This window comes from Papaver somniferum, chromosome 5, assembly GCF_003573695.1.
Source record: "Papaver somniferum cultivar HN1 chromosome 5, ASM357369v1, whole genome shotgun sequence".
NCBI classification, from domain to species: domain Eukaryota; kingdom Viridiplantae; phylum Streptophyta; class Magnoliopsida; order Ranunculales; family Papaveraceae; genus Papaver; species Papaver somniferum.
The window spans coordinates 115,486,341-115,558,429 of record NC_039362.1 but is presented as its reverse complement, the minus strand read 5'-3'; the positions used below and the strand labels follow the sequence as shown (position 1 = coordinate 115,558,429).

At 35.3% G+C, this 72,089-nt stretch overlaps 3 protein-coding genes, 1 non-coding gene and 1 pseudogene across 9 annotated transcripts; all 5 read right to left on the bottom strand.

Annotated features, from left to right (window-relative positions):
- Window positions 1–39,238: 39,238 nt before the first annotated feature.
- LOC113284684 lies at window positions 39,239–39,426 on the bottom strand. The gene has a single exon (XR_003328319.1). It is a non-coding gene; the product is annotated as a U2 spliceosomal RNA (small nuclear RNA).
- On the bottom strand, window positions 39,298–49,923 carry LOC113282472 (protein RST1-like). 5 transcript variants are annotated; one of them, XM_026531482.1, is made up of 24 exons: window positions 49,077–49,923; window positions 48,915–48,998; window positions 48,422–48,698; window positions 47,688–47,941; window positions 47,279–47,459; window positions 46,988–47,175; window positions 46,809–46,909; window positions 46,637–46,712; window positions 46,219–46,350; window positions 46,014–46,101; window positions 45,430–45,502; window positions 45,035–45,203; window positions 44,699–44,829; window positions 44,507–44,598; window positions 44,191–44,285; window positions 43,859–44,080; window positions 43,549–43,626; window positions 43,218–43,400; window positions 42,189–43,085; window positions 41,821–42,120; window positions 41,052–41,714; window positions 40,774–40,921; window positions 40,521–40,639; window positions 39,298–40,443 (listed from the first exon to the last, which is right to left on the bottom strand). In XM_026531482.1, the coding sequence occupies exons 1-24, from the start codon at window positions 49,746–49,748 to the stop codon at window positions 40,054–40,056; spliced, it is 5,613 nt and encodes a 1,870-aa protein (XP_026387267.1). In that variant the 5' UTR covers window positions 49,749–49,923; the 3' UTR covers window positions 39,298–40,053. The 5 variants fall into 5 exon arrangements, with proteins under 5 accessions (XP_026387267.1, XP_026387268.1, XP_026387269.1 ...); XM_026531483.1 differs by having other exon boundaries at window positions 47,688–47,938; XM_026531484.1 differs by having other exon boundaries at window positions 46,014–46,095; window positions 49,077–49,922.
- A 303-nt stretch (window positions 49,924–50,226) lies between these two features.
- On the bottom strand, window positions 50,227–52,215 carry LOC113277725 (annotated as a pseudogene).
- A 1,837-nt stretch (window positions 52,216–54,052) lies between these two features.
- Window positions 54,053–57,391, bottom strand: LOC113277724 (AP-1 complex subunit mu-2-like). Of its 2 annotated transcripts, XM_026526740.1 has the most exons (12): window positions 57,373–57,391; window positions 57,081–57,202; window positions 56,825–56,971; window positions 56,500–56,562; window positions 56,209–56,385; window positions 56,014–56,117; window positions 55,613–55,720; window positions 55,367–55,463; window positions 55,176–55,273; window positions 54,907–55,048; window positions 54,625–54,747; window positions 54,053–54,362 (listed from the first exon to the last, which is right to left on the bottom strand). In XM_026526740.1, the coding sequence occupies exons 1-12, from the start codon at window positions 57,380–57,382 to the stop codon at window positions 54,264–54,266; spliced, it is 1,290 nt and encodes a 429-aa protein (XP_026382525.1). In that variant the 5' UTR covers window positions 57,383–57,391; the 3' UTR covers window positions 54,053–54,263. The 2 variants fall into 2 exon arrangements, with proteins under 2 accessions (XP_026382525.1, XP_026382526.1); XM_026526741.1 differs by lacking the exon at window positions 57,373–57,391 and having other exon boundaries at window positions 57,081–57,334.
- A 2,762-nt stretch (window positions 57,392–60,153) lies between these two features.
- On the bottom strand, window positions 60,154–61,275 carry LOC113279489. The gene is made up of 2 exons (XM_026528183.1): window positions 60,871–61,275; window positions 60,154–60,783 (listed from the first exon to the last, which is right to left on the bottom strand). The coding sequence occupies exons 1-2, from the start codon at window positions 60,898–60,900 to the stop codon at window positions 60,154–60,156; spliced, it is 660 nt and encodes a 219-aa protein (XP_026383968.1). The 5' UTR covers window positions 60,901–61,275.
- Between the last annotated feature and the right edge of the window lie 10,814 nt (window positions 61,276–72,089).

The window sequence follows — 72,089 nt, the reverse complement described above, 5'->3', positions numbered from 1 at the left end:
AGAATTAAGAACAGGTAATCCTCCAAACTTCTCTTCATTAGACACAATTGCATTGAAATCTCCAATGAATGCTTTACACCCTTGAAAATTTTGCACATAACTGGTTAGAGACGACCAAAACCTTGCTCTCTGATTAGAAATAGGAGGCCCATATATGCAGAAAAGATGCCAAGATTGACAGGGACCTTCACCATGAACCAGAGCATGAATTAGATTTGAAGATTTAGAGATAATTTCAATATTTATTTCTTGTTTCCATAAAAGCCAGAGACCACCACTTCTTCCCACTGAAGCAACAAAACAATGATTTTCAAATCCAAATTGATTTACTCTTTGAGATGAAACTTCTTCAGACATCTTAGTCTCAGATAAAAAAGCAATGGAAGGACTTGTTCCTCTGAGGAATGATTGTAAAGTTCTAGTTGTTGGGTTATTCCTCAAACCCCAAAAATTCCAACTAAAGATTAACATTTCTCATGCGACATTTGAGGATTAGCCGCCTTACCATTTGCAGATTTGGATTTTGAAGAATACTCTCTTTGTATTTTTGGATTAGGAGAATTCCGTCTAATACATTCCTCATCCTGACTTCTCTCAGCCTTCTGAGAACCATTGTTTTCTTCCATGAATGATGTAGATGATTGTTCTTGAGAGCCTGCTTGTAACTGCCATTCATGATAATTTGAAATACCTTTTGGTAACGGTTTAGCAACCACCTTCTTCATTCTCACCAACTCATGATTCTTAGCATAGGTAACAATGGGATTAAGGCATAAGTTACTCTCAATGATTACTTGATCATGTTCTTGCAATCTGAAATTATTTGGTACACTAACATTCTTGGCCATATTAACACCTTCCACATTATCACCATGCATAATATGCTTTCCCCTATTATCAAGATATTCATGCGAGTTTCTTCAACCTGAAATTCCCTTGAAGAAGAAGAAGAAATTCCCCTAGAAGAAGATGCCATTCCTGAATTCCTGACTAGATTATTGTTGTTTGGATCAACAATTTCAGACCTAACACGACTTTGTGGCTGATATCCAAAAACAAAATTTGTTCTTTCATATTTGTGTTCTACCAATGAAAATACTTCCTCAGTCGCATTGGGTTGGGAAGTAGAGAAATTGTTTTGTTGAAAGTGAACATTCCCTCTTGTTTCCCTTGTCAGAGCTTCACCCATAATATAAACATCTTTGAATTCTGGTACCTCATTAACTTGGGCTTTTGCAGAAACATTAATTGATGGATGATATGCCGGTTTTATTATATCCAATGACTGTTGATGAAGATATTCTGGATGGTTCTGGAAGATGAAATCTTTGTAGATACTCACTTTTTGACATGATCTCATCAGATGACCAATAATACCACAAAAAAAGACAGAATTTTGGCAGCCTTTCATACTTAATGGTAACAGCATACTTGCGATTGTTAGGCAATGGGAAGGCAATTTTCTGGGGAAGGGGATGTTGTGTATCAATGTGAGTTTTAGTTCTTGCAAATTTCCCCTATGTAGTTGCTTCATAAACTGGAATTGGTCGAGTTTCACCAATTTGAGAGACAACTTCTTGAACAAACATTGCATTTAAATTTTCTACTGGGAGACCATGAATTTGTAGGCCAAACTCCACTCTGTTAAATTTATAGTCACAAGGTAACTTTCCCAAAACACATCTCTCTAAAGCATGTAAATCCTCCTTGATTATCCATGGAATACCATCCATTATCATATCAGTATCAGCACAGGATTCAAATTTTATCAGAAAAGTGTCATCAATGAAAACTGATACGTAAAATGCATGGTTTGTTTTCCAGAATTTATGAAGAATTTCTCTCACTGTGGTTATTTGTAGGGATTTGTTGGTGATAATCTTAAGAACCAAACACATATGATGGGTTAACTTGGATCCTGGGAAGTAGGTATTGATATTGATCGTGGATGAAGGTTTTTCTTGGGCAAGAAGATTTGCAAAATCCTGTAAGAGATCATTCTGCAAATGAGACTCAAAGTTTTCTTGGTTTGAAGACATGATTAACAGGAAGAAAGTGATCTGATTGAGAAACCACTTATGGCTTATAAAGAAAAAGTTCAAGAAGAACTCATAAGGTTAGTTATATTGCCGGTTTCGATCAGTTATGGAATTTTTTTGAATTTTCCAATTTTAGTTGTATAGGATTTTCGGGGAAACGATAAGGAGAATCAATTACTGATTCAGCAAGTGAATCAGTAATGTTAACAGATTTAACCTTGTTGAACCAGTGAGATTGTTATGGAAGAGATCAAGTAAGGGGATGAAGATAACTGGTTTTAGATGAAGGTAATTGACTGCAGTTTATGAATACAACTGTTTTCTCTATGAAGGTAACTAACTTTTCCAAATAATGTTGCAGAGAGGAGAGAGAGTCATTGCAATCCGCAGTTACGAAAAATCAAAATATACTATCAACTCAGAAATATCCGCAATTATTTACCGGTTATTCCCATTCAATCGAAATATAATATCAACTCAGAAATATACTCATGTATTGAGGTTTCCAAAATTAAGAATTATTTGTAGAAAAACCCAATTGAAATAAAGAAAGACATCATGAAAATACTTGGAACTCAGATTGCCATCAAGTTAAGATATGTTCGTGGATAATTGTGTTTGCCCTTCCCCTTCTTGAAGCATAGAGGATCTTGCTGTTTTTTTTTATATCAGGAACAAATAATTGAAAGCTACCATTTTTTTCTTAAGGGTTGAATTGCAAAATTTAAGATGAGAAATTAATAACAGAAATCGGTAAATGCATATGAAAAGGCCATGGATTGTGATGTATTTTCCCCCAATTTCCCAGTCACTAAAATTGCATTCTGTTGCAGATTGGAAGAGTGCGGAGAAAAAAAAGGAATTAAAGACTTTGCTTGGAAGAGTGTTGTATTTATGAGGCCCACGTGGTACATAAAAGTGTATAAATATTGGATCAAATCTAGAAAATCACACTGGGATGGGAGGGAACATCACGGCCGCTAGTTAGAAAAACCAATGTATCTCAGCGTCCCGTGACACAGAATACACTAAGCTGCTTTTTATTTTATTTTTCTTTTATGACTATCGTAATATTTTCATATACACTGAACAGAAGATAAGTTCGTCTTTCCAAATAACCGTCTAAAACCACTAAATATACATCTTCTAAATTTATTAAAACTCTAATACTTGGTGTCCATAGCTTAAGAATTTTGGTCACAGAATGGATTTTTGAGCTTGAACGGTCGGATAATATTTTGAGAGACAAATGTTGTATCCGACCATCTCAGTCTCATCCCATCCAAAGACATTCAACGGATGTAAGATTTGTAACCTCCTTCAATTATAAATATACATTGATTAGATTTCTTCATCAATATGATCATAAAAAAACATTTAATGTGACAAAAAAAACTTCGGAAATTTCGGAGGAACCCAAGTTTGATTCCTCTCTCTTCTATAAACCCATCATTAGGATTGTGTATTTGTGTAGCCCAAAGTAGAAGATCTACGGTTGAGATTAGTAGTTTTAGAGATCTACGGTTGAGATTAGTAGTTTTAGCTTGGATTTATATATTCACATTTTCAGCATGATCAAAGTAACCTTATTATTAAGAAAAAATATTTTAAAAAAATTAAGTTAATAATCAGTCAACTCGTGCCGTTATTTGTGGGCAGTTTCTTTATTCTCTTTACTTTCATCGTAAAATGTAATTTATAATTGGGTAAGATCGGGTCAATAATTACCTCAATTACCGTTAATCGACTTAGTCATTCAAGGTAATATCATTAAGATTCCGTTATATTAGGATCCTATTCGTCCGTTAACATATATGTCAACAGAATTTGTACGTGGTTTATCTTCTTTATTTTTGCTGCCTTCAACTTATTTATCTCTCTTCAATTTGGGTGATTATCAAATGAAACTAACTCGAACAAGTGAACAACGCTAGAAATACTTTTTTCTGTACAAGGCTGTCTCAGCAACATTATATCTTGCTACCAAAAGAAAAGAAAAAAAGAAGCAACGTTCTATTCCGTTGTCAAAGGTGATAATTACATTTTTCACAAAAATAATTTATGAAAACAACATTTTGCACCTTATTTGAAAATGAAAATTACATCTTTCACACCAATTACAGAAACAACATTTTGCACAGCAAAGAGAAATTTACATCTTTCATACCAATTATATGTGGAAGTTGCATTTTTCGTTTTACTTGTGACGAAAAGAATAATGAGAACACAATACAAAAATTAGGATACGCAGATGATGCAATGCCTCTGCAGACGCAACCAAAAAATCGCAATTCACTATCCGATCAGTGATCAGCTGAAATTTTATCAACTTCACTAGTCCACGAACCGTCATGTACATGAGAAACAACCAAAACATGTGGAAATTCTTGAAACCTTCCCAGTTTTGATATGCTTTTTTAGTTGAGTATTCATCATTGCCTCCTGATGCAAAGCTTTCTACCAATACTTAAGTTGGGACTAAAAATATCTTAAGTAAAACACATTATCACCCAGGTGATAATAGCTCTTTTCACGACTATCAAAACTGAAAATTGAAACTTTCACAGGAATGAAATGTGAAAACCGCAACTTTCACAACCACGGAATGTGAAAACTGCATTTTTCAAATAGATTCTCCGTGATATCTTTCACAACAATAAAATGCCACCATGATAAAAAACTCAAATTTGGGTGAAAGTGAATAGGCTACCTGTACTCTTAAAACTTAAAAGTATTGGGGGCTTCAATTTGGGTACGGTTTGAACTAACCCAATAATATTAAAATAGTGAAAACAAACATTATCATGCAAAAAAACAAACATGCATAGGATGAGTTAGCAAAAAATATGGATCAGATCTTGAAAGTGATAAATGGATGTTATGCCAAATCACAAAAATCAAATCAAGTGATAACATGATCATTCTGGTGTCAAATTTAATTAAATTTTAACAATGGTTTTTGTTTGTACAAGATGATCGATTAGTACTTGGTAAAATCTGGTTATTGTTTCATCACAGAACACTATTGTGATAAAAAAAAATCTAATTGGAGTTAAGAAAAAAGCAACCTTACCGAGAAGAACAACAAGGTGATAATTTGATTATGGAAAATCTCTAAATGCGTAAATGACCTAGTAGATCAAAGAACAGAACAAAAAGGCTTCAGTTTCGGCTTTGTGTGATTTTGTTTCTAAGAACAAAGAAGATACTTACCGGATGATCAAGGTGATAATAGTTTTTTTTTTTAGAATGGAAACAGTGAAAATGAAAGAGCTTTGTCCTTTTTTTTTCTCTTTAGCTCCAAGAAGAAGAACAAAATCAAGAAGACAGAGGCGTAATAACCAGAAACCATGATTATTGGGATTTCCCTGTATTTTTGGTTTGTTTTACTGTTTTCACGGAAGACCCAACACGGATTTTCTTTCAAATTAAAAAAAAACAAACTGGATATCGAAAATAAGACAAAAGGTTAATAAGATAAAAAAAAGGTTAGAATAGTAAAATTAGTCTACTTATAACTAATTATGGGTTTCACGTATTCGGTATCCTAAAGGTGGGTTTGTGATAAAGAAAAGTTCAAAAATGGGCTGAAAATATCCTCGCGTTTTTAGGGGCCACCCGAAAGGATTTTAGGGCCATCAATTTATACCCAGCCAAAAACTTTAGTTAAGGGGTATCTTATATGATATTGAAGTTACATAAATGCCCTTCTGGTAAAACTGTATAAAAACCAAATCAGAAAAAATTCTACTCATTTCAACTCTTCTTCTTCCAGTTTCATATTATCTTCCGATTGTGGAAGAAAAAGAAAATTTCCCTCGTTCTTGTGTTCAACCGAAACATCGCCGCGAATCGTAAAATCAAAACATCGTCGATTCGTTTATAAAACAATGGATAAGGGAAATGAAACCCACAGACCTAGAACCAAAAATGTTGCTCGGGGTATCAATCCAAAGATTGGGATTTTAGCAAGAAATAAAGAAATTGTTGCTGCAAATGAAGAAGAACGCGAAGAAGAAGTACCCGTCGATGTAGTCGGTGGTTGCGATTCCGATAGTCAAACACTTCGTCAACTTCAAATGGCCCCAATTAGGTAAGAATCTATCATTTTTGGGGTTTATTTCGCTTTAATTCGACGAATCGAGAAAAAAAAATTCTAGGGTTTTCGGTTATTTATCCAGATTCGGGCGATATTCATGCTTATTTACTTCCGAATGTAGTCGTGTTCTTCATTTCTCAAGAACATCGACAGTATTCGGGAGAAATATTTGATGTTATCGGCCGAATATTGTTGGCCATATCTTCCTGGATACAAACTGGTAATAATCGGTAGTTTAATGAATTTTTTGGCTCCCGAATATATTTAAGTAGATACACAGTATTCGGAAGTACACTCACTACCGAATATATATATATATATATATATATTGAAAAAATCTCAAAATTTCTGATATAGGAAAAATCCCATTTTGGGGCCAGTATTTATTCAGAAGACAATATAATGTTTTATACCTCCGATTGTGTAGGATAAAATTTTAGAGTTTCTGAACTCCAGTTGATGAATATTCGGTTGTAAACATGTTTAGTTATATTCCGATTGTTTTTCATTCGGGAAAAATATGTGTCTTCTTACTTCCGAATTTGTTTATTCGGGTTATAGTTTTGTACTTTTTCTTCCGATTGTGTAGGATGAAAAATTTAGAGCTTCTGAACTCCAATTGATGCATATTCGGTTGTAAATATGTTTAGTTAGCTTTCGATTGTTTTGTATTCGGGAACAATATGTGTCTTTTTACGTCCGAATGTGTACATTCGGGTTATATTTCCATACTTTGTCTTCCGATTGTATAGTTTGTAAATATTGTTCCTTTCTTTGTTGTTTAGACAAAGTCGAGAAAGGAGGAAGAAAGTGACAGCTAGTGCAGGACTGGGAGGTAGTCACGGTCGTAAAGTAAAGAAGAGCAGATAAATGACAATGATTTGTGTTGTACATTCGGAAGTTTGGGTAACTAAGTTTACTTCCGATTATTTCAAGTTCAAAATTTGAAAAGTATCAGTTTTTCCCAAATTCTGATTTTTGGGCCATCGTACATTCGGGACTTTACAAAAAAAAATTATCCCCCGAATATTACAAGTTCAAAACAAACCATGCAGGTTAGACAACCCATATTCGGAAGTTTGGGTAACTAAGTTTACTTCCGATTATTGCAAGTTCAAAATTTGAAAAGTATCAGTTTTTCCCAAATTCTTATTTTTGGGCCATCGTACATTCGGGACTTTACAAAAAAAAATTATCCTCCGAATATTACAAGTTCAAAACAAACCATGCAGGTTAGACAACCCATATTCGGAAGTTTGGGTAACTAAGTTTACTTACGATTATTGCAAGTTCAAAATTTGAAAAGTATCAGTTTTTCCCAAATTCTGATTTTTGGGCCATCGTAACTTCGGGACTTTACAAAAAAAATTATCCTCCGAATATTACAAGTTCAAAACAAACCATGCCATGGCTCTAGGTGGTTCCAATGGCCAATATAGAAGGTTAGACAACCCATATTCGGAAGTTTGGGTAACTAAGTTTACTTCCGATTATTGCAAGTTCAAAATTTGAAAAGTATCAGTTTTTCCCAAATTCTGATTTTTGGGCCATCGTACATTCGGGACTTTACAAAAAAAATTTATCCTCCGAATAATATAGTCGTGTTTAGAAATACCAACCTAATCGGTAGATAAAAATTTAAGTTCGCTACTGAATGTCCTATTCGGAGGGAATACGTGTATCGTTAGCAACCAATTGTAGTGCATCATTGATACGAAACCTCAACGGCCATATTTTCAGAAACCTCAACGGCCATATTTTCAAAAATTAGAGCGTTGGAACTCTAATCTATATAAGGAGGGTAACCCCTCTCAGTTATTATTGAGTAAAAAATCAGAATGAAAAACCTTTTCAATGGCAAGTCCATCATCAATCGACAACATGCTTCGAAGATGCAAGCGAACAACTACATCAATTGCAGCAATGGAAGAAGAAATACAAAAAAGAAACAAACAACCCAAAAAAATTAAACCATCGTTAGTGGCAACGAAGGAGGAGGAAGAGGAAATCAAGGCTAAGAAGTGAGGTCAAGAACAATTCCATCATAGAGAAAGATTAAAACAAGTTGAGGAAGAGACGGAATGGATAAAAAATTATTACATTGTGAAAGATCTACCCAAAGAACAGCAGGACGATCGTATATTTTGGATTAACGTTTCATTGGGTCCTTTTGTTGGTAAGTACAAGAAGCCACGCCACAATTATGAACCATCCCATGTTTCTTCAAGGGTGCACCATGTTATAAAATTGTGCACCGATTACAACCGTATTCTTGCTAGGCACAGAGACGACAGGTTTGCGGCACAAGATGCTTATTCCAAGTGGAGAGGAGAGTCGTTTCTACATTTCGAAGCCGCGTTGATTGTTGCATCTCAGACTGGGAAAAAAGAATAACATGTGATGTTTGAGTGCTGTAAATTCAAATTATTTTACTTAAGATCGCACTCGCTTTTTGGATCCGCATAGACCTCACCGTCTGCATTTGATGTGTTTTTAACTTGGCAAGCATTACATGTCCAATTAAATCCAACGGATCATCATGGTTGTGACAACCGTTATCAACTTTATACATTTTATACTCTTTACCTTTAATACCATCGGGCTTATAGAAGACAATCTTAAATGGGCATCCTATCTTCTTGGTATTGCTTCGGTATTTCCTATTCGTCTTCCGTACGTACTTACTATTCTTTCCCTCGTGACTCTTTCGCGTCCCACCTCGCTCACAAATCATTTCAAATCGAGTGTCACTAACATGATTATTTTGAACTACCACGCACATGTTATCTTTTGCCTTGTTCATAATCCATTCATTTGCCTCCTTCTTACTTCCAAATGTCTAAACGTGCATAAAACAAAACAAATCTAATAAGCATAACCATTTAACATATAAATTTTGAAAAAAAAGAAAAGTAGTAATGAGTATACCAAATCGTTTGCATAGTATAGGGAAGTGTCGGGCCTCAAATAAAAATCATCAACAAACTCTTCAACGACCTTCATATGAAAGCAACAAATTATTATACAATAATCGGAGGTTATTAAATAAGTCAAACTGCCGAATATACTATATTCGGAATCCTATCGGTTGCCCAAAACACCCGATTTATGCAAATGAATGTACACAGTTTACTGAGTGCAGAAAATGATATAATCGGAATCTAAAATATATAGTAAAACAGCCGAATATAAATAACCGGGAGATAACTTTAATCGATAAACATCCGATTTTCAAGTTTTCAGAAATTTTATTTTGAGGCCACTGTTATATTCGGCAGTCAAATAATGTTAAACTATTACCGATTGTAAAGGATAAGAATACTGAGTTTTGAAATTTTTTGAGGAATTCGTTTTTGGGGCATTCGGAGATAAATAACTCTACATAACTACCGAATGTAGATTTTTTTTGGAAAACCAGTTTGGGGTTTTTTCTCATATTCGGCAGTAAACTACTATCTTGGAACTACCGAATATACATATTTGGTACTCAGTGTGTTATATTCGTAAGTTTATTCGAGAAATTATCTACCGAATCTGGGTAGTTCATGGCATTCAATGCATGCAATAATCGGTTTTTCTTGTTTACAAAAGCACACAAACGCATGCAAATCGAGTATTTGAGTTTCTTAACACAATACCTGTGTTTTACATGCATTGTTAGCTTCAATATCAGGCGATTCTCCATTTTCTTCCATGAAAGGGTCGTCTAGGTTTTCCTCTCCACAAAAGTTTGGATCATTCAACATATACCCCAAATCGTCTTCGCCATGATTCTCACCTTCTTCTTCATACCCATCCATTTTTGTAGTGATAAAATGGGTTTTCCCTTTTTTCCTTCACCTTCTTATCTATAACTCTAACAACTCAAAAATGAAAAAGAAATGGAAAAAATGAAACAGAAATCATTCTAATACTGCACCGACTACAATCGGAAGTCTGGGTAATATTTTGGCTTCCGATTGAAATCGGAGGATAAAAATGTTATCATATCCTACGAATATAAAGGGTAATTTTGCCATTACGAATTACGCGAGATAAGGGCTGACTACATTTTCCCTTTGGGTGACCTTTTTTGTTTTATTGTTGGCCCCTAAATCCTTTTGAGTGGCCCCTAAAAACGCGAGGAAAAATATTTCCCCCCCAAAAAAACCATCATTTATATCTCTTGGAGTTAAAAACATGTATAGTCAATGTTATTGTCAAGAATAAATTGGCCATCCTTCATCAAACTATAAATAAAGAGCAACATTAGAATCTTTATCAAAATAAAAATATATATATTTTTCATTTGGGCAAGTATGTAAACTAACCGTACTTCTGAAATAAAGTGTATACATGTTTGATGTTGAGCATGTTATATATAACCGTACTTCTGAAATAAAGTATAAACTAACCGTACTTCTGAAATAAAGTGTATGCATGTTAGAATCTTTATTTCAGAAATACTTCTGAAACTAACCGTATTTCTGAAATAAAGTGTGTAAAACAAAAATATATGTTTGAATAAAAAAACATTATTATTCAAACAATAATGAGTATGCATGTTAATTCTAATAGAGTCTAATGTTGAGCAAGTGTGTAAACTGACCGTACTTCTGCAATAAAGGTGCACAAAAATTATAGTTGAGTACCTTTTTCTGTTCCAGTGTCGATTTTTATTTGACAAACTCATGTATTCAATATTTAGTGGAAACTTTTGAGGAACTTTTGGGTGTCATAATTACCATGCAAGCATCCTAGAGTAGATGAGTTCATATTAAACCCAAAGGGTTTTGTTATTACTAAAATTTTAAACCTTGCCAAGTTCCAATTTTTTACCTGTTATATAAAATCACAATTGATAAGAGTAAAAATTTATTTAAATTATGTGTAGTAAATAAAACATAAATTATGTCCTTATCAAAGCTACAATTAGGGTCTTTAAACGGGGGAGGATATATATGGTAGTTTTTTTTTCTTCTGAAAGTGCACCACCAATAATTTAGAAGACTAGGGTTTCACAGATCAAATCAAGGCAGTATCGAATTTATAATTATTTGGATGACAAATATCTAAGATTTTCATAACTACAAGTTCTCATTAGTTAAAATAAGTCTTATCATAGTTTATAGTATTTATTTAAATCATTATGACCAAAAATTATATCATCTCATGGCGTGCCATTACGACACGGGTTATTTCTAGTTCACGGCAAAAGGTGAGGTTTTCATGGACTGTATTCAATTGATAATAACTAACAATCCCATCAAGCGGTGACACGTGGAAAAACAAATATGGAACTTCTTCCATCCTAGATAAAGAATGGTTAGGATGCATTCTGGGGAAAGCTAAATCCATGGTTGTGGTTTGCTATAATTAAAATAATCATTATGAGTATTTTATTAATTAGTGTCTCATTAATCTCTCATAATGAATAATTTATTAATTTTACATCATTAAATGTCCTCTTAATTAATATAATAAACATGTATTTTTACATTAGTATATAATTATAGTAAAAATTATATCAATAGAAATTAGTGGTTAGTAGTGGAAGAAGTAGTGGCTGGTAGAAGCGGTGGTGATGGAGGCGATAATATCAGTGGTGGTGGAAAAAATAATGTTGATGGGTGGTTTTATGGTGGTGATGTTGGTGAATAGTCGTGGACATTATTAGTTCTGTATATTTACAACACATGCAACATTGTATTGTCAAAGATGTACATCATGATTGGAAAAAAAAAACATAATCATACTTTGAGGATGAGACTATACTATTTAGAGAAAAAAAATGATCATAACCGCCGGATCAACTAAAAGGTACCCTGCTACCTTTAGTACCTAGATTTATAAATTATGGTTCTAACCGTTAAAACGAAATTGATTGCAATCAACATAGTATATAACAATAAAAAATATAATGGAATAAATTAATTAACGATCTAAGTTTGTTCAACCAAAACTTTACTCATGATGTTTGTGATTCAAAATTAGAAGTACGACAAACGGCCAACGGGAGGTAGATGACGGTTGTGGTGAAGAAATAAATGGTATTAGATGGATTTATAGTGGTGGCGACGGTTGGTGAGTAGCAATAAACTATGTTAATTTTGTGTCGCTACAAAATGGGTAACATTATAAATTAAAAGTTTTGGTTGATCGTCTTATTGTAACATAAACTCGGTTAAAATACATGAAAGATCAAAAAAATAAAATAAACCACAAAATATCACGTTATATAATTACAAACAAACGGGCATAAGTCAAAATAAATACACAAAAATTACTTATTATCGAGATGTGCCGTTATGGTAAGCGTTGTACCCTAGCTATGTATACTTTTTGCCTATTTCTTTGTACTGTATTATAAAATGAAGCTTCGGTAAGTTAGCAAAGATAAAGACCAGTCATGATTTTTCCTTCCAATTGGTAAATTCACGGTTACGGTCGATCCCATGAATACACGCTTTAATTGAAAATAACAAACCTACCTTCCCATAGAACTGAACAATTGATTCTCTCGCTCACATTCGGTAGGATGAGTGGGTTTGAAAACTCTAATTCCTTACTTTGGAGAAAACGAAAATCAAAAATAAAGTTGGGAAGGGAGAAAGATCGCGGAGAGGAAAAAACTCAAATCCAAGAGTATAGTTCCGCTCAATCTTCTTTCAATTTTCTCTAAATCTCCGTCCACCAAAACGTACATCTGTGACCAGTTAATGGAAATAGAATTTTTATTTTATCTTAACAGATAAACTCAGAGAGACTTACAAGATTATTAGGATTACCCGTTATAATTTGACAATGGATTGATATTTACAAAATGATCTTACATGTATACAAAATCCCATGTTCTTCGGGCTTCTGTTTCAAAGTCCATAATAATTTGACTAGAAGTTATTTTTGATAAATAATCTAACATGATTATACATAATTTATATAACACCCATGTCATAAATCTACGGCTGTAAAATGATCAGTTTAATTAACTTTCACTAATAATGTTCTATTAATTAATATTTTATAATAAATATTTCTTTAATTAATCAAATAAATATTTTTTCATTAATACATAATAAATTTATTTTATATTAAAAATCAGTAGGTATTAACGGTGGTTGTGATCGTGGGTGGGGGTGTTGGATCGGCGGTGGGGATGTGACGGTGGGCGGGGGTGGTGGATCGGCGATGAGGATAATGGTGGTGGGTGTTGGTGAGAATAGCGGAGTGATGACGTTAATGATCGTGGTGGTAGAAGAAGTAGTGGTAGTGGGATGAGAAATGTGTCTTAAGGTAGATAAATAATTTAGTTACCCTTGGTTAAATTTTTTTATTTGATATATTTTTTATTATTATTAGATAAAGAGTATTACATTAACTAGTTGGAAGCCTAACAAGCTAAGCTCCAACAACATACTATTACATTAATTGAACACGTTGTCGTGTTAACATACCAGCGAGCCTCATGGGTAACCTAGCCATGAGAACCGGGGGGGGGGGGGGGGGGGGGGTGGAGGGGAGATAACTCTACCTTCTGCAATATTACTCCATTGGGGGGAAGCTAACTCTACCTTCCATGTTAATTCCTGCAATATTACGCCACTGGGGGATCGAACCTGGGACCTGCTGGAGCGCATGAAACTTTGGGAAACGGGGATGACCAGCTGAGCTAGGTGCCCGTTCTTGATATATTAGTTTTTGTAAAATTAAAATAAAAATTAAATGCCAGATTTTTCTAGGGAGAAGATAAATTAATAGTTTTTTGGAGTAATAATAAGAAAAGAGAGAAAATGAAAAGAGAACAATATTTCTATTAGCTAGAGAGGGAACCATATTACACATGTATAGTATTCTATTTATACAAGAGAAGGGAAAACCCTAGTATTTTAATGGACCGCACACCCATGGGCCATAGGACTTATAACACTCCCCGTTGTGCGGTTCAATAACAAAACTTTGTACATAGTGCTTCACATATAATGCTCTAAATATAGTTCTTCAGATGTCGTTTTCTCCTTGATGACTTGTGCTGAAATCAATTGCCTCATTAAAACTTTGACAAAGAAAAACCAAGTGGGACAAAACTTTGTACAACTCTTCACATGTAGTACTTCACATGTTATCTCGTACTTTACATGTAGTTCATCACATGCAATACGATCTTCAAGGACCGACAAGTCTAAGTTAATTTCCTCGTTAAGACTTCGTCAGGAAAACCCCACAGGGACAAAACCTGAACTAAAGAAAAAGAGTACAATATTAAGCAAACTTAGAACATAGTTGGACTCAAATATGTTGCCTCATTAAAACCTTGACAAGGAAAAACCCAGTGGGATAAAACCTTGACGAAGGGAAAAGAGTACAACGTGACAGATGCAAGTAAAGGTGATCAGTTACAGATGATCAATTTTCTCCGTTGAAGTTGACTAGTTGCTTCACAACTCTTAAGGCAGAAAATCTTCGTGGGAAAAACAATAGCCTTAGCTGGGAAATTACATTCCCGGTGTTTGTTGTTGTCTCATTAAAAACCTTACTGAGTAACAAAACCCTGTGGAAAAAAGCAACCTCGGTGAAGGAAAATAGTTCAACACACTATCAGATGCTCCCCCTGATGTCAGACAATTTTCATTAGTCTAATGCAGTCAAAAGGAGTTTATCACACTTTACTTTGGTGACTTGAATGTTTATAAGACCATGTTGCTGATTCTGGAAGTTACGTTGCTTAAGAGAATATCGCATTTAATTTCTTTGATTCAGATATTTTCAGTAATATCAACGCGATCTTTATGTCTTCAACGCTCAACATACTTGATGTTTTTAGTGTTGTCTGGCTAAAAACCATGTTGAGTAACAAAACCCTTTGGGAAAATCTATTCTCAATCAAAGGGAAAAAGAGTACAACACAGTTTCAATTTCGAAGTAAAATATGTCGACATCATATCCTTGGATATCCTCCCCCTGATGTCGGCGTCTCCCCCTGATTACTTTCAGAGTTGTTCCAGACAGTTCCTTTGGTCATGTACTTTTCGAAACTGAATATCAGTAATGACCTAGAAAATAGTCTACCATATCTCCCCTGATTACTTTCATTGGAGAAAAGGTTATTGTTCCTTCATAATCAACAACCTTTGGATTGCAGTTCCTTTAGAATTCCTTTTTATGTCTTTGCAGGGATAAAACAAACTCATGTCAATGGTTACTTTAAGTACATGATTACATTCACTGTATCATTCCAATGATGTTGCGTTGGCTCTGAGCTATATCTATCTAACAAGTTCCCTGAGGATGTAAGATTTAATCGAGTATATTACGTACAACAATGCGTATATTGTACTTAGATATGGGAATTTAATCCCCAACACATCTTCATCATCTTCCTTTAGACGAAATGGTCACTTACTTACATTTGAACCTCGACTAATCATGGGAGTGCTATCAGGATGCATGTATTTATTAAATTTCCGACAACTTTAGACATATGCAAACTGGTGGAATAATATACCACAAGCTCAGTATTCGGTCGAGCTTTCCCCAGATTTTTCATCTCAAATTCGGATTTCAAATAGCTTTTAAGGTCTCTTATTACATCAAGAGTACCCATCATGTCTGTACCATCGACATAGATAGCTACAATTCCAAATCAGGAACTTTCTTGTGAATACGCAAGGAAAACTAACTTATTTGTTTATCCCCTCCAAATCAAATAGCCGCTTAGACGTATACCACATCCGCCTGATTGCTTATATCTATAAGTGAGTGTTTTATCTAACTGTAAACGCACTGTGTGATTTAGAGTCATTTGATTTGGGTAACAAAAGGCTATCAAGTACTTTTGTAAATATCTTCTATCTCTTGATTATTTCAGAGATACGTAACAACCACATACATATGATGCATTTCAAGTCCTTTTGAAATTACCAAGCTAACTGAGTAGCGTAACACTATGAAGTTCATTACAAGACAACAATTCCAGGGCTTTGTGAGAAACCTCGCGCCACAAGGCGAGTCTTTATAATTTAAGACTGCTTTCTTCTCATTATGTTTTATGACAAATTAATCATGTATGTCCAATAGGCTTTACACTTGGTTGGTTAGCACTACCACACCAAATACCTGTATATTTGTCAAAGAACCAAGTTCTACCTGGATTGTATAGGCCAAATATGCTCTTCGTTGAAATTAAGCAACAAGGAGCTTGGTTCGATCTCATCTTGTTCTATCTCCTTAAGCAAGTGTATATGAAATTAATCATCAATATGCTCGCATGATCTTTCTATTTACTCGTGCACATTCTCATAATCCACTTGGGATGTCATTGTTCTCAGTAATCATTAAACTTCGGAGCGTCCTCCAGTTTGATTCATGGACATATTCAGAGATAATCTTATGAGATGATTTCTGATTATGTAAATAAGTTGTGCCTTCTTCACCTATTTCCTTTCTAGGTGAGGATTGATCGAACCAAGTGGTCTCTCCAACTTCCTTTATGGAGCCACGACCTCAACCACACTTCCACTAAGTGTAGTTGCAACACCTTAGTCTATGGTGTATATACCTTATTTAGGATTTGTAACCTTGCACGTTGGTTTGCAGCTGGTATGTGTGATCTCATCACTTTAGCGACATCAATGTACATTCTGAAAATCGATTATTCTTTCACTTCACATTTACATTTGTGGAGTACAAGAATCAATATGAGACATGGTGGGAACACACCACGAAAATTCCTGTTGTTCCCTTAGAAAATACTTTTTCTTATCCCCCCCCCCCCCCAACGACGGGAAGAATGCCTCATTAAAGTGATAACCCGCAAATCTAGCGGTAAGAGATCTCCTGCCAAAGGTTTTAAAATGCGGATAATTGTTGGGAGTAAATATCCAACATAACTACTTAATCTTTTTCGTGACCCATCATAGTACGATGTGGACTCGTAATGTCACATATATAGTGCAACCAAAAATGCGTAAGAATACGAATGTCAGGCTTATATCCAGTTACCAACTGGTATGCAGAGAAGGTTGACTAATATTGGATTCTAAAACGAATTTAAGTAAAGGTGCGTGTAATATTGCATATTCCCCAAGCAGTTAAAGGTAGGTTTGCACGCATAACCATGCCTTTAGACATCATCTGTAACCTTTGATGATAACTTTTGCGAGACCATGAGGTATAGGTGCTCTGCATTGATTCTATTAAATATGCAATAACCATCAAGTCCTTTTGATGTGCACTAGCTAGCATTTACAAGGGGTGGTGAGACCTTACATGTATAATATGTGCTAGTAGTTTTCCAAACGCAAAACTTCTTAGGAACTATAACTAGTTCCAAATGTCAAAACATCCAGCAGAGTCATAAGTCACTTTAATGGTCCGCATTCTGTGTGGATATTTGTCTAAATATCACCTTGTTTTCTTTGTAATATGGATTGTTTACCATTTGCATCTTAGGATGGTCTCGATCCTGTTTTACTGAAGACTTTGTGAAATGAGTAATATGCTCTCTTACTTAAAAGCATAATCGCATTTTGTCAATCTTTCTCCCGTTTTTGTTCACTCAAATAAAGTGATGTTTGTATGAGTTCTTTCAAAACAATCATCTTGTCACAACCAAAATTGATTTATGGTTATTGCCAAAGCCTATATGAGTCAATTCCCAACACTTCATCTTCGGGGTCAATATGGATTCAATAATCCAAATACTATAGTGATTTACATTTCACTAGATTGACTCATTAGTTTCTCTAAAATATATTTCCTTCCAAATATATTAAAGACTATAAAATATGCGTCTCATCACTGTGAGGTTCCACATGATATCCATTTGCATGGTCTTTTTTTGGAATTTAACAAGGTGTGATTATGTCTCCGTACATGTAGAGATTTTGTGACGTCTTTGTTCTATCTTGAAAACGAATTTTTAGCAGTGCTGCTCTCGATGATCCAATCCTCGTAATCACATTATAAGGAAATAATTTAATAACTAGTTTAAATTCCTTGAGCTGGTAGGACGGAAACCACTATATGTTAGACATTGAATTTTGAGATATTAAATAAGTGGCGTGGCCTTATAACAAAAGTGAGATTCAACTCAAGTACTTTAGAGTGAATATATGTTACGTTTCAGGGGGATGATATATTTTCATCCGGATATATCTCAAATACTATAGAGAATTTATGTCTCGTGGGAGTGATGTACTTTTCATTCCATAATTGGCCATGCAAAGTTCTTCTTGTCATCAAAGTTGATATCTAAAGTATGAACTTCCCATGGAAATTGGTTGCTACTATGGTACCCGCATTGCATTACTTGTACCAATACCGATAAGAATATTCATCCCATATTTAGTTGATACTTGTACTTTGGTGTGCTTACAACTTGGGGGGGGAGGGAGGCATCTTTGTCTCATGATATATATATGTCCCTTTTCACATGATTTATATGATTCGGTATGTCTAACCCTCATTACTTCGAGGTTCTTTTCATTTTCAACTTTGCTACATTTAACTTAATTTGAGAAATTTCTTTATCTCAACAGGCCAAGAGAATCTCAGTACACATGTAAGCCACTTACTTTAGGTTGAGTAGATTACTAAAGGTAGTTCTCTTATTGTCATACTTCAACATATAATGGTTCGTTAGTATCATGGATGAAGTAGAGAAATTGAAATTTTCTAACTCATATCACCTTTTGTGAGTTCTTGCACAAAAATTAAAATACATGTGATTTTATTTGCAACCTATCTTTTGAAACTACCAACTCTTTAATAGTCGAGCAAGTGGATTACATCCCACAGAGCATTCAAATTTTGGGGAGAAAATATCGAGTTGGTACAACAGACATCATTCAACTATAGTCAATATCATACTCAAGAGAACAAAATAACATTAATACCAAAATTCTTAATGATCGAGATCAGCACTCATAATTTAAATTGACCGTTTATGGACTTATCTTAAGAAGAAAAAAAAACAGAACTAGGCATGTTCTAAAAAAGAAATAAATAAGCCCAAGAAGTACTCAGTGTAAAAAAAAAAACCAAATTAATTACATACCTCAAACTCTGGTTCCTGCTATATATACACAGAACCAAGACATCCTTGGTCGCGCACATCCCAGAACCGGATCGGAACAGGGCATGATACAGATGGACCACAGCACGGAACAGGATAGAGTCGGTCAGCACATCGAGTCGGGCTGGACCAGTTAGGGTCGGGTCGGGCCGGGCTGGGAAATCCTTCAGAAGATTTTCTTTCTCCTAGGAAGATGCTCAGAAGACAGATGCCATTAAACATGTTCATAAGATGTTCGCAGACAGATGCCATTAGAAAAAAAATGTTATATAAATCAAATCCACACAACTTTTAAAATAGAACAAAGAATAAATCTTTTTATGACAAACAGATCAAACAACACCACTCAAGACGTGAAAAGTATTATAAAATAATAATAATATATATTTGATTGAAATATTACATTAAACTATTCAACATAATAGGTAAAAATCAATCAAAGCAAATTAAATAATATCAAATTACAAAGAGTCACAAAACTGCTAATGAAACATCATAACAATAGTAGTCATAGTCTAAAAAGGTATACATACGCGACAAATTGCGACTGTGGATGACAACATTTGTAATACAACATACAAATCAACATATGGAAGACTATGGATAGGAATATCAAAAATAGCATATATGATTTAATAATAAATAATTAAATCAAACATAAAACTGGATTTGGATTAGGTACACACGAGACAAAATGGATTCGTATTTCACACAAACTTGCGTTGTAAATAAAAAATAACAAAGTAATCATAAAAATATCACGCCAATCGAGATGTTAAAAGAAAAGACATATACAAATTATTATCTATACACGACATGAAGTATAGCAGTACAAGTTATATTCAAACATTAGAAAAACCACACCTAATCAGACCATATATGACATCAGTTTTTTATTTTTTTAAGTACAAAAAGATATTATTTTCACATAAAAAATAAAAATAAAATTGTTGTATCTCGACGCATTCAGGAAATAAAAGAGCAACAGACAACATTTGATTTGTACAATCAATAGCAAACTCATGTGCGTATAAATAGAACAAAGATTTTATGTTATCAAACAAAAGATTGGACGAGATATGCCGTACTTAAGAAGGAGGCGCAACCAATCCATGAGATCTATTTTGAGATACCGTACTTGAGAAGGAGGCGCGGCCAATCCATGAGATATTTTTGCACAAGAAATCATGTATATAAGAAAAAGTAATATCTCCATTGACTATGTGATTTCCATAGATATAGCTCGGATATGCCAAAACCAAAAACAGAAAAAAAAAATCCAACTTAGCTTATCTGATATATATATATATATGTCCCTTTTTACATGCTTTATATGAGTCGGTACGTCTAACCCTCATTACTTCGAGGTTCTTTTCATTTTCAACTTTGCTACATTTAACTTAATTTTAGAAATTTCTTTATCTAAACATGCCAAGAGAATATCAGTACACATGTAAACCACTTACTTTAGGTTGAGTACATTACTAAAGGTAGTTCTCTTGTTGTCATACTTCAACATATAATGGTTCGTTAGTATCATGGATGAAGTAGAGAAATGGAAATTTTTTAACTCATATCACCTTTTGTGAGTTCTTCCACAAAAATTAAAATACATGTGATTTTATTTGCAACCTATCTTTTGAAACTACCAACTCTTTAATAGTCGAGCAAGTGGATTACATCCCACAGAGCATTCAAATTTTGGGGAGAAAATATCGAGTTGGTACAACAGACATCATTCAGCTATAGTCAATATCATACTCAAGAGAACAAAATAACATTAATACCAAAATTCTTAATGATCGAGATCAGCACTCATAATTTAAATTGATCGTTTATGGACTTATCTTAAGAAGCAAAAAAAAAACAGAACTAGGCATGTTCTGAAAAAGAAATAAATATGCCCAAGAAGTACTCAGTGTAAAAAAAAAAACCAAATTAGTTACATACCTCAAGCTCTGGTTCCTGCTATATATACACAGAATCAAGACATCCTTGGTCGCGCACATCCCAGAACCGGATCGGAACATGGCATGACACATATGGACCACAACACGGAACAAGATAGAGTCGGTCAGCACATCGAGTCGGGCTGGACCAGTTAGGGTCGGGTCGGTCCAGGCTGGGAAATCCTTCAGAAGATTTTATTTCTCCTAGGAAGATGCTCAAAAGACAGATGTCATTAAACATGTTCATAAGATGTTCACAGACAAATGCCATTAGAAAAAAAAATGTTATATAAATCAAATCCACACAACTTTTAAGATAAAACAAAGAATAAATCTTTTTATGGTAAACAGATCAAACAATACCACTCAAGATGTAAAAAGTATTATAAAATAATAATAGTATATATTTGATTGAAATATTACGTTAAACTATTCAACATAATGGGTAAAAACCAATCAAAACAAATTAAATAATATCAAATTACAAAGAGACACAAAATTGCTAATGAAACATCACAGCATTAATAGTCATAGTCTAAAATGCCTAGTTTAATTGGGGGCCCCTAAAAACAATTAGGGGCCCTGCATTACAAGACAAAAAAGGTCATGAAATAGCAATTGTGGGTTATCCCTTATCCCAAATTTTTTGAAATGGCTAAATTACCCCTAAATCATTAGTGTTAATTAAGTTAATTAGGTAAGTTAATTAGTTTAGTTAGATTAAAATCAGATTTTGGGTAAAATTTATGATAAAAGAAAAATTGTGTTTTTGGGGAGGAGAAGTTGAGTTTTTTGGAGAAAAGTTAGGGTTAATTGAAATGAGTGATTCTAGTGGAGGAAATGATGTTGGTGAAGCTTCAAATAACAAATATGATTGTGTTGAAGGTGAGGCGATGTTAATAGAGGAAGCCATGAATATTGGTGCAAATTCCCATTGGTAAAAACGAAGGAACCAACCCTCAAAATGAGGAACCCCAAACTCAAAACAATCAGGTAAACATCGTATACCCTTTGATTTGTGTGTTTGTTGCTCCAAGTGTTCGAATCATCACCACTATGGAACAACTCAGTATCAGAGTCGTTATTGTCGGGGCTATATAACCAAACGACTCTATGGAGTCGTGATTTTATTAAAACCACCAATGACGACTCAAACCTGCAACTTTACCAGGTTATGAAAAATCGTCATGGTGGTGTGATAAACAATGACGACTCCAGAAAACTAGGTCAGCTGGAGTCGTTAGTTTGGTTTGTTTATACCCAAACGACTCTATAACCCCAAACTTTCTGTAAATATAACTCTTAGAGTCGTCATTTATGTATTCCTGTTCAAGAACGACCCTAACCAACCATTTAAAATATACCTTAGAGTCGTCATATGTGTAGTGATACTCAATGACGACCCTACTAAACACATTTTTATAATTTTTGATTTCATAGAATCATTTCATTGAATCGTAAAAGGAATACATCTTGCATAGCGTTGCATTCGAAGGAAATGGAATACAATAGATAAGAACGACGCACTTAAACACTTAACCATAAAGGTTGTAATTATAGGAATGGACCGGCAACTAAGTATTTGCCGTGCCGGGAAAGGAGGAGTTGGGATGCGTTTCTTGTCTTTCTTTGGCCTACAATGGTAACAAACACAAAAAAGGAACAAATGAGTTAAGTTTTTCATGCTTTCAGAATAAGGGTCGTCATCATAATCGTTAATATACGAACGACCCTCACAAACTATATGACGACTCTAAGCAACAAGGTGACGACCCTAAGCTAAGCAATGACGACTGCGTGTTTAGTATGTGACGAACCTATCAATAATTTGGACAGTGAGTATGTTTTTTTTTGCACCTAGGATCGTTAATATACGAACAAACCAAAAAAAGGGTCGTTATCTAGGGAAAAAATTTGTAGTAGCAGAATTAGGGTCGTTAACCTAAACATCATATACCTTAACGATTTTTCATCGTGTATACATGCATATGAAAAATCGTTAATGTTTAAGACAATACAGAGTAACGATCCATATACTGTATCTTAAATTCTTCGTATCTGAAACTCAATTTCACGATGAAAACCTCAAAGTAACAAGAAAATATCAAAGCGGAAGTGGGTTCTAGTTCACTTACTTCCTAACGATTGCGACGATGAAAAAAAAATTGGGTCATCAATGGGGAGAAGAGATGAAGAGAGTCGGGTGGGAGAGACAGGGGAGGGGAGGGGAGGAGTTTATGATTTATTTTTTTTTTTAAATGAATTTGAGGCCTTATGTTTAGGGTAAATAGGTTATTAAGTAGAAAAGGCATAATGGTATTTCCACCGCTTTTTAGACCCCCCTTTAATTTTTAGGGTGGGTATAAATTTCTCAGGGCCCCTAATTGTTTTTTGGGGCCCCCAATTAAGGCTAAAAAGGTATACATAGCGACAGATTGCGACTGTGGATGACAACATTAATATTTGTAATACAACATACAAATCAACATATGGAAGACTATGGATAGGAATATCAAAAATAGCATATATGATTTGATAATAAATAATGAAATCAAACATAAAACAGGATTTGGATTAGGCACACAGGAGACAAAATGGATCCAGATTTCACACAAAGTTGCATTGTAAATAAAGAATAACAAAGTAATCATAAAAATATCACGCCAATCGAGATGTTAAAAGAAAAGACATATACAAATTATTATTTATACACGACATGAAGTATAGCAGTACAAATTATATTCAAACATTAGAAAAACCACACCTAATCAGACCATATATGACATCAATTTTTTATTTTTTTTAAGTACAAAAAAATATTATTTTCACATAAAAAATAAAAATAAAATTGTTGTATCACGACGCATTCAGGAAATAAAAGAGCAACAGACAACATTTGATTTGTACAGTCAATAACAAACTCATGTGCGTATAAATAGAACAAAGATTTCATGTTATCAAACAAAAGATTGGTCGAGATATACCGTACATAAGAAGGAGGCGCAACCAATCCATGACATCTATTTTGAGACACCGTACTTGAGAAGGAGGCACGGCCAATCCATGAGATATTTTTGCACAAGAAATAATGTATATAAGAAAAAGTAATATCTCCATTGACTATGTGATTTCCATAGATATAGCTTGGATATGCCAAAATCAAAAACAGAAAAAAAGAAAAAAAAATCCAACTTAGGTTATCTGATTCCAGCGTTGATGGAAATCTTCCATATAGAAAAAGAAAAAAAATATCAATCGATCCCATATGCTCTGCGGTATAGCTTCGTGCATGATAACGTTTTGGAGTAATAATAAGAAAAGGGAGAAAAGGAAAAGAGAACAACATTTCTATTATCCATATAGGGAACCATATTACACATGTATAGTATTCTATTTATACAAGAGAAGGAAAACCCTAGTATTCTAATGGACCGCACACCCATGAGCCATAAGCCCTATAACATAGTTGTGGTTTTTAGATTTGTCGGGTCAGGGAAGGAAAGAAAATGAAACCTATTAAAAAAAATTTGACCATGTACAAGGCTACATGAGAATCAATTGTAATTGATTTAGTTTCTCATATCTCTCTATATTCTCATTTTTTGTCATGATTTCTGTTTCTACCATTTCTCCTCGACTTCATGTTATTATGCATGTTTGAGAAGTAGTTCATGGTAATAGGTAAAGAGAGAAGATAAGTAGATAAGAAATAAAATTGATCAAGAATTACAGATTATTAAACTTTAATAAATGAATAAACACAACTTTATATAAATTTGGAATAATTTATATCACCAAAGGGAGAAAAGTAATTCCTGAAGCTAGCAGATTTTGTAAGATTAATCTGATTGATTTTCAAGTAATTTTTTGTTTTCAGTTTTATTACAAATTTGGTGAACGACCTTTGATGATTTATTTCTTTTCGAATTAGGGATACTATTTTGTTTTGAAGAAGTGAATGAAGCAGTGTTCAACTATCCATAGGCCCATAGAATTTTGAGGAGTTGGTTAACGACTAACTATGTTTGTCCTAAAGGATTGTATGACTTACAAACATAATATGAAAATATTTGAGGACATGTATATTAACCAACACCTCAAAAACATTTAGACTTGGATCGATTTTTCGCAAACAGTTATGATATGTATGAACCGATAGATATATTTGAAATACATATCCTTTCCCATGCCGTAATGGCACGAGTTAAGCCCTAGTAATATATAAAAGGACCAACTCTAAATCCCTTAAATGTCGGTGGACTAAACTAACTTGGGACCGCTTAAAATAGGACCAAACCATAATTTCCCAAAAAAAAAAAAATTCAAACTTTTTTTTGCTAGGTCAAAAAAAAAATTAAATTTTTTTTTTCAAGAAACTTGAGTAAATTTGGTCAAAATGGAAATCAATTATCAACCCAAGTCAACCGCATGTGAAAGAAGGATTTATGATACAAGTCGAATCTGGCCCAAAACCAGACCCACATTTCCATATTCTTTCTACCCATTGCTCATCCTTATCACACACGACTCATTGAGCAGAATCAACCGATCAAATAGCTCCGTCAAAAAAATATCTTCTTTATTTCTAAGAAATCAAGAAATAAATTTTGGTCGATTGGAAAGACAAATACATTTTAATTCTTAAAAAAACAACATTATCTTCTAATTTCTTTAAAAACTAAAATAAGTTTTAATACATTTTAAAATTGGAATATATTTTCAATTTCTTTTTAGAGTTTTTAATACGTGATTTGTATTGATTTTTTCATGTTCGCATTCTCTTTTTGGTATTTATTACAGAGTTGGAAATAATCGAAAGAAACAATATTATTTCTGTAATAATTTATACTTCAAGTTTATTATTTTATTATTGACTGAGTTGTTGATATAAGACTAATGGTGGACGAAACTGCAAACAACTTTAATGTTGATAATGATTTCTATTGGTGCACTGTTCGGTTGAATCCACCAAGTATTGGTATGTCAATTTTGGTTGTCATATTGAGTTCCAAAACTCGAGTCGCTTAATAAGTGAACTAGAGTCAACTTCATTAGGTAGACTAGGAAGATCTGAAGATGGATTGAAGACAAGGAAGACATTATCCTTCAGCTTGAGGTTAGTAATTACAGACTTGACTTGTTCCATTTCTATCTAGTTTCTTTCAAGTCTTTTAGATCGAAAACATAACATGCGAAGTTATATATAAAACTCTAGTATTAGACTTGGTCATTTTATTATGATCAAATTGCCAAGGATGAATATTTGATTATGAAGTATAACATTTATCTTTTGAACTTCGTAAATGTGCCATCGGCATAATCTATTTAACTCGTTACTTGATTGTGTATTGGATATAGGTGTGATTTCATCCTAGGAAACTATGTTTGATTACATATTTCTAAAGGAAGTACATATACGAAACTTATTTCGTAATCGAAAGGAAATCAATAGGTGATTTGATCTGGTTGTCATTGAAGATCTATTGGATGACCAATTCGAACCTAGGTAAGAACTTTGGAAGAACTGAATTTGACTTATGTTGAGAGTTATGGTAGAACCGATCTTTACCTAGTTTGGGATATGCGGTGGAACCGATCTTAACTATTGTTGAGATTCTTGGTAAAACCGATCCTTACCTATATTGGGAATCATGGTAGAACCAATCCTAGATTTTGTTGGTAGTCATGGTAGAATGGATACCTACCTATATTTAGAGACTTGGTAGAACCGATCTTAACCTATATTAGGAATCATGGTAGAACCGGTCCCAAGAGAAAAAACGACCCTTCATATTCACATATTACTTTACGGTTTTGTGTGAGTTTGGAATTAGGGTTTGCTAAATAGGAAAGTTCTAGATGTGGACATAATTTGGACATGAATATAATTCTGATCTATTATTTTCCAAAGATATTCCTTCATACTCAGGGTGATCCCGATCTAAAATATTGAGAATCTTTGAATTAAGATTTTCGATTATATGCTTTTGATTTCCCTGCAATTCAAAACATATCTCTTGTAAAGTAATATTAGTTAAGTTCTAAACTAATTTTAGATATTTTGTAATGAGAGATATCAGAATTACGGGTTGGATATTAGTTGGAAATAGGAAAACCGGAATTATAGGTACTTATTGCATATCCTGAGAATATATTCGGTTTTGGAATTTCCTTGTTGTCCAAAAAACCTTGGTCTATAAAAATAGTCGAGTTTGCATTTCTTGCAAACTATCCTAAGCGCCGGTAAAACTTCATTCGTGTTGTTTCTGGTGGAGCCGTCTATCCGGAGAGGAAAATACCCTAATTAAGCGAAATCTCTTATGACCACTCGTGTAAAGACTTCTGTGGGATCAAGAAGCTCTACAAGTACCGTTAGTAGGGAACTATATATTTGCATTGTTATTTTAGTTTCGACTATTAATTTGATTGAATAACGGTTGTTGAATCTTTGATTGCACCTAGTTTGATTATTCCATGATCCTTTTCATCTGATATAAGGTCACTCAAACTAGATCAAAGATTTAACGTTTCTACAGATTTAAGTAATTCTAGATCTGTAAGATAGATTCATTGGTTTGCCATTATTAACAGACTCCGTTATGTGCGAAAAATCAATAGAGGAATCAAGTTTCTTTTTGCAGGTTGTTACTTTGAAGATTAAATCGAAGATTGAAGATTTATAAGATTTGAATAATTTGTTCTTGTGTTTAGATCTTGGTGTGACTTTCTGTGACTTGATTTTCCAGGATTAAAAGGTTGTTTATTTCAATAAACAGAAGCCTTTTGAGATCTACAAGTTGGTTGTGATTTTATCATAAACCTTGTAATCAAGATTGATTATTGCGGTAGTCATTGTATTTATTATATCTTGTAAGCTATGAGCTTCGGATCTGGTAACAGATCTTAAAAACCGAAATTCCGTAACCATGCTTTTATCATTGTGTTTGGAAAGTGAGTTTGATAACCACATAGTTTGGACCCTTTACTGTTTGGAATACGATCCAAAGGAATCTTGTCTTACCAGTTGAAATATTGGTAGCAAAATTTATTGTGAACCATTAAGAAGATCTACTAGATCTAGTCCTAAAGAGAACATTTGTTCTGCTAGGATATCTAGTAGTATTCTAACGTCTATTGGGAACTTCGATTCTGCTAGATGTCATCAAACCAAGAATACTACTGAAGCTGAGTAACTAGGAATTTAAATTGCTTCGTATATACAAAGTTGAAGTTTTACTTTTTGTAGCGTCTTAATTCATTGAGTATTCAAAACTGGACTAGGTCCCGAGGTTTTTCTATAAGATTGTAGTTTTCCTCGTTAATGAAATTCTGGTGTGTGCTTTACTTTATTTCCGCATTATAATTGTGCTTATATTATAATTAAAGTAAATACACTTGTACGTTAACTAGGCACTTGATATTGATCCTATAGTGTTTCGGTTTTGTACCCTAACTTTTATCAAGTGAACATCTTGTTGTTGTATTGTCTCGATCTTGTATCCATAGACGATCACGCAAGGTGTATTGTGATTCCCCACTTGGATTTGATTTCTCACATTGTTAGGCCAGTCCAGACTAACCATGTTCCAAGTGGACACCATGTTGAAATATTCCTTTAGTGATTGTTGCTTAAAGAGGTTTATACACGGTGGGTCTTGAATAGGTTGTGATCAAACGAAAAATATTGTGGTGTACTTGTGTACCCTCATCATTTCAATTTCAACAAACCGCTGGTATATTGCATTCTTCATACTATGCTTCTTATTGAGATTTATTGAGATCGCAGACCAGGTTTCTTAAGTTCGAGAACCTAGAGGTAAAAATGTACCAAAAATATATTTGGTACTTTTGCACTTTCCTTCTTTGTTTTCAAGGAAAACTTTTCACTAGCTTACATGTTACTATTTTTAACATAATTTTTTGAAGTAAAAGTTATTCGTTCTTTCTAAAAACTGATCAAACTTGAGATGCAAGTTTGAATCCTGATTCAGGCAGTTGCAAATTCGTACGCACACGCCTAATTATAGAAGTTTGAATAAATCTTCATAAAAAACTTACTTATGGTAATTACTTGATGCTTAATTACTTCAATACTTCAACCCTACTTCATTAATTTTTGAGAGAAAGACATGCAACGGTGACAACAACCAACATAATTTATTGATATGCTTTTTAAATAAAAAGAAAGTTATGATAATTATCATTTCCAAGATGAGGTTTTCTTCTTTAATTGATTCATATTCAAATAGAGATCAAATAGGGGTATTTTTTTTCTTCAATTGGTTTGAACTTTGAATTGACAATAGATGTGATTTTTCCCTCCAATGTCTCACAAAATCTAACTGGAAATTATTTTCCCAGTTTGCTTTGGATTTCTTTGAAGAAATTATAGTTTGGTATGGATTATGGTTTTAATGGAGATTTTTACGTTCTTATCTAGCTGTTCCGTTTAGATGTTGTATGATTTTGTTGGTTCAGTCGTGCTTTAAATGAAAAGAGTGGTGATTTTTCTAACAAAGAGAGATAATTTGTTGGTTTAAGCCTGTGGTCAAGGTTGGAGTTTTCGTAAATCTACCTTAAGTAAACTTGTTCCTAAAGTTTATTAACTTAAGAGACAAGTTAGAAAATCCAAAGTAAAGTTTTCTTTAAGGCCAAGTTTGTTTCTCTATATAAACGATTAGAGTTGGAGGGTTGAGTGCTACCGTGAAGGTCAATACCGGTATAAGAGAAAAACTTGTAGAGAGAGGATTTTGGTGTTTTAATTGTGTTAGAGTTTAGGGCAAGTTTCTAGGGTTTCCATGTTTCTCCTTTGTTACTAGCAGTTGTTAAGAAGGTTTACAAGAGGAGACATGAGGCTGGTTTGAAGAATTGGTTTATATGGTTTCTTAAATAGTCGGGTATGTCTTGTTAACTTTTTCTGTTAGAGTTTTCTTCCATGGGTTGCGGAAAGAGCATGTAATGGTCATTGTTTATAATAAAAGTTTTTATGGTGGTGTTGGTCGTGGATGTAGCATATAAAGGTGAACCAAGTATATCATGTGTTGTGGTTATGTATTTATTTATATTTTGTCTCTCTTATTATTTATCCCATGCATGTTTGGTTCAAATCACCAATTGCCCTTTGTGATCTTGTGTTCCGCTGCTCACGGTACCAATTTTCCTAACAATTGGTATCACGGCCACTGGATGGGTTGCCGTGATTAAACCTGGTGTTGAATAATAATTTATGTTTTTGGTGGAGAAATATGTATTTGAAGATAATGTATCAACCGGTGTTTACACAAAGATGGACTTGTGATGTGATTACAAATCAAAAGGTTCAACTTGGTAAAAGTGTACGCTTTTTGTTTGGTTTTATGATGTAGTATGGAATGAAAAATAAGGCCAAGTGAGGTGGAATTAATATATACTTCTTGAAGGGTGTTAGTAACCATACACTATAAAGAAAAGGTTACAAAGTTTGAAGAAAGGATGGGGTTGTGAGGTCTCATGTAGAGGCAAGCCCAGCAATGATTCGAAGTTATGCACGAGATGTTGTAGATTTATGTTCTTAATTCTATGTTAAAGAATTCTAGATGGCGTGTGATTAAGGATTTTTTGATTGTGATTGTAGTAAATAGGATTCGTTTCAGACTTGTGAAGGAAATGAAATTTTTAGATTTAATAAAAATATATATACAAAAATATTAACAATGGGCGAGAGGTACTAGGACTAAGGATTTGGCTGAATTCACTACACAAGGTTCATTCATATATTCTTTGACAAATAAAACTCAATAAAATTAACATAGACTCTGATTTTGCCAAGATAGATTCTTAAAACATTGATTGTAAGTCCTAAGCATGATGTATCAAAAAAACTAAGCTAAGCATACATCATCAAATTAAATAACAACCAATTAATTCAAATCATATTTGAATTTTAGATTAATGCAAAAGTCATAAAAAAGAATAAAATAAATTACCCCAAGGATGAAATTCAGCCTCCTCCGTCGTCCCAGTGTTGGGTTTTAGCTCCTCATGATGAAAACACGCTCAGAATATATTTTTATAGCTCAAATGGTGTTTACAATGGAGAGAAAAGGAGAAAATGGTGTAAAACTGTAATCTGCGACGCACAAAAAGCGTCACAGAATGAACGATAAAACACAAGTGCTGCTGATGTTTAGACTGCACTGCGACCCACTGTTGTGCGTCTTAGACACTGTTGATAAACCACTCTCCTTGCGAGTCTGTTCTTCGTGTTCTTGGTGTTCTTCATCATCAGCAGCAGCAGAAACAGAGTTTCATCAACTCTTGATTTCTGCTTCTCTGGACCTTCTCTCGACCCTAAACTCTCGACACACATTCTCTGTGATACCAGAGATCTATTTATACTCCTCAGCCTCATTTAATCACGCCATAACTCAAGATAATTCTCTCTTTACTCGGCTTAAAGAGAAAATATTTTTTGGATATTTTCTTCCTTTAATTATCTCTCCACGCGCTGAAATGATGTATAAACACTCCAAACATGATCTTACACGCTGTAGAATTGATTCAACACTCTCCAAACACATGAGTACACGTATAAATTTGATGTGATCGTGTGATATTCATTTCTTGAACGTGCTTCCTGATTTCTTGATTGCGATGATTCCAGCCAATTATGATCGATCTTAACACCCAAATGTCTTCCTCTATCCATATCACAAATACCCATTGAAAATCAGAGGTTTAATCGAACTCTAACCCCTCCAAAAATCGATCGATCAAACTGCCAGTGAGAAGAAATATTTTCCCGCCTTTTTCCAAAATTTGAATTATGAGAAGAAAAGTGTCCTCCCCCTAATCCTGTACGGGTGTCCCTTTAGCAATTGGGGTGGAAATAGTAATTTTTGGGTGGAAATAGTAATTTTTCTGGGTTCCTCCGGTACATTTCTGGGACGCTTCCGGTGCATTTCTGAGGTGCCTCCGGTACATTATCCTGGGGTGTAAAACACTACTTTTCGAGCTCATTTCACCGCAAAGGCTTATTTCTCTAAAAACATCTACAAAAACACAAAATAACACAATAAGTACTTAATCGAGTCTAACAATACAGAATATTGAGAACAAAATAGACACATAAATGCGTCTATCAAATACCCCCAAACTTATTATTTGCTAGCCCTCGAGCAAAACTAATAAAAAATAAATAAAACCGAGTTAATCTCGGGAGGGTTTACCAGAGGTGTGCCCACAAAACCATTACTCCTAATTGGTCACAAGTATCCAAAGAGCTATGAGGACATACATATTCTCAACCTATCTCCAAGTAAGTAGAATGCCAGAGAAGTTAAAGGTGTCAGCTCTAAAGCTGACTGAAGAAAAGGGGAGACACATCCACACGACTGCTAGATAAAGAGATATCCGCTACACAGCTAGATAAACATTGTAAGATGCGTCCGCTGCTTTACAGCTGGATAAGATTAGGAGAGAGATAAAAATGAGAGGGACATCTGCTACACAGCTGGACTAATTACGTGTGATGAGTTAAACCAGTGCTAGAAAGATCTTGTGCCAGATTGAAAGCAGACTAACAAAGCAACCAAAATGCATCTTTCTTCGACTCTCTCACAGTGCTCAGTAGAAATAACGTCTTCTTCGGTCTTCAACTGTTGATGATAAACTCTCGAACCTCATAGAACCTTGACAATTAACTCTTCTCTTCGATTTCTTGCTTGACTTATAAATTTCTTCTTTCCTATGGCCTTATTGAACAAAAAGAACGTAATGATGTTTCATTTTTTTTTTTTTTTTTTGATGAACAAAAAATTACAAGACAAAAACTTACATGGCCATGAGAGAAGGACTTTCAAAACTTGGATCTTCACAACTTTTGATGTCTTGGTATCATGGATTCTAACAACTTATATCATTTTCTCTTATAACTTCAACTTTGATTTTTGAATTATTCTCTTCTATTGTTGCTTCTAAACCTAAAACGTCTTCACTTTCTTCATAGATTTTGATGTCGCTCCGCTTGTTGATGATGATAAGTTTCTACTGAGAGAGAGTCGCAATCCAGTAACTAAGGCTACATTGTGAGGTTTCTTTGTATTTCTGGCATTTCCCTGACCTACTTGCCTTTCCATCATGTATGGTTAGGTCCATCACGGTTACCCTCTAAAAGGAACAAGTTCTCTCCTGAATTTCAAGGATCTCAATGTCTTTTTCTCTAATGTCTCAATAAGTTGTTATCTCTAGCATTCCAATTTCTATCTTTTCGGTGAGAAACAATATGTAAACTTAGCTAACCGGGTACTATGTGACGCTAGAAGTTTCAAAAACGCGACTAAAATGTTTCTCCCATACCCCCAAACTTAAATCTATCATTGTCCTCAATGTTCTAAAGATAAAATTAAAATCCCGAACAAGGAGAAACTGTTACCACTTGAAGAAAAAGAGATAAGGAAAGATATTACCGTGTCGCAAGAATATTGGGTTACCTCCCAAGAAGTGCTAAGTTTAAAGTCTTCAGCCAGACATCGGAAGGAATTAGTCACCTCATAGAATCATATAGAAGTAGTCGGAATAATGTGGGTCATCTGGATCAAAAAGTATTACCCACAAGAAGAGGAAACTGCAACAGACCAAAAAGACGCCGAACATACCCTTGTTTAAGACAACTACATTTAGTTTTGGCTCAGGTTCAGGTTCTATAACTGGGTCTAGATAACAAGTTTTCATCGGTTGGATTTCCTCAAAGCTAAGATCCGGTTCAGGTATTAGAGTCTGGAAAAACTCAACTAAGAACTTATAAGCACATAAAAACAACCTGAATAACTGGGGATCCTCTAAGTCAATCATATTTGACTCACACAGCTGACCACAATGAAAGAGGTGGTCTTCCTTAAGAAAATGTGTCGACCCTAATATCCTAAAGTGATTAGGTTTAGTCTCAAAACTTAATAACCGACACATCTTAAAATCAAAAGTTCCCACAATTGGTTGAAAAGTTTTTGGTGGGAAAACAAAGTCAATCTTGGTATCATAGCCTGGGTTAACCACATCAACCAGAGGATGGGTTTCTAACAACTGAGCTTCTTTCTGGACATCATTAGGTTCGGGAAAACGTGTATGAAGATAATCTTTTAAGATGGTTGAGGCACAAATGTCAAGTCCTATAAGAGGGTACTTAAGAGTTAAAGCACACGGAGAATGATAATCACCCCCAAACTTAGAGTTTTCTGTGTCTCTAGAAAGACTAGTCACAACTTCCTAATTTCTAGGTCATCAGATTCCTGGAAATGGTCAATAGATTCTTCTAAGTTGGGTTCATCCTCACTCATTTCTACGAGTTTATCATCTTCTAAGACTAGTGTTTCTAAATCGCTAGATTCTAAAACAGTATTCTCAGGGTAACTCTTTCCTCTAAACCATCATCACAATCATATAAAGGATTATCAGAAAGTTTCATATAAGGCTCATCAACTAAGGTTTTAATCATAGTTACCTCCTCCGATTCACTGATAGGCACATCAAATAATGGATTATCCAACATACTGCAGGCTAAAGGATCATGAACTACATCGTCTAAAACGGTGGTATCTCTAGTCAAATCCTCATCCTTTTGAATAGGTGAATAATTATTAAAATTATTTGGATTTGTACTAGAAACAACACTATCATTATAAAGCTCAACCGGAGTAACAAATTCCTGATCACTATGCCTACATATTTCATGTTCTTCATCAATACTATCCTCATCATAATCATCACTATAATAACATGAAAATGATCGAACCTTATCAAAACAAGTAGTGTTACCAATTCTAACCTCGTCATCTTGATTATGTGAATAAAAACTATCCTTATTTTCGAGGGTGGTATTGGGAAAACTACACTGGAAATTAAGACTATCCTGAGCAAGTTTTTCCACAATCCTATTTGTATTCTCAGTAAATTGCTTGAGGGTCTTTTAGAGATATCTTAGTTGACCGCTCTACGGACTCTTCTGGGAGAAGAATATTATAAGTATCTTTCATAAATAACTTCCGTGCTGACTCATTGAAACTCTTGAGAGACTCTTCTAGAGAAATAGAAGGATTGTTTTGCTCGTATGACCTGTGGGTATGTGGATAGTAATTGGGCTCAAAATGGTATGGACCATAACCTTCAAAGGTTTTTTCTTTTTTTTTTTGTTCCCAATCACTATTCACACTATGGTCATAAAAAGGATAATGTCTAAGATGCTCAGTCGGATACTCATTGTATTGGCTATTATAATACCAGTTCGACATCCTAACTGCAAGGGAATTCTAAACAAACACAAAGAAGGCTGACTCGACCACAACAAGCCTATTTTATCTAGCAAACAAAAAGCATGATGGCTCCACTTAGATTGTTTTCTAGACCAGCTTCTATTCCTTCGAAAAGAAATTCGTTACAATTTGAGCACACCCTTCTGGAATCAATCCGAGCTAATGTAAGTTGAATCGAGGCGAGGGAAGCTCAGTGGAGCTTTGATACCCAAAGCCGCACCGCTATCACAAGGCGGCGCAGTCACGCATTCAACTCACAGAAACCATCATGAACTTCGAAGTATGCTAAAAGAGTAACCAATATTTTTCGAACGACTTTCCTACTAAGCACGTTACCCTATCGGTCTCGTTCTAGTCAAAATTTTAAGCTTAGGTTCGCGTTTGGTTTCGTTTTCCTAAAGTGGGCAAGAAGGGAGCGGTGATGAAATCCGAACCCTTATGTATTGGCCAGGCCTTTCCCTTTACTAGGAATTTAAAAACAGTCCAAATTCGTCCTCAATCAATGAATCACCTTAAGGAATACAGTAACTCGCTTACAGGAGATTCGCGAGTGTTTCGATGGACTTACCTCCCGTACCAGACGGGGGATGAACCGTTGAAGTCGACTCGGGCCACGACTCCTATGTCATGTACGAACCCGAGGGGCCGAGACGATATTGTAATCGTCGTCCTTCCCTGCAAATAGTTTATATTTAATTTTTTTTTATATAACCCTTCCGTAGGGTTTAAAATTAAAATAAATTGTCCAAAGTCCAGTCCAATGAAAAGAAATACAAAAAATAATAATAATAATTACAAAAAAAAATGGAAAGTCTCTTTAAAAAAAATAAAAAAATAATAATTCTCTCTTTTTTCTTTATTTTTTTGCTTTGTCTTTTTTCCTTCTCTTTTAGCTTTAAGCTTTGATTCCAAGGTCTTTAGTATCCAACTTCAAACCTGTAATACAAAGACCCAACCAAAGAGACGTAAAAAGAAAAAATGGAATAATAAAAAATAATAAAAACCTAAAAGTTCTACCTAAGCACAAATCCGCGTCGGCGGCGCCAAAATGATTAATGATTTTTTATTGTGATTGTAGTAAATAGGATTCGTTTCAGACTTGTGAAGGAAATGAAATTTTTAGATTTAATAAAAATATATATACAAAAATATTAACAATGGGCGAGAGGTACTGAGACTAAGGATTTGGCTGAATTCACTACACAAGGTTCATTCATATATTCTTTGACAAATAAAACTCAATAAAATTAACATAGACTCTGATTTTGCCAAGATAGATTCTTAAAACATTGATTGTAAGTCCTAAGCATGATGTATCAAAACAACTAAGCTAAGCATACATCATCAAATTAAATAACAACCAATTAATTCAAATCATATTTGAATTTTAGATTAATGCAAAAGTCATAAAAAAGAATAAAATAAATTACCCCAAGGATGAAATTCAGCCTCCTCCGTCGTCCAAGTGTTGGGTTTTAGCTCCTCATGATGAAAACACGCTCAAAATATATTTTTATAGCTCAAATGATGTTTACAATGGAGAGAAAAGGAGAAAATGGTGTAAAACTGTAATCTGCGACGCACAAAAAGCGTCACAGAATGAACGATAAAACACAAGTGCTGCTGATGTTTAGACTGCATTGCGACCCACTGCTGTGCGTCTTAGACACTGTTGATAAACCACTCTCCTTGCGAGTCTGTTCTTCGTGTTCTTGGTGTTCTTCATCATCAGCAGCAGCAGAAACAGAGTTTCATCAACTCTTGATTTCTGCTTCTCTGGACCTTCTCTCGACCCCAAACTCTCGACACACATTCTCTGTGATACCAGAGATCTATTTATACTCCTCAGCCTCATTTAATCACGCCATAACTCAAGATAATTCTCTCTTTACTCGTCTTAAAGAGAAAATATTTTTTGGATATTTTCTTCCTTTAATTAGCTCTCCACGCGCTGAAATGATGTATAAACACTCCAAACATGATCTTACACGCTATAGAATTGATTCAACACTCTCCAAACACATGAGTACACGTCTAAATTTGATGTGATCGTGTGATATTCATTTCTTGAACGTGCTTCCTGATTTCTTGATTGCGATGATTCCAGCCAATTATGATCGATCCTAACATCCAAAATGTCTTCCTCTATCCATATCACAAATACCCATTGAAAATCAGAGGTTTAATCGAACTCTAACCCCTCCAAAAATCGATCGATCCAACTGCCAGTGAGAAGAAATATTTTCCCGCCTTTTTCCAAAATTTGAATTATGAGAAGAAAAGTGTCCTCCCCCTAATCCTGTACGGGTGTCCCTTTAGCAATTGGGGTGGAAATAGTAATTTTTGGGTGGAAATAGTAATTTTTCTGGGTTCCTCCGGTACATTTCTGGGACGCTTCCGGTGCATTTCTGAGGTGCCTCCGGTACATTATCCTGGGGTGTAAAACACTACTTTTCGAGCTCATTTCGCCGCAAAGGCTTATTTCTCTAAAAACATCTACAAAAACACAAAATAACACAAGAAGTACTTAATCGAGTCTAACAATACAGAATATTGAGAACAAAATAGACACATAAATGTGTCTATCAGCGTGCACGTAATATCAAGAATGTGTTTGATCTCAGAAGTATGTATCACAGTAATATGGCCATTCACACGGTATATATTCTGAGCGAGAATGTTAAGTGTAATGATGGTAAAAGTATCTCAGATTGGTGTTGAGTTTGAGAATCGCTCAAAAGATTGAGCTTGTTAATCACACTGGAGATGTCTGGTGGTTTGTTCCGGATACACGGTAATCATGACATGTGGTGTACGATATCGAAGATAATCTTTCCTTTTTGGGTTTGAGTTCCATATATTGTTAGCTTACTGGTCAGATGGAGCTAGATGTAATTCTTCTCGAAGGTTCTCTTGGTGATCAATTGTGGAGTCTGTACAAGGATCCGTTGGTGGTGGTTGAAGTTTTTCATAGCGTTTGTGAAGCGTGTCCAGTTTCACAAGTATTCTTTCATGAAGAGTTCAGATGTGAGCTTCAGATTAATTCCTCGGGTAGGTAGAGATAGTGTGCAGCCACAAGGAGGTGGTTCTTTGTTTGATACTCTCATGCTTGAAAGCTTGATCCGAGGCGGAGAATTGTTGTTTTAAGGATGTGGTCACGGTTAGAGTTTTTATAACCTTACCTTAAGTAAACTTGTTCCTAAAGTTTAGGAACTTAAGAGACAAGTTAGGAAAAAACTTGTTTCCAAAGTAAAGTTTTCTTAAGGGCCAAGTTTATTTCTCTAAGAGAAGACGTGAGGCTAGTTTGAAGAATGGTTTAGAGAGTTGGTTTCTATGGTTTTTTAAAGAGTGTTCTCGGGTGTGTCTTGTTAACTCTTTTTGTTTGAGTTTTCTTCTGTTGGTTGCGGAAAGAGCATGTAATGGTCATTGTTTATAATGGAAGTTTCCAGGTGGCGTTGGCCGTGAATGTTGCCTGTAAAGGTGAACCACGTATATCTTGTTTTTGCGTACTTCTTTATCTCGTCTCTCTTATTATTTCTCCCATGCATATTTCGTTCAATCACCAATTGTCCTTTCTGATCTTGTTTTCCGCTGTGATTGGGGTGTCAATTTTTCCAACACAATTCGCGTGAGAAAATGCATTGGATATGTGTGTAACAGGTGTATTAGAACATTTATGTAAAGGTGATTACGTCTTATTACAATTCGAACTATTTCTAGAATAGGCTAGGATCACAAGAAAAATCTGGACGCTTTCCTAAGAATAAAACCCGCATTTTCCAGGGCGATAATAGTAATTTTTTCAACTTTGTCTATCTGATTTCTTTTTCTTATCACAACGCAAAGGCAATGCACGAAAACCCCAATAGCAAGCTACTGTTAGGGGAATTCCCCACGATTAAAATTAATACAATATCATGTGAGCCGATAGCTCGCATATCAGATATTAATCTGATAAAAACAGAAAGTACACTTGATCTTAGCCAAAAGGCTGAGAAAAGATTCTTTTTTACAGATGCGGACATCCAGTTGACAGTGTTGGTGGGTAGAACAAAATCAAAGGAAGCAAACTAAAACCAGCAGCCGCCAGTGTCCATGTCTTACCTACTTTCTTCCAACACCTTCACGCACCCTTCTATCACTGGACTTTTTGTATCACGATGATATTATTATCATCCCCATATAGTTCCCCGTTATGGATGTCAACTTTTACACCGTTATGGATGTCAGCTGAGAGTTTAAGACATGACTTGGGGTTTCTGGTAGTAAAGCTATCTCTACTATACTTTGTGGTATTACATAGTCAAAAGATGGGTTTTTTACTTTTCCTTTCGATATACAGTTGATTTACAACGAGGTGACCTTTTTGAACAAAATATAAAACCCTGAACTAAAATAGTTGCAACTTACAAGTACAGTGACAACATTATGAACACTTGCTCCAGTTTGATGGTGGATTCCTACATGCAACGATGTGAAGAGGAATGTCTTCACTATTATGTCAAAGTGCTCAAGAAATCATATTGCTCAAATCGCCTACATTTGTGATCTTATCTCGGGATCCCGAGTAACCCTGAACAAAGCTTCTCTGTTGTTCCACTAATTCATGCCAATGAAGGTACTGTTAAATTCATTGGAGCACCATATTAGCAAGTCTCAACTGCTTATCAAGCGGCAAATAGTCTTTCAAAGAAACACATGTTTCATGCAACAATCTTGCGAGGAAAATAGCATTGCCATTTTCACTTGTGTCAATTGGATGCTGCTGTGGCTGTCTAAGAGTGACTTCATTATCATTATCACCAGCATTGGTTGCTAAACATTTCGCCCAGTCATAAACACGTTGAGTGGATACCCACAAGTTAAAAACCACTGATTCTGCAATAACCTTCCAACTGCTATTGGATAATAGAGAAGGAAGCGTGATAGGTAAATCACTCAATACAGTAACTGGGTCAATTGTTAGAAGCGGCATATATTTACAGAAGCTACTCCCGAGCAGACCAATGAAGTGCAGTGCCTGTTGGAGAGAAATTTTAGTAGGAAAATCTTATCACAGTTATATTATACCAAGTTCCAGAATCACAAAAAATCTACCGTCGAAGGGTTCTTTGTCATGCAAGTAATCTCCATAGCATCAACAAGCCATTTTCTTTTAGTACTTCCATCTGCATGTTGCAGCGCTGCAACAACTTCAACTAGTACATCCCACACATCTGCAATTATTGGAGTTCTCATTATGGGAATGCATCCAATCTTCCATGTTTTCATGATGAAATCTAAGATGCAAACATGGTGGTTTTAAGTATATGCTATTTATGTATACCGAGGTTTTGTAGAAGGAACTTACCAACTAACTCGGAATTCAGTACATAAAATTTCATCTTTCCAAGCTCTGCCCAGGGAATGCAACCAGTCATTACTAGCCTCGTTGCCGCTTGAATTTTTTTCACATGTTCAGTGGAGAAGACTCCTTGTACTTGACTAGTCTCTAAAACCTACCCAACTCAACGCAAAAGATCTCTGTAAGTGATAGTCAAAGTTTCATACAAATTTATTTATAGCCTAATAGGCGAACATAGTGATGCCATTTACGTACATGCACTATTAAGGAAAAATTATATATACCTCCAAAGTATTCATTAACCAACTTTGCCGAGTCTTCCCCAAGCACCTAACTGCCTCAGACCACTCTTCTATGGAGTTCATCTGACCGTCCCTTAGGCTGGGATCGAAGTGTTGAACAGGAAGCATAACAAACAACAATTCCATGCACTTTTCCAAATTCGCGACATACTCTGCGGAACCATTAGAAGCTTCGTTGAGACACCAGTACAAACCCTTCCAAAATGAAACCCGCAACAAGCTTTTCTGATGTGGGTTATATGTCTGCGGGGAAGACACTACTGAACTGAAATAATCAGCCATATCATCAAACAGTTTGCTCAACCTAGAACCAGCGAAGATCTTTATTAGTTCTGCCAGATGACAGAGCAAGCATGTCTGCAGGTTTAGCTCAAGTGTCCTGAACCTGGACAGGTCAGTCAGCTCATCCAAGAAATATAAGAGGGAATCAACTTGGTTTGCATGAGCTAATGCAAACTGAAGGCACCCCTCTCTAAGGTTTCCTTTCTTCAGGGTTGCACCTGGAAATAGCTTTCCAGAAACTTGATCCTCATATATCATGCAACGTCTAATGATGGCTCCCCAATCCAAAGATGGCAGCCTGGGGGCAAACGACAGGCACCTTAACACAGTTTCAACTGTATTCACATGAGTGATGGTACCTTCCTGAATACAGAAAGAAAAAAAAAGTTGGAAACTGAATCAGCATTTGCTTTCAGCTGATAACCAAGCAAACAAAAGAGCCGGTCTGAAAAAGAGAGACAAAGTTAACCTGAGAGTAGTTAAGGTCTGCTAGCCATGTGCAGAGCTGCCAGACCCCACTGTTCTCTAAGAAACTTCGAGAAACAAGCTTAGACTGGTTCGAATCACTCTGGAAACCATTCTTCAGTTCATCAGCGCACCATCGATGTCTTAGAAATGAAACTGCCCATGATGCATATTTTTGCAATTGTTGATCTTTAGAATCTTGTGCAACAAGAAACATTTCTTGGATCGATGATGCAGAGAGTGGCTCACAAACAGCATTTGAAAGTATAGGCCCTCTAACAAAAGATGATTCCTGATCAGAAAGCTACAGGCAATTAGATTGTAGAAAGTCAAAAGAAATTTGGTAAACTGAAAGCATTACAAGGACTATACCATAGTTCCATGACCAGCCTGTAAATTGGAAGGCTTAGAAGAGATGATGGTGAGAGCTCCTGCACCTGCACCCAATGCATTTACAACTCCAAGCATTGCGCCAAAATGAACAGTTGGAGGGTAAGTATTCGAATAACATCTTCGGCACAGTTCCATCAAACCATTTACATTTTCACTTTTCATAGAACGCACCCCTTCATCCAAAATGCATGAAAGGAGGCTTCCTGCTCCAATACATGATGCCATCAACATACTCTCATGGAAGATACCCGATTTTTTTACAGATAAAAGCTCAGAAATTAGATCTTTGTAACCATTAACTACACAGTTCAGTTCATTATCATCAATGAGTTCTACTCTCTGGCAGAATGCCACTACAGTAGGAAGCGCAAGGCAGGAACCAATGGATAACATTATCGCAGATTCTGCACTGCAAGTATGAGAACTCTGAACAACAAGATTCACATGAGGAACCCACGATTTAAGCAAGGTTTTCATCTTGATCACAGAATCACTCCCCCCAGCTCGGTATATAGCATTAACAGAATGCCCAAGACCCATTATGACTCCTGCAACACCCCAGACATCCTCCTCCATGTAATTTCCATCAGTAAAAAGTGAAACAGAATTATCAGTATCCGGATCGTCAGTATCCAGTGGGACATATCCACAGAGACTCTCAAAGCACTCAGCTGAAGATGGACTCAGCTGGCATATCATTAGAGAAAAAGCAGTTACGATTTTGCCAAGTAAATTGGACTCCATCAGTCTATTAGTATCTTCAGAGTTAACAACATCAGCAGCAACTTCAACTCTTGTAAGAAGGTCTTGAGAAGCAAAACCCAATCCGACCATACAGGCTCCTTTCACAAGAGAGCTTTTGCTACTATAACCAACCTAGAAGCAGAAAATTTCCAGAAATATTAGAGCACACAGTTTCATTCTTCTATCGTAGTACTTATATTTCAGGGGGTAAAAACCATGAGTATGTTGAGCTCATCTCCATCTTATAAACATGTCCAAAATTACCTTTAAAAGTCCAGATATGATCTGATACTTGTGCTTGCGATCGGTCGAGTGTACGCAACCCGAAACCAACCCCAACCCAACAGCAGCTGACCATTGCTTATGCTCATGTTCATACTGATACAACAATTTCAATAGGAACTTTGAGGCAGTTGTTGTTATAGCATGGGCAGATGGAGGCAACACCTGGTGATATCCCAATTGCAGCCAACTCAGTACACAGGATTATAAACACTCTCTACAGTATGATATGTAATTGTACCTGAACATGCTTCCATGCTCACAGCAGTATCCATGCGACTTGATAAATGTTAAAATGTATATAGATTCTTACCATACAGAAAGCACCCACAGCAAGAGTTATATTCTCTGAAGATCGAGGAACAGATTGTTCAGCAATTCTTGTCAATCTCTGCATGATCAAGTATTTGCATACAAAATTAAACTCCCGTGACTCAACTTAAGTTAGTCTCCAAAACTTAGAACACTTGGGTCTTCACAAGGTTCCCATGACTCTATTTAAGTTTATTTTAAAACTTAGAACAATTGGGTCTTCATAGTGGTTAATGTGTCACAATCCTAAGTCCTAATAAATCCTAAGTGGAAAGTAAACTAATATAACCAGGCAGAATGGAAATATGAACCTTAAGAATATCATCAGCAGCCTTTGTAGTTCTCTCCAACAGATTTGAAGGCGATTTGCTGTCCTGATATTTCAATACTGCCTTCATCCAACGTTGCACGAAAGGTTTCCACGATTGCAGGGAGAGTAATGCAATCAGAATATTTCTTGACAGATGTAGAGAGTCGGCAATGTCTACTAGAGCATTTTCATATGCAGTGTGCAGCTTTTGTAGGTCCTGAACCTGAAGAGAGAGAGAGAAATGGAGAGAGAATTGAAAGAAAAGATGAGGAGAATTTAAGTGGAAAACCAGATTCCATGTAAACATCCCACTAAAGCATCGTCAACGTATACCTCTGATTTCCCAGAGTACTGTAAATCTTTGGGAACGAAAGAAAGGCACAACAGAGCTGCACCAGGTAATTTACTAGCATTATTGTTTCTTGCCCCTGCATGGAAATGGTCAAGTAATTAGCAAATGAAATATGTTGTATAAAGATGGTTTTCTGAAGTAAGCAATATATTTGCAAAGCGAAGGGTAAGAAAAATTGTAAATATTCTTCAGACAGATAATGTGTAAAACTGATTCGGAAGAAGGCGACTGCTAAATCTTATAGGAACCACAAAGGCATCCAAAAATTACAGGAACTACATAGACAGTTCCTCGCACCTGATTTGAATATAGTTTGAGGAAACACATCCAGCAATTTTTCAACCTTGTGCACAACAACTCTTTTCTCCTTTAACAGTCTTCGCCGATTGCTGCCATTAAATACAGGCTTATCAATTCAAGCAATCAAAAACTTTGTCACAAGTTTACAAAACCGGTAACCAAATGAATAGAAGGCGAAATATGATTTACATGTGCTCAAAAGTAATAATCTTGACTTCCAATTTCTCGACAGCTCTAAGTACATCCGGATCAACCTCAGAAATAAGTACCTCAACATTCCTTTTATTAAAATCATGAATGTTTGTTTTTATGTGCTCTACCTGAAAACATACCACAAATGAGGAGACTGCAAAGACTGTAAAGTAAAACAATATAAGGAAATAGAACTTGGATTATTGGGTGGTATCTCAGGAAATGGGAACACCCAAAAGAAGTTAATGGTTGGACCAACATAATTTTTGAGAAGATCAATTAGAAAAGAGAATAAGAGATAGAACCATGTATATACTTTGGCGGAGAGTTTACCTCGTAATGGGTCAACGACTCAAAAGCGGAGGTCCGTGCCTTGGCCCATTTATATCCATGAGTTGCGTAGCTAGAGGTACCAACTTCCCACAAAATCTGCGACACACTCTTGGAAGCTTCTGGATATGCTTCCGCATCCAACGCACCCCATCTTAAGAGAAGACATAAGCTGCCCAGAACACACAAGCTCCAATCAGTAACGGATCATCAAGCATATGACTACAACCATGAGCATGGAAACCAGAAGTCACCGACTTGTGCGAATCATCAATACTTCAGCATACGATCAATAAAGATCTTAAAGATATCAGTGAACGATCAGAATGAAATACTAAATAAAGGTGTTGCTTAAACAAACTCGAAGAAAAACCAAAACTACTAGGCATGATCTTTACCTATTTGCAATTATAGGATCTATGGAGTATCCCAGCACATGCTTCGCAATAACATCCCAAGCAGTATAAAAATCTGAACAATAAAATACGAATTTGAAAAGAATATTGGAAACAATATACACAGCGAAAGATACTTAAGCGATAAAAATGACACATCGACGACAATAACTTAACGACCATGAAGGAGGAGTAGCTCAGCAAGCTCATGAAGAATATGTAGACATATATATATATATATATATATATATTATGGCTTATCTAAGAATTAGTAATGCGAGCTTTTGATGTGGATATAGGATTAGTAATGCGAGCTTATCTAAGAATTAGTAATGCGAGCTTTTGATGTGGATATCCTGGATCACATTCTTTATAAAATTATGCCGTTTGAAAAGAGTAGAATAATAAAAGAAGGTTTATTTTAAGGCAGTCAGCAACTCTTTCAGCCATTGAGTGCGTTTTAAGGGAAGGTAGCAAGTATAAAGGCCTTTCTAAGAGATTTATATGTTATATTTACTTGAGATCCAACTATTTGAAAGAATACATATATAGATCCAGGCAATGCTAAGAAAACAGATCTGTCATACCAACTACATCAGCTTCACAGAGATGTCCCAGACTTTGGAAACCAAGAGCTTTTACAGTAGGATCTCGACTCTCAATACACGCCTGTTGCTTGGCATTGATCAGAAGAAAAACAAGGTAAGATAGGCGGGTAAGAGAAGCCCCTTTACTTGAAAAGTACATTGAAAACAAAGGAAAGAGGAAGATACAGCCCATGGAGTACCATACCGAAACTGAAAGGATAAGGTCCACACCCCTATCGGGGTTCTTTCGGCAAACATCCCGAACAGAAGCAGCCATACTTATACAGATATTCTTTTCATTTACAAACTCTTGAAATGCCTTTGGCTGCAGAATTCCCTGAAACACAAAGAAACAAAATGGAACATATAATCAAGTCAAAATAAATTATACAAAACTATGCAGAATTTCACGGTTCACCAAGTTTAGGGATCATCAGAGATGACTTGGTCAATAAAAGAAACAAATCCTAACACTCCAACTTAGATCACATGGAACATTATTGCATCCACTTAAATTATCAAGAACTTTTATATTTCAAGAAGTTTGGAATAAAGCACAGGCACAGAACCGAAGATAAACGTACTATCAAGCAGCAAGAGAGGTAGGATTACTATCACCACACCTGCAAACTTCCAAAGACACGATCTGTAACCTCCCATGTCTTACAAAGCAGACGAGTAGCTGTGGCGCGCAATACTCTTATAATATGAACCAACAATAAAGATTTATTAGTTTGTAAGCTTCACATTTTCAATGGACGCACAACAAGTGATCCAAGTTCAGAAGAAACATACGGCTTTGTGTCCCTTTGAAGCATTGGAACAATAGTTTGAACAATAAATGGTATCATTCCAGGATGTGAAGCAAGTGATGGAAGCATTTCCAAAAGCTCTAGCTGCAAGTAACGGTAAGAGAACCGTGAAAAATGAATTATCCAAGAACGAAATTTGAAACCTGCAGGACTGCAACTTACCACTATTTCATGCGAAGTACTTTCATCATTTGAGAGAATCCTGTTATAGAATATGATTGCAAGCAGCATAGGCAGACCCATTTTAGGATCCATGAGACCTATAGCTTCCAAAGAACCTATAGCATACCTCCCCAGTGAAGGATGCAAGATTGCAAGAGATACCAAAGATGCAAGTACCACAGGCATATCTACAATGACGAAGAGCAATTATCAGATTTGACTAGAATATAAACAAATCGCCTACTAATCGTGTAAGGAATAAACAATCATAAATTAAAGTAAGGAATAAACCTGTAACAAGATTTTCTTTAGTCTGGGATATTGGTGAAGATTTTTGTTTATCAACAATCACGACACAGTATTCTTTAAGTTGAGATACCCATGAATCTTTTATATTGTTCACCTCCTCAAAATCACATTTGGTATTGGAAACAATACTAAGAAAGTAAGAACTATGCAACGAAGCTTGGTCCTGAAAGTGAAAAAAAAAAGAATACTAAACAACTTTACTTATGATTATAAAAATATCATTTAAGAACAAACAGACAAGAAGAAAGGATTTTATGAGCACACAAAGAGGGGAACAAAACATGTAATATACATGATAAAAAAAACATAAGGAAGTAGTAGAATTTCTGCTATTTCCTAACAAAATTATCATAATAGAACAAATGTGAACGGGTAAGGTTGCCAAACAAACCTGAAACCACTGGTGTCGCATCATTCTAGAAACAATTGATTCAGGTGTGCTGATAGTTGGCAATCTCTCTTGAATGTTGGTTATCTTGTTTCGTTCAACCAATAGATCTATTAAAATATTTTCCAAAACTGAAAGCAGATCACTCGCTGCAGCCTTTACAGATCTAGAAGGTGATGAGAGTAGGTTGATGACAGGAAATATTAATAAAAGCTCTTCACTGAAACCACCAACAGCTTTTGCCAGAACATGTTCTGCTGAATGATACAAGATACCACTGATCAAAAAAAGAAGGATACAGATACCAGCATTTTTGTATATTACCAGTGAACACAAACCCATCTTCCAAAAGCATGTTCGAAATAAGTGATAAAGAATGGGATCGAAATGAAAATGCAAAACATTGTGCAGGAAAACAGTGATAAAAACCTGACCAGGGCAAAATGAACATTATGAATTAATTGTGGTAGGGTAACAACTTTTCCAAACCCAATCATCACTAGCAGAGTTTTGCAAACATGGTACACCTGAAGGCCCTGGGTAAATTAATCTAGCTTCTAGGATTCTGATTTTTAAGATTCCAAGCAGACATAGAAGTATTAAAATGGACAAACGTTCACTGACACACAATTCAATGGATCTCTCGACACACACAAAAAAAAGGCGGAAGAGGAACTAAACTCAAACGCTAGAGAGGGCAGTTTTGATATGCTCAAACAAAATAAAAATGAACATACCATTTTCTCTTTTCCAATTCAACATGAATAACGAGAGCTTCAATATACATAGTTGCTCATGTTCCAACTCAGCTTGACCAAGGATGAGAAACAAGGATACCATAGCTGACAACAATTCGGGTTCAAATTGCAGTTGTAGCTCTTTATGAACAACTAATAATCGTTTTGCCAATTCAATAACGGATTCCTTCCTGGTCATACGTTTGTCACGATCATTACAAAGAGAGAGAAGAATCCCCAACAGTTCCACTCCACATAATTGAGTTTCATTTTTTAGCTGTCCACACAGTGTAAATGACAATTAACAACAAAATGAAGCATTCCAACAAATTAAACTATGTAATTGTAGTTCATTGCCACAAAAAACTCATGCACTCGTATGGAGTAGTATCGTTAAGCAAATAAATCCCATGAGAATCATCCGTCTTGCAAGATCAATTACATTAAACAACTGAAAAGTGAAAACATAAACAAAATGTGTCTCTCTACATACCAATCCGTTCTCTACCACAAACCTCAGGACCACGGTATATGCGTTCACCAGGCACTCGGCAACATAGAGTACATCTTTGAAATCCTGATAAAAGTTCCAAGTATCAGAAACAGTGTATTACATCAAAAAAAACTTAAAAGAAAACTTGTAAAATTTACTCACTTGTGTATTTCTGCAAGGAAAATACTTCAAACATCCCATCAACAACTTTACAATCGGCAACGCCTCGGAGGGAAACAAACAACATAATGAAGCAATCGAAGATATCAAATGCTTCGCAAACGAAGCCGAATCCGATCCCGAAGAAGAAAATGGTATTCTCAGAATCACAAAATTCAAAAAGGGTTTTAAGAATTCACAAACTTTTCCGAACCCAACTAAATTCTTATTCCTAACAATAAACGATAACACCTGTTGAACAAGTTCATTCTCAACTTCAATTCTACAACAAACTACTTTCACAAACGGATGTTCTTGAGAATCTAAGCTGAACCCTAATTTTTGAAACTGAAAATTAACAAGAAAACCAATTCCCTTAATAAACAAATCAACAAAACGTGAATCACAACCTTCAAGAACTGATTGAAGTTCTAATAAACCTAATGAAGGATTCATAAACCCTAGTTTAACATTAAGACAAAGCTCACGAACTGATTGATCAACAACATGAGATGAATCTGAGTTGAGACATTGAGATATTATGATTTTTCCTGAATCTGAATCGGTATTTGAGTTAGATGATCTGAGTTTTTCGAATATGGAAATTACTGCAAATCTCTGAATTGAAGGCTGAGAAACTCGAGTTCTTTCGAGAAGAGAAGCGTAGATTTCCATGGAGTTACGGTTTGAGAGGAGAAATTGAAAATTTTGGTGGGAATTCTGTTTGTGTGAAGGTTTTGAGGGTTGGTTTTTACTTGTGAGTTAGGGCACCGTGCTGCATATTAGATTCTCGGCCTGTAAAGTGTATATTACTGGCATGGCTTGTGGTGGTGAATATTTGAGGTAGCTTTTAAATGAGCCACGCCACGGCCAAGACCTTCTGTGGAATAGCTCTATAAAATTTAGAATGTGGTCTTTCTCCAGCAGCTGCCAAATAATTTCTAACCTATGCAGGCCAGTGAGATCATTTTTGCGATCAAATCTACTTATGTGTTGTGATGTTCTAGCGTAGACACATTAAAGTCAATTCCTGTAAGTAGAGTATTGCTCTTCAACCGGAAAGCATTCAATAGCCATTTAACAACTGATAAAAAAATTATTAATCCATTAACCTTTTCTGTCAAAAAAATATCTGAGATATAAAGTACAAATTCTTATTCTTAGTAGTTTTGTGATTCATAGGGAATCCCAAGATGCTAAATGATTTGGGTAGCAGTGCTCACAGCAAACCAGCTTCTTTTAGAGCAGCACTGAGATCTTCTTCGCTTTGATAATCAGGTATCTGCATAATTAATAGACCAAGAAAAAGTTAAGACTCATGGTAAGAGCTCTTACTCTCCACAAAATAAACTCTACTGTAACTTTTGGGATTGAGTGCACAAATTACCTGTGATACATGTACACCGAAATGCCTTTCAATCTTCTCCATCAACATCATGGAGTCGGTGCCTGCGGCTGGGTCAGCGCACAGTAAGTTCAATACTGCCCCTGCACACAAAGGTTATGCAAACAAATATCAGATTGGCATGCCAAAAATCTCAAATTCTCATAGTTACAATCAACTTGGAGTAGTCTGTGAATTCAAAGTTAGATTTTAGACTTTCAAAGACACAGCTCACCCTTGCGGCCAAAGCGGCCAGCCCTTCCACATTTATGCAAGTACACTTCATAGTGTGGCTCAGACGGATTGTGTTTCAACCGATCGTACTGCGTAGGCAAGTCATAGTTGATGACCAAATTAACCTATTCAAAGGAAATTGGATTAGATTCATAAAGATGATGATTTGCCCTAACCTATCACCCAATTCAAGGACTTTGTCGATGACCTGCCTCTTTGCTGCTTCATCTGGACAGTTAACTTTAAACTGTTTGACTGACTCCAATGACAACTCTTCTTTCTTCACAATCATTTGATTCCCGTCTTTAATCATCTTTGAAACGAAATTCTTGACAGTATCATTGGACGTGGCAGAAAATAAAATCACTTGGCAATGAGCACTTCTTTTTCTAAGAGTATTCATAATCCTCTCAGAATCATCTTTGAAACCATCCTGCATGTGAATGCGTTTCCAATTAGCATATATACATTCTTTCATCTTCTCCCATGATAAAGGTCGGTTTCTCCACAAATACAGAACCACTACAGATCCTTTAATATAAATTCCCCATACAGCCTCCAAAAGAACCAGGTGGGTTTCACCAACATGCGAACAATGTTGGTTAATTTGTAATAACTTACAGAATACATAGATACAAATAAAAGATAAAACAATAAGACAACAAGAATTTGGTTATTACCTCTGCTAACATATGATCAGCTTCATCAAAAACAAGCATCTTGATATCCCTAGCATTGAATCTGCTTTGTGACATCCATTTCTTAATAGTTCCAGGAGTTCCAACAACTATTTGATCAGAAATTGGTGCTCTATCAGACCTCAAACCAGTTTTCCCCGTAGGTACGGCAGAAATTGAAGTAATCTTAGTGTGTTTACCCATTCTTGTCAAAACCTCTAGATTTTGAATCGCTAATTCTCTCGTCGGACAAATACATATTGCTTGAGGTGCCTTCAAATTGACGTCAATTCTACTTAACATTCCCAGTACAAAGCAAGCAGTCTTGCCAGACCCATTGTGAGCTTGAGCAACTAAATCCTTATATGGTGGACTTAGGATCATGGGCAAACTAACCGATTGTATTTTACTCGGTGTTTTAAAATTCATCTCAACATATAATCCCATTAATAATTCTGTGGATAGATCCAAGTCTTCGAATCCTTTTGCTGTCTGGTAGATTGTATCTCCAGTTACCTATACAATAATAAACCATTAAAAAGATTAACAAAAAGAACTCAAACAACAAATCCGGCTAGCCTTAGGCATTGAGGAATATACATCGACTTACTTTCTTGATGTTCGAATCTTCAGGTTCAACAAGACACTTGGTTTTCTTTGTTTCGTCAATCGTCAGAGCCTCAAGATTGATTCCTTGTTCTTCTAGATTAAGTTCTTCTTCGATGTTATCTTCTACGTCATCACTACGCGTTATTGTTTCTAGGATTTTTTCATGAACAATGGTGTTTGCACCGACGGTGTTCTCTTCGTTGGCCATTGATAAACTGATATGGTTAATGCGAGAACAACGTAAGACTTGCAGAACGATGAGGTTATTGTAAGGGGTGAAGGGGTTTTATAGTTGCTGGTTTGCTTTAGAATCAGGCAGAAAGAATGTTGCTTTAGAATCAAGCAGACCGAAACGGATTATTAGTTTGTATATATAGCTTTAGAACGAAGCAGACCGAAATCTTTCCTTTTCTTACTTACGCGGTTATAACCGAACTAGGCAAATACCCGTTGGATTTACGTGATTACCCCTGGATGTAACAACGTTTTGCTACTTCAAAACGGGCTCCACAGAAGCTTGTGCTGCTCTTAATATAGATTTCCTCTTTCGAACAAAAAAAATAAAATAATAATAATAATTGTGACGGTGCTTCGCGAGGAAATTCAAGGGGACTGGGGGAGGGGCTGCTATAGGAAAACAGTAACTATTAGTGTTTTCCACTGAGAAAGGCTGCTGAAACCTTGAGATCAATCTTAATTTACTTGCTAAGATGAAGGCACTGCTGCTGGCAGGCGTTCGTTTGGCTGACCAGTTGAACCTTCGCCACATCACACTGCTAGCTAGTACATATATTTAGGATCAAACTATACATATAGAGCCATCTTTTTTTCTTCTTTTTTTTTCGACCGGCATATATATAGAGGGGACTTGAGAAAAACTGATCCACTCAAAGTTGTAGCATTAGCTTCGTCCAACAATGAGAACAAAAATGAGGGATTTACTGTTTAGTCCAGAAATTCCGATCCGGGTTATTGGCTAGTCCAGCGCCAAAAAATATTTACTCCCTAATCCAAAAAAGTATTGAAAAAAGTAAAATTACTCTACTAACCCTAGTATATAACATTACGTATAATAATACATATGTAGTATACTAGTTACTAGTAGTAGTATATACTAGTAGTAACTAGTATGTAGTATGTAGTAATAACATATGTAGTATGTAATATACTAGTAGTAACTAGTATGTAGTATGTAGTAATAACATATGTAGTATGTAGTATACTAGTAGTAATATGTTCTGTATTGATACTACATATTGATACTACATATTGATATGTAGTATGTTATATATTGATATGTAGTATATTTGATATGTAGTATGTTATATATTGATACTACATATTGATTATACTAGTAGTAATATGTTATGTATTGATACTACACATTGATATGTAGTATGTTATGTATTGATACTACATATTGACATGTAGTATGTTAAATATTGATATGTAGTATGTTTGATACGTAGTATGTTATATATTGATACTACATATTGATATGTATTATATGTTATGTATTGATACTACATATTGATATGTAGTATGTTTGATATGTAGTATGTTATATATTGATACTACATATTGATATGTAGTATGTTATGTATTGATACTACATATCAAAAAAAAATTGTTATGTATTGATACTACATATTTTATTACTAGTACTAGTTACTACTAGTATACTAGTTTAGTATAGTAAAGTAGTTACATAATTTACTAGTAACAATAAGATATTTTTGTTACTACTAGTACAGTACATATTAATATGTAGTATCACCGTATTGATATTAATTAGACCTGGAAGGGTGTTTTAGGAATTTATAAAATACACTTTATAGTCTCTTCGAAGTTTTTGGACTAGAGAGTAAATAATCTAGTCCAAAAACATGTTTTTGGACTAGAAAGTAAATCTTTTCCATGGGTGGACTAGCCATTAATTGGGTCTGCTAGAACTGGACTAGCCAGTAATTCCTACAACAAAAAGAAAATTGGCCCTCAGACACAGCCATGCCAAGTTGAAGTCGAAAATTGGAAAGATTGAGAAGAAAAATATACACCAATACTAGGTGCCACCATCAATCAACATCAATAACAACAGTGTAAAAGAAAGAAGAAAGAAAAATAAGAGGGGAGTAGAAAAGCATACAAGAAAAAATTGTGAAAACATATGGAAGGATTCAGGAGTAACTTTCCTCGAGTCACCAGATAACAACAATTTGAATTATTGAACGTTTGAGTGGAAATATTTACGGGTGATAGCAGCAACATACTGACTAAAACTATCCTTCAAATTAGCCTCAGCTCATATTCGCCAGCCATTGTTATGTATCTCACCCATGGTAGAGCCTGGTACGCACTTTTCTCAATGATCTTTAAATATCGCACCTATAGAAACATATAGTTGCACGCTTCCGATTAGAGAAGTACAACTGTATATAGCTTGACACTAGAAAATTGTGTTGGATGAATTGTTCTTAATGAAGGAATGAAAACATTGGCAGGGGAACGGTGCAATGGGGTAAAGTCAGAGGCAGAAGAGATTCTCGTTATTATCCATGTCAATGCGTTTGTTCAGCCAAAGAAAAAAGGGGTTTCTTGATGCCCATTGAGAAAGCAGTTTCCAGATCAAAAATTAAGAAAAACACACCTGTATTCCGGAGACAGTAAAATATGGTATTTCAAACTTCACACGTATAGGAGCTTTCCTGTCAGGAAGTGCATCTTCAGCAATTACACTAGGAAGACTGAATTCTGCCCTCATCAGATATTCCTGAGCAATTGAGGGTACAGTATAAACAATTACACATCCGAAATGAATCTAAGAGTTGGAATATGCAGTTAAAAGTAGGAAGCCAGACATATTAAAGACCGTAAATACTAACATATAGTGGTTACGAGATGAAAAGGATTCACACATACACCTACATACCTTTCCACCCGGGAAGGATTTTATTTTCCACAACAATGCATCATGCTCAGGTGCATATGTAGCGGATCCCATTGAAGTCCGGATATTAGGATTGGTGGCATCAGATGGTACAGGCAACTCAATCTCAACGTTCGTAGCAGTGCTACATGATAAACACGAGAAAAGTAGGAAAGTGGTGAATATTTTACAAAACTAAATTCCAGTGAAGAAGTTAATGAGAACAAAAGAAATGAGTTACTTGAGCAATGAGAGAAGTTTGAAAAATGTACCTACGCTCCTTGAACTGGCTCCGTGCTTTAACCATGATCTCTATTCGACTTCTTGAATGTCTTTCTATTTGAGTTTCAACCCATATCAGAGGTTTTACCTGATATAATCAATAAAATAGAAGTAAGGCATGATTTGGAGCATCAAGATGATAGAATTAGTCCCTCAATATAGCATCATCTGAGAGGTGAACCTGAGTGCTGAGTCTGTAAGTCATCAAATCAAAAGAGCCATCGGGAGGTACGAAGGATATGGTTCTGTCATTTTCAAAACGAGTCAACCTCACACACCTAAAAGTGAATATGAGAAGTATTAGTAGTCAGGTATCATTAGTTACCATTCACAACCAACCAATTAAGTCAACAAGTCCAGAGATCTCTTTTCTTCTTTTTTTAAGCATCTAAGAATACAAATAGAAGAATGAGTTAAAGCTACCTACTGGTGAAATTTGATATCATCCAAATCAATGGCTTTCCCTTTTGTTGATCGACCTTGAGCCTCCAAAAGTACTCTATCATTGAGGCCGAGCTTACACTCAGGCATACCACTGTATGAATTGAGCGAGTTAGTAGTTGACAATTTTCAGTTCATGCCCAAATTTAAGCTGAATTCTTTATCAGAAAAAGGTCATCCTTGATTCACATGTCTAGTAAACTAAAAGAATACCATTTTTTTACCTTTTCTATCAGAAATTATGTTAGTGTCAACTCTCAACCTCATGTTGTTGATTCAACAACCTTACCACCAGATATTTAAAAGTGCGGCCTGGTGCAAGCTGGGTTATTAGTTTTAAGATATTCATTCTAGTAGAGCATGAACTAGAAGAAGAAACATGTGTACCTCAAATAAGTTCTCATCTTTAATGCGCCTACAACTTCTGAACGAATTATTTGCCCGTTGCTGTTGGCGAGTATATTGACACTTTCAACCACATCCAGGAACACCTGAGTACATATAGAACAGACTTACATTGTGACATCGTAATAGCTAGACAATAATATATTGGTCTAAGAAGTAACAAAAACATGAACGTACTTCATTCTTTTTATACCGAATCCCTTCCATGCGCCAAGAAACTGCATTTGTCACAGCCATGGGAGGCCTTTGATTTACCTCCATCCTGTAAGCATCTGTTTTGATAAACTCGCTAAGAATTTTTGCTTCCGTATACTGAGGGTAACCGAAGTCCATCATCTCATCAAGTAACTCATACTGGCACCAATACGTACAATGTTTAGTTGAAGTTTCTTCCAAAACAATCTTTTACTAGTATTTTCTTTCACTAACAAATCAAAACTACAAAGTAGCGATTAGAGTTCCTCTTACCGCAACGACAAAGTTATCCCTAAGGGATTCCTCTTCTAACTCTTCAAAGTAGTGTTTAAAGACCTACATAAGAAATGTTTAAAATTCAAGGATTAGCAATATATAAAAACCGGTAAAGCGTTGCTTTGTTTTTCAATATGCAATTTCCCAACTACGTGCACAATGCATAGGATACAATTTTCTGAAAGGCTAATTTGGCCAACAAGTATTAGGCGCAAGAGCTTAGACTCAAAAAAGGGTCTCATATCTTAGGAGAAAATAACTGTTCAAACACATAGTCTGCAACCTTGAAGAAAAGATTGCCACGATAACAAAGACAACTTACATCGACTACACGATGCAAAAAGATAATAATACTTGCAGCGTTGCAGTTCTGTCTTGTTGCGATCATAAGGAAAACGTTATTATGTTGTATGAACATGTAAGTGACACCATTATCGTATACAACTGGATCTTGAGACTCCGGATCACCCTGAAACAAAATCAGGACACGGAAAAGAACCCACCACATCATTGATTAGCCCTAATTCATGAAAAACTCTACTAACATAGACATCATAGATTGAATGAAAGAACCTCACTTCTTTTTCGATGAGCTTTGTGAAAAACTTCTCAGCCTGTCCAGCTGAAACATCACCTCTAAAATCACGCCATACAAGAACACGACCTTTGATGCCTAGAAGAAAAAGCGCGGAAGCTGCCCCTGCCATTGACAAATTATTGTTGTTTCAGATCAGAATTTTGTATTCCCATTCAGTAAATTTTAAGGTTTCGCTCAAGGAAACCAGCAGATTAAGGAAGAAGTTTCACTGAGATCTAATTTGTCAGAAAAAATAGGTTCTGGAAATGAATTCTGTTTTTCAAGTATCTGACCGTTACACATGTTGTTGTGTTTATTCCCCGCGGCTCTCTTAGGAGTTGGGACTAGTTACTTATAGAACCGGTTGTGAAATAATTGTGGCCCATATCACTTTTCAGTCACGTCAAAGAATAAGAAAAACCTTGGAACATCCTCTTCTTCTTGCTCACATTTAATCTTTTTGGACTAGATCTGAGCAAGGATTTATAATTTTTTATGAATAAAAATAATCTAATTTGTGTTTTTAGGTTTTGTTATTGTTACTTTTGGTATCTATGGACACATTTCTTCGCTATTTGGGCGATCTTTTCTTCGTCGTTTGGACGATTTTCTCTTCGCTTTAATAGCGATTCTTTTAAATTTTCGTGGTGTTTCTTGGCTTGCTATTCTCGATTTATCAAGAACATCAACGATTCTGCTCGGCGACGCTTTGGATTCATCTTCAACAAGAGGGATTTAAGGCACCCGGATTCGTTTGGATCTACCAGATTTTGGGCAAAATACTCCATTTCATTTGGAGCATCTCTTGTTAAAGAAGATAATCATTTTAAATGGTCGGAGTTGATTCCGGTTCACACCATCATCCATCACTACTATATCTACAAAAATTGGATGTCTTTGCGGTTCATGGCTCTTTCTCTTCGCGATGTACTTGCAATTGGTATCGTCATTTGTATTTGGGTTTTGATTATCTTGTATTTTGGTATTTTTGATAATCTTGTAAGCAATCATATAATCATCATTTTGGTTTGAATGAATTGAAATGTGATTTTACCAAAAGAAAAATAAAAAAATAAAATAAGAATCCTATTATTGGGGCTTTAAAAAGGAGGGGAATTTGGGGGCTTATGGGGTCATGAAATAACAATGCATAGAGCACCTTATCCTGGTATTTTATGTAATACCTATTATACCCATAATATGACTAGTACTAATTATATTGATTAAGCTAACTAATCAGTATTAGTGAATGGATTAGACTAATCAAATGATTCATCTTTTGGAAATCAAAGTCAAAACTTGATTTTTCCTTGATTTTGATTTTGATTTTGAAGAAGAAAAAATGGTGATTTTGGTGAAATTTTTTTCAAAAAATTTGAAGAAATATGATGAAACCCTTCGTCACAAAACTCGGGATAATCTTATAATCAACTCCCAATATCAATTTATCGATTCAAATCCGTTAAAAATCAGAGAAAAATTTGAAAATTTTACTTGTTACGGCTGGGAAATTGTGTCGAACCAGCCGTAAAACAATACTTACGGTTAGGATAGGAAGAATTCCCAGCCGTGAACACAAAAAACGGATGGGAAGTGAAGAACTTCTGGTCGTTATTCTTTCCAGAATCTCCTGAGTCTGTATTACGGCTGGGATAACATATTTTTCCCGTCCGTAAATGAATATGTAAGTTGAGAAATTTGGATTTTCAACATGAATACATACTACTAATGAAAATTAGTAATACTTTCATTAATTGGACCTCAATAAAACCCATTACATACTTAATAGATCCCCATTACAAAGTTGGTTTTAATAACATCCCTTTCGATGTATCAAGAAGTCTTTGATGATGGCAAATTGAGCTTCGAAGTTGAAATTCTGACCTTTCCATTTTCTCCATTCCTTCTTGGCTTGAGCTACGACTTCTCCATCAGTCTCACCTCTAAGTCGAAGTTGCTTTCACATACGAAGTAAAGCCATATATTATTCCATTTTTTGCGTATGTCTGAAAATCGAAGATACAATTCAATCCCATCTTGGTTGTTAGTGTTACCTGTTTCACTACACAAATTTTCAAAAATCTTACTACAATACGATTGACTTGGTAAACCACCATTCCTTCGTTCTTCTCCCTTCTTTGGATAGCATAGTACAATTTTTTTGCAAAGAGACAAGTCTTCTTCCAAAGTAAAGTTGGGTTTATCCTTTGAGTACATTGCATTGAGTTTGTAGGAGTTTTTGTGGAGATTATTAATGTACAAGGTGTGATTTTTATTTGGAATTGGTGGTTATATGGAGGTGGAGTTATTTCAAGTTTAAATAAGTGATTGAACAGCTAGAACCTTCTATAGATCGGTTTTCAAACGTTTTTATTTTTCAAAATTCAAAAACTAGCAGATATGATGTGGTACAAAAGGAAATTATAGGTGTTTACAGCTAGGAAAACAAAAGGTAGACCCAGCCGTAAATATGTATAATCATGCAGGGTTTGTAGTGTGTCATATTTACGGCTAGGTATTTCTAGCCGTAAATAATAGTTGTTAATTTCTGTCAGAATTACGGCATGGATATCTATCCATAAATAGGAGCCATTTTGTTTTTGGGTTATCATAGTGATATAAGGCTAGGTAATTCCAACCGTAAACCTATTACGGATGGTGTTCCTAACCGTTCTGCATCTACGGTTAGGAACTTGAAAGGTCGACCAAGCCGTAAACCAGAGTTGCAAATTTATGTCAGAATTACGGTTTGGAGTTCTAACCGCAAATACGATACACGGCCCGAATATATAGCCGTCACCAAGACTCATTTTATTTTTGAGTCTCCAGAGCAATACACGGCTAGGTATTTCCTAACCGTAACTTTGTTACAGTTGCTTTTCCTAACCGTTTTCCTGTTTACTGTCGGGATTTTCTAACTGAAATACTGTGCAAGTTTATTTGACAAGAATTATATGCATTTTCGGCTAGTTTATGTGAAGCATCGGCCTAGACTAAAGTGCACAAAAAATTAGTAAATCTCGATTTTTTCCTCAGTTTTCTTAGATTAGACAAATGGAAAGACTAACATTCATTCATACATGCAAAGTTATGAAAAATTCATCCATCCAAATCCATAACCAAACAACAGAAATAGTAAATAAACAAAGTCTTAAATAATAAAAGATCCATGAAGTAAAATAATAAAAATCGAGTAAATAGTCATTCACTTGATGCCTCCTCCGAAGACGAGCGCATAAACGCATCCAAATCGTCCTCTTTCTCATGTTCCACAACTTTTTCCACAACTCTAGATTTTTTACTTCGACCGCTGCCACCTTGAATTGGAGTCTTTTTACCTCCACCACGTCCACCTCGATCACTTGTTCCAGCACGGCCACCATTTGCACTTGTTTCAGCACGACCACCTTTTTCACCTCGACCACGGCCACCTTTTTCACCTCGACCACCTCGACCGCCTTTTCCTTGCTTAGATTGAACTTGTTCAGGGGGAGGGGAGTGTCCGAGTCATCGCTAGAAGAAGGAGATCTAGCCCTTTTAGCTCTTCTTGGTCGGTCCTCTTCATAAGCATATAAACCTCCTTCCCCAGGGATTATTATGCCTTTAACTCGATTCTGGAGTAATCTTTGTTCAGGTACCGTTAAGTCCTCACCCAAATTAATCATACGGATGATGTCCTTGACCACCCAATTAACTCGTTCGACCTATTTTTTCATATCAAACACACATACTCTAATTTATTCATAGATAATTAAAAAAACATATACAAACATAATTAGTAGTATACGTACCACCATCTTCTCCCAATCATCTTTTTTCATTCATTGATGCCTTTGATTTTGAACTCGCTTTCTCTGCATTCTTGAAATGTCTCTGCGCCTCCGAATCCAAATTTTCCACATAAGGATGAGCCCATTCTTGATACCATTTGTAGATATCGTCGAAATCGGTTAAGATCTCTAAATATCCAAAATGGGAATCACGTGGAAATTATTATTATCGAAGCCGCCACCCAACTTAGGGAGTTGGGACCCAAACGTAACACTGGTCCAAATTTCAGAGATTCAAGTCCGGGAATCAAAACACGGATTAGGAAGGTGTGAGGCACCCAGCCCATCCAATCTGGAGATTGGCCTCTACTTTATATTTGGGATTCTAGAATTCTAACTTACAATAACAAATAAAGAACATATTCACAAATTAAATTATAAGCCAATAAAATATTCCCACTAAATCCTGTAAAAGAGAGCAAACTTCAATCAGTACCCCAAAATATCATTATTATTATTATTATCAAGAAATTATTATTATTATTATTACAAGAAAATATTATTAAGACCGAACTGAGAACCAAAAAACCGATCAAACCAACGTTATTATTATTATCAATTATTATTATTATTCAAAATCTCATGGAGCAACGACCAAATATTTCACTCACCCAAACCAATATTATTATTATTATTATTATTATTATTCAAATCCAACGGAACAGGAAACGCGAACGAGTGATTAATTACCAACCATTGATCAACATAGCATCATTATTATTATTATGAAGTAAAACGTGTTTTCATACCGTACAAGCCAAGCAGAAAAGTATTTCCTTAAATCACTGATAGCATGCCAACAATGGCCATATAGAATGATGAATACCGAACGCAATATATTACTGGCACTGCATGAAGACTACTAATCTCTCACCACCTAGTCAGTAGATGGCTTGACTAGAACCCACCACGAGTGCAGAAGAACAAGACTCATAAAACGGTGAAGACAGATCAATCAAATTCATGCACACGTTAACAACACATATTCACTTAAAGAGACGACATACGAACATGAAACTATTCCAAAGCAAATTATGCACAGACGCATATATGATAGTATTTAACACAAATAACGTTCCACTCTTGACAAGGATAATTAATTCATGGAGGTACTAGCATGTGATGCAGATCCAAAGGTCATGATATGATAGGAAGAAGATCAAAGAGCATACATATATAATAGGACTAGCACCTTCAGCATATAAACAAACGAAAACAAATTCCAGTTTATTTCATCATATGATCATGATAACATCATTACATAACAATCGTAGAAACCAAATCATATATTAGCTCAAAGGGTTATGCTATATACCTGTTTCGCAGATGATGGAAATGTCACTGGGATTTGTTAGAACCATCAGTTGATGCTCCCGTGAACCGAATCTAGCAACCGCGCGCTCCCGTTTCAAAATGGATTTTAATTTTTACTGTTTTCTTCCCTATATCTCTATGAACTCTCTCGAACTAATATTCTTTTTTTTTTTTCCAAAAAATTTTTCCTCCCCAAACTCGTGAAAAAGCTCCCTATTTATAGTCTCCTCCAACCATCTAGGACCCTAGGATTTAATGCCTACGATCAAACGGTGGAACTCTAAAACCTAAACATTATTGCTCATTTTCAAAAATATAATTCCCATTTTTATAAATTCATTGGATATTAATACTAAAAATGCAAAAAAATTTCATTTAAGCCTAGATCTTAGTCGGAAGGAAAGACTTGGGAACAAAGGAACCTTATATCCAAAGAATGTGGACATTTTGAGGACGGCTAGCTAATGGAAATGACTAGCCGACTTATAGGAACGGACAGGATTTAGTGGACCCAAAACATTTGGTCACACTGTTTGGAGCAGACGTCCAACTAACTTTCAAAATTGTTCGGACCAAGTGAATATATTTTGGTCCTGTGGACTCTCAAATATTTGGTTTGTTTCGGGATCGAGACTGGGAGTCTTCAACCACTGGAAATAACAAGCATTTACCTTATTTCCTGAGAAATCGAGGAAAAAAACGGTTCCAAGAACGTGCAACAAGTAAGCTACAGCCGTGTTTCTAGCTCTTTCTGCGTCCATCATGACCTCTCCATTAGCAGTCTTGCGGACAAAATCCCCAAACTTGTCCCTCAGACGAACCAAATTAATCTTCCTTGCCATATTAACTGTTTCAGCCAGTTCACCCGGTTGACTAAATTCCCTTTTAGCTCTAGGTTGGGCTCCATACCCTATCTCAAACTCTTCTTCCGCTTCATCTTTGCCCCACCCAAGACAGTCCTTCGCCAAGACACAAAGCTGATCAAAAGGCATAGAATTGTTGAAACCCTCAAACACAACCTTTCCTTCCAAAGCAAGACCAGTTATTTGCTTTGCATCATCTGGAGTGATAGTCATCTCGCCGAACGGGAGATGAAAAGTCGCAGTTTCGGGCCAGAATCTTTCTCGAAAACCACAAACTGTCACAACATCATATGTCTTCTGCAAAGCCTCGATTCCAGACCATAAACCCGAAGCTTTTACCAAATCTACCACATCTGGATGCTCATTGTCCAACGACCAAAACTTTCCTTGTTGGTGCTTTAGTTTAGGGACCGCTTTATCCGGGAACTACAAAATAAAATTGGTTGTTATAATTAATAATCCATAATAAAATGAAAATAACTTATATGTAATTTGATTTATTACCTTTGTGCCACAAACCCTAGCAGCCCATGAAGACGGGTAACCAATCAAGATGGAACAATCTCTTGGCGCACCCCAAGGTCTCCCATTCCTCTTGGGAGGTAAAGGCACCATAACATCAATTATTTGTCTTGTTGTTTCTTTTGGCGGATACTTCTTCTTTCCCTCCTTCTTATCCTCCTCAACTATGGATTTACCTTTATCAATAACAACAACTCAAACTTCACTTCCTCCACCAACTCTAACTTCAGTTCCTCCAGTAACAACAACTCCAACTTCACTTCCTCCACCAACTCTAACTTCGGTTCCTCCAGTAATACCAACTCCAACCTCATTTCCTCCACCAACTCCATCTTCATTTCCTCCATCTGTGGAAACTACAACTTGAATACCTAAATCAGGTTCTAGCTCCAACTACATCACCTCCAACTTCACTTTCTCCACCAGTCACAACTTCACTTGCATTCCTTACGTTTTCACCCAATGGTTTTGTGACGAGGTTGGGGAGTCGGGTTACTACGAGGTGTTACTTCTTGTGATCTTTTCTTCTTCTTCTTCTTTTGATCTATTCAAAGACAACCAAGGCCAAAAAACAAAATTAAATTAGCAAAAATGGCCGGAAAATTTTGACATAACCAAGTCGTGACACGGAAAACGACTAGGAAAAATGAATAGTCCCAGACGCAAATTTAATTACGGATGGGAAATTAAGTAATCGACCTAGACGTAAAACAAATAGCGTCTAAGAAACATAATTAGCGGCTTGGTTGTGTCCTATTACGAATAGGAAAACCTATACGTGAAAATACACCTGGTTTAATATTCAGCACAGTAACACATACGGCTAGGAAAAACCAAGCCGTAATATAAAATCGGCTAGGAAGTTAAATATTACGGTTGGTAAACAACAATAGGGTTAGAAAGACCGAGACGTAAACACTACCGCTGAAAAAGAATCGAACACAAGACAATATACGGCTAGGAATAACCTAGCCGTATACAACTTTTTGCGGATAGGTTTTCTTAATCTCGTACGCATCGATTCCGTTACGGCTGGGAGTTCTTATAAATCCCAACCGTGAAGATTAAAAACGACTGGGAGTTCTTAGACATCCTAACCGTAAAAAATATACACGGCTTGGAAAACAATAGATCCCAACCGTGAGACCTATTCCGGTTGGGAATACAAGAACTCCCAACCGTAAGCATTTTCAGAAACTGGTTTTTTAGACCTAAAATTTTCGAAACCAACTTAATAATCAATAAAACGCTTAAATAAATAGTGGGTTTTTCAATTCATACATTATTGCTATCATATCAGGAGTCTCGGCGGTTTGTGCATCTCCTTCATTCACTTCTCCTTGATCTTCAGTTTGATCCTCATTTGATGAAGTTGGTTTCTCTGCTTCAGGAGGAGGTGGATTCGACGGAGATTGACCTAGCTTTTCCTTAGGTTTCATGGTTTTATACAATGAATTTAATCGACGACGAAATTTTTTTGAATCGACGATTAATCATTGAAAAATGAAGGATGGAAGAAGAAAAGAAGAATAAGAAGGAAAACAGAAAGAATAAGATTATGAGAAGAAGAAGGGGAAGAATAAGAATAGGGGGCGACGTTTTTTTTTGTTTTAATGATTTTTTCGTTTTTTTTATTAGATTAGGTAGTTAATGAGAGGGTAGAAGGGTAATAAATTCAAATGATTGAGGGTATTTTTGAACTTTTACATAAATCTGATCTCCCCATATAACATTTAGGTTCCACTTAGTAATTTAAGCCCCCAAAGTCCCATCCCCCTACAACCCCAATAATAGGATTCTAAAATAATACTATTTTCTTTCTTGGGAATTTTGAGGCGTATTTTGGTTTCCAGAAAAAAATTATTATCACTTTTTCAATTTGGCTAATGCAAAAATAAAAGAATGATAGTACTTCTTTTCCGGAAACCGATGCAGTAATTACTACTCCTTCTGTACCACATATATAGGTCATTTTGGTTGTCCCATTAGATAGGCAGAACTCCAATTTCAAGATGAGTTTTCCACATATTACCCTTATTTAATATACACTAGCCCTTAACCCGTGCCGTAACGGCACGGATCTTGATGTTGGTTCATTTTTAATATCGTATAATATGTGTCCCGAATATTTATCAACTCCTTCTGATACGATGTATGTTAAATATGGCTTGGTCACATATATTGTAGGGATATTCCCTGTTTTGTTTTCTCTGTTCTATCGGGTAAACAACTAATGTTGTTAACACACTCCATTAAATCAGAAATGCTTTCCAAAATTATACGCATTATCGCCATATAAAATTCAGAAAAATATATACTACAAATAATTTTAAAGGGAGTATCTACGCGTTTAATATCTTAAATTACGAAAATGAGTTCACCTCCGTGATTCTTTATTTCCTCCCCCCATTTCGAATTAAAAAAATCTGTACATAATTTGTACTTTCTCAGACCTTTTTTTACTTATTGGAATATATGTTATTGAAATTTTACTTCTGGAAATATATCTCTTGATTTGTAAGACCATATATATACTCTTATGTTGCAAAGTTTCTTTGGCAGATAAGTCACCTTTAGAATCGTCAGCCTCTTTGGCAACCGTTTTCCGTAACTAATGCATGGATTTTTTATTGTCGAGGAGTATGAGGCTTAATCGCAATATATATTTTTTTGGATAGAAAGAAATATCCAAAACCGACTAATATGTAATTGGGGATCCAAGATCGAAGTTCCCTTATTGTCATGCATCTTTCAATGATTGGGTACATCTTTTTTGCTACTGAGCTGATTTGTAAGACCATATACTTACCTTGCAAAGTCATTCATACAATCCGGTCATCTCTTACACTTGACAATAGGTGCCCATTGTCGCCTCTAGAATCGTCAACCTCTTTGGCATAACAATCTTTTGTCTTTTCAATGTGGAGCAGTCTGGTGACCAATTGGTGCGGTCTCGGTTCTTTTAATTCATACTACCTACGGTATTTCTATACACTCCGAAAGAACAAATTATAAACAAACTGATCTGCCAGCATTCGTGATGGTCATCGTAATAGCATTGTTTGATTTTTCCTTTTTTTACCACATATCAATCCAGAGAATTGCTATCAATAAGAAGAGTATAACACGGAGACGTTAGAACCTATTTAAGAAAATTGAACAATTGTAGAGCAAAACACAGAAGTCAGGGTGCATTACCGAAACCATAACATTTGCTGGCGTCTTTGATTTTTGTTTTTTTGCTAAAAGTGGAATCATCTGCTTAGGAAGTTGAAATATGTTAGCTTGGTGATGCCAGTGTCTGAAAATTTCCTTCAAAACCACTATAACAAAATTAACATTCCAACTTTTGGATTTAGATCAAGATTGGTAACATAAATTAGATTATCATATCAGCATGGTTACACATGGGATAAATCAGATTCACTAATGCTACTATAGATCATGACCAAAGGGACTAATACTGAAATGCAAACACACCAGAATAAAATGACAAAAAGGAAACACACTAAAAAAATAAAAATAAATGCAGAAATACAAAGAAACATGATATATTATTCCCCGGTATTGTTTTATTTGGTGCAAGGCTTCATAATGCTTAATATTCGGCAATGGTAGATGCCGAGAAACCTACGGGCATCTTCTAAAAGCGGGGTTTCTTGCGAGGTGTATCATTATCAACCATAGTCTCATCTTCAGCGCAGATGATTCTGGTATCCTGTGCAGATATGGTTGGAGTTGGTGCTGCAGGGAGCGAAGGAAGCTTTGCTATAGTGAAGCTTGAGGTATCAAGATTTCTAGGATAGAGGATTTTGGGTACCTGTACAAAACGTTAAGCACCAACAATGACTCATCCATTTCCCAAAAAACTAACGCACACGTGCAGAAAATAAGTGTGGTCTGGATAACCATAGCCATTGATTTATCTTTCCTCAGGACAAATTTGGACCACCACTAACACATGCAAAGTTAGACAAATTATGGTTTTTAATCTAGAATACAAAACAAAACTTGGATAAGTTAGGCTAGATAAAGAGCGGCCGAGATTTGTCTAGGAGGGATAAATCTACGACCGTGGTTTTTTCAACTAACCATTATAAATACTTTATGAATTAGTGTCCTATTAATTGATTATGATGAATGATTAGTTAATTGTTCATGATAAATGTTCATCTAATGAATCTAATAAAATACATATTTTTAATAATAAATAAGTTTATTAAAAACTATATATATATATATTAATCGGTAAAGAATTTGGTGCTGGCGAGTTTCGAACTCAGGTACACCCAATGACTTTACCACTGTACTACAGTGACCCTGGTTATAATTTTTAATGGTGGTAGTGAAAGAAGCAGTGGGTGGTGGAAACAGTGGCGGGTATTTGTGAGTAGTGGAGGTGGTAACATTAAATGTTCATTTAATGAATCTAATAAATACATTTTATATATATATATCGGTAAAGAATTTGATGCTGGCGACTTTCGAACTCAGGTAACTGGTATCATCACCCAATGACTTTATTATTGTACTACAGTGGCCCCGGCTAAATATTATATTAATAATTTTTAATGGTGGTAGTAAAAGAAGCAGTGGGTGGTGGAAACAGTGGCGGGTATTTGTGAGTGGTGGAGGTGGTAACATTACTGGTGGTGGAAAAAATAGTAGGCGTGATTGGTTTTTACGTAAGGTGGTGGATGTTAGTGAATAATAGTGGACAATAATAGTTTTGTGTCTTTACAAAATGGGAAACATTTTATTGTGATAGATGTAGTTGGCTGTTTTTATCACAACTGGTAAGGACGAAACACAAATATTTTGAGGAGGATACTAAATCATATAAGACAATATAATCATGACCGCTGGATCATCCAAAATAGATCCCAGCTATTTATAGTACCCGATCGAATAAACTATGATTTTTAGTATTAAAATAAAATTGATTACATTTCAAGAATACAAAACAAAATTTGGACAAGTTAGGCTAAATAAAGAACGATCAATTTATACTTGTTGAACATAAATCTACCGTTATAAATGATCACGTTTAATTAATATTTAATAACAAATGTTCAATTGATATTTCATAATAAATATTTATAATTTCTTTAATTAATCAAATGAATATATTTTTGTTGACACATAATAAATTTATTTGATATTGACCATATCAGTAAGCATTAATGGTGGTTGTGATGGTGGGAAGGTGTGGGGATAATGGTGGTGGCTATTGGTGAGACTGGTGGAGTGGTGACGATAATGTGGTGGTGGAAGAATTAGTGGTAGTAGAGTGAGACAAGGGGTCCTAAGATAGGTAAATTAAGCACTAATAGTGGTTTTGATGGTGGGTGGTGGTGGTGGATCGGAGGTGGGGATAATGGATCAAGAATTAAATATTATTATAAATTTTAGGAAAATGAATAAACACAAATCTATGTAAATTGGGAACCCAACAATTTATATCAAAGAGAAAATTAAATTCTAATGCTAACAGATTTTGCAAGATTAAAGTAATTTTAGGTGTTTTTAGTTTTGTTACAAGTTTGGTGAATAACCTTTGATGATATTTTTTAAAGTAGTGAACGAATTAATGTTCTACTACCCATAGGATTTGCTCTAACGATTAACTATGTTTGTCCCAAAGGGTTGTATGACTTACATACACAATATTAAAAGATTCGAGGATAAGGACATGTTCATTAACCAACTCCTCAAAACATTTAGACCTGGATTGATCGGTTCGATTCTTCTCAGACAATTATGACAGTTATGAATCGATAGATACATTTGAAACACATATCCTTGCCCTCGCCGTTACGGCACGGGTTGAGACCTAGTATTAAAATAAAATATATTAGATTTCAATATAAAAGATAATATAACAACAACAAAAAATAAAAAACATTAATTGAAGACTTAGTTTGTTCAACCTAAGCTTTATATATATGACATTTGTGATTAAAAATTAACAGCACGCCTAGCTTCGGGGGGTGGCAACAGTAGTATCATGTGATTTTGTTGTGGTGCCATGTGAAAGCCCGGATTTTCGGACCTCTAACGGACACAGATTCGACCTTTTTGGTCGGGTTCCATCCAGCTAGCAAGTCCAAATTTCCAGACGGCCGCTCGTGTAAGACCAGATTTTTCGTTTTAAAAGATTTCAATAAATAAAATCAATAATTCAAGCTTAACTAAATTTACTAAATGAAATGTAATCTTACGTTAAAGATTACAAAACATTCAAATAATAATTACAAATCAAAAGTATCAAATTAAATCAAAATAAAGCTTCGATTAAATTTAAAACGTGATGCCCAAATCTCCGTGATATATATTAATTTCTTGTCATGTAGTCTTTCTTCGTTATCTTTGGAAAGGGAGGAAAAGGGGTGAGCAACCATAGCCCAGTAGGAAGTTTCCAAAAATAATATAATGCATCGAAAAACAAACAAATGCAATAGATACGATAATTAAAACCATGCACGAAAATTCGCAACACTACTTACGCCATTCTCAACCACAGATACTTAACATTTTCTTACTCAAAATCTTGAATCTTAAATTCTAGATCCTTAATCTAAATTTTTTTATCAATGGAGATACAAATTTATTAATTTAATTAAGGAAAAATTTTAACGAAAAAAATTAATAGATCATTTATTATGAGCAATTAGTGAAAAACATTATTATGAGGAATTAATAAATCATTTATTATTAGCAATTAGTGTGAAACACTAATTAGTTAGACATTTATTATATTAATCATTTAATATATTAGATTTATGGGAGAACTTACAGCCATACATTTATGTATTGGGAGAGTAAATCTCAACCACCACTTACATGGGCTAAGTTAGCCAAACTAGGTTATGTATTCTTGATTAGCATTGGAAATAAGATAAGGGAAAAACAGGAAAGAGTTTGGATATTTATGAAACCAAAAAAAATTCTTAAACTAAGAGATTTTGCATTTTCCGCCTACATATGTGATACAGAGGGAGTATCATAATGAGGTGCAAAAAATACAAGTAGAGTTGGTTTAAATGATGTTCCAAGTGATGGAAAGATCGGCGCTCTAATTATAATACGAATCGTTGTCTTTCCTTTTTTTCTAGGCTCAAGGATTAACATTTGGGATCAGCGGATTCGAACCAACCCATATCGGTTTTTCCACGGGTGGATGTCCAGTTTGTACATTAATGGACTGCGGTTGTGGAGATAAAAATTCCTTAGACATCCACGCTAAGTTAATAGTTATTATTTTTCGATACTTATCTATCAATTTATTCCAAAAATTAGAATGAGTTTCGTAACCTACTGGTATTTGAAAGGATGAGTTTCTTTACTAGTATTTGACTGGTGAAATGTTAGTAAAAATTGTGTGTTTTTGAGTTAATATTAAATTTTGTGGTAATGGTCATAAGATCCTAAGTCATTTTTTATTGATTTTGTCTTATATATTTTAAGGGTTCGGATCATCGGACGTCTCTGTTTGACAAAATATTTAGACACATGAGAAGGGCCCTAGATTACGATCATCCAAAGTTTATTATTGTGCTAAGAAGTGTACGAGTATAGGCAAGTCTAAACAACCGATTCTCAAAACCATGGGTTTTTTCTTCCTTTTCTGTCGGTTCATTTGTGTGAAAGATTTTCTCAATTCCCTGTCAAAAATTTTCTTTAAATACTTTAATAGTATATGTTTCGAACAACAGTGATTTTCTACAGTACAAATTTAAGTCTTCAGATGGGTTTTTTGAAAACCCAATCTTTCCCCCAATTTATCGAAAGGTTGATCCTCTATGTGAAATAAATAATTGAAACCAGATGAATGACAAAGGTTAGGAAAAAATTGAAGTTCTCCTTCTAAAAGATAAATGATGATTCCACTTTTTCATCAGTTAAATATACAGTTTTTAGAAATCTGATAAGGTGTCAAGTTTGATGATTTAATAAGAATTTTTGGAATAAGTTGATAGATTTTAAATCATATTCTTCCTGTATAAGTTTAAAGTAATTATTGCGATACAAATTTAAAGAAGTCCATTAATAGATTGAAGCTTTATTATGGAAAAGAAATATCACATTTGTTGCAGATCCAAGCGATTTAATGTACTCACTCGGAGGAACTAGAGTTGTGACTCATCAGTCTGGATGATATAAATATGACAGAGCGGTAACCTTTATAACTGTTGGATGAAATTAATCTAGGATTCTTCTCATTATCAAAATCTTTTATCAGACAGAGACGTCCCGCGATCCTGACTCATATTTTAATTATCAAGTATATAAGATATCTATTGGATCATCTGCATCCAATCCGTCGGATGTTGGATCAAATACGGGTTCAAATTGAAATCCACCATACACTGTATCGGATGCGGATGAGGCGAAACCAGACCAATTATCCTGGTTCCAGCTAGGCAGCTCCCTCTAGACCCAAAAACACTTTTTTCACTGCCTGTTCTAAGTTGCGCCCTA

What these genes read in the sequence shown, in the direction of transcription:
- LOC113282472 (XM_026531482.1), bottom strand. Translation starts at nt 49,748, where the DNA reads ATGGAAATCTACGCTTCTCTTCTCGAAAGAACTCGAGTTTCTCAGCCT. An exon ending in GATCCTATAATTGCAAATAG is followed by an intron (nt 45,204 to 45,429) that starts GTAAAGATCATG and finishes TGTTCTGGGCAG; the next exon opens with CTTATGTCTTCTCTTAAGAT. An exon ending in CTGCTGATGATATTCTTAAG is followed by an intron (nt 43,627 to 43,858) that starts GTTCATATTTCC and finishes TTGATCATGCAG; the next exon opens with AGATTGACAAGAATTGCTGA.
- LOC113277724 (XM_026526740.1), bottom strand. An exon ending in TTTTGCATCGTGTAGTCGAT is followed by an intron (nt 56,563 to 56,824) that starts GTAAGTTGTCTT and finishes TTTCTTATGTAG; the next exon opens with GTCTTTAAACACTACTTTGA. An exon ending in CTTACAGACTCAGCACTCAG is followed by an intron (nt 55,274 to 55,366) that starts GTTCACCTCTCA and finishes TGATTATATCAG; the next exon opens with GTAAAACCTCTGATATGGGT.
- LOC113279489 (XM_026528183.1), bottom strand. Translation starts at nt 60,900, where the DNA reads ATGAAAAAAGATGATTGGGAGAAGATGGTG. An exon ending in ATGATTGGGAGAAGATGGTG is followed by an intron (nt 60,784 to 60,870) that starts GTACGTATACTA and finishes ATGAAAAAATAG; the next exon opens with GTCGAACGAGTTAATTGGGT.